The 72,089-nt window shown below is 43.2% G+C and overlaps 1 protein-coding gene across 1 annotated transcript; it reads right to left on the reverse strand.

Moving 5' to 3' along the window:
* Nucleotides 1–21,150: 21,150 nt before the first annotated feature.
* Nucleotides 21,151–49,777, reverse strand: LOC306961357 (protein phosphatase 1 regulatory subunit 29-like; the record flags this gene model as incomplete). The annotated part of the gene is made up of 6 exons (XM_079554065.1): nucleotides 21,151–21,967; nucleotides 23,150–23,974; nucleotides 32,678–33,319; nucleotides 38,628–38,977; nucleotides 45,637–45,786; nucleotides 49,607–49,777. The coding sequence occupies 6 exons, from the start codon at nucleotides 49,775–49,777 to the stop codon at nucleotides 21,322–21,324; spliced, it is 2,784 nt and encodes a 927-aa protein (XP_079410191.1). The 3' UTR covers nucleotides 21,151–21,321.
* Nucleotides 49,778–72,089: the final 22,312 nt, after the last annotated feature.

Consider the following 72,089-nt stretch of genomic DNA (forward strand, 5'->3'; position numbering starts at 1 on the left):
AAAACATCCGGCGAAAATTGCGGAAGTAAACAATACCAGCGATCGCTTGTGTGCTTTTACTCGGTTCGCATTTTTTAATGGTTAACCGGTTAACCAAGGAGACCCATACTAATTTCCCATTGATGTAACATGGTCGGCACGGCAACAGTTTCAAATTGTTTGCCTCTATCTATGTCACGTCCTGTCAGTGTCCAATAATGAAGTGAAACTGTGAACATCACAAAAATGGGAAGAAGAAAACTGAGTGATTGTGTTGATTATGTTTTAGTAAAACCTGTGTCTGATGTGTCATATTTACATTAACCTCTTAACTCCCGCCTGAACCGAGAAGATCTTTTTCTTCACGTCATCCGATTTTTTTTCCATCATCTTTTTGTTGGGTATTCAACTCATTTTTGTAACTTTTTTGTCAAATTTTTCATTCCATTTTCATTTCATTTATTAATTTATTTGAATGGGACAGTGCATATTAATGACCAGACAACTAGTGCTGTAAATATGCCGGATTTAGCTCAAGGCTAATTTATCACATATTTGTCATTTTTTGTCAATTTATTTTTATTTTTTTGTCAATTGTTTATCATATTTTTGTCATTTTTTGTCACTTTTTTTTTCTTTTTTTTGTCAATTGTTTATCTTTTTTTTTGCTACATTTTGGTCATTTTTTTGTCATTTTTTTGTCAATTTTTATCACATTTTTGTCATTTTTTGTCACATTTTTTTCATTTTTTGTCACATTTTTTTCATTTTTTGTCAATTGTTTCTCAATTTATTTATTTTTTGCTACATTTTGGTCATTTTTTGTCAATTTTTTTTTTTTTTCGTCAATTGTTTATCAAATTTTGTTCATTTTTTTGCTACATTTTGTTCATTTTTTTGTCATATTTTTGTCATTTTTTGTGACTTTATTTTTTCTTGTTTTTGTCAATTGTTTATCTTTTTTTTTGCTACATTTTGGTCATTTTTTTGTAATTTTTTTGTCAATTTTTATCACATTTTTTTTCATTTTTTGTCACTTTTTTTTTCTTCATTTTTTGTCAATAGTTTCTCAATTATTATTTTTTTTGCTACATTTTTGTAATTTTTTAGTAATTTTTTAGTCAATTTCTTGTGACATTTTTGTGACATTTTTGCCACTTTTTCATATAGTTTTCGTCACTTTTTTGTCACATTTCCATCATTGTTTTCGTCTCAGTTTTGTTTTTTTCACAGCTTTTTTCCAGAAGCTTTTGGACTGGGGTAAAGCCAAACTGGAGAAAATGCTCTCGGTTCAGGCGGGAGTTAAGGGATTAAAGGCTTGGACCTTAAACCGGGCTGAGGGGACATATCATCTTTCCCATTCTGACCCAGAAGCTCTGCCCTGAAGTGTAAATAACCACACGTGGTCTGAGTGCGTAGGAAAAGGCTATGAAAAGTGTATATTTGATCACAGAAAAACATGTACATCACTGAGAGGATACAGGAGCGTAAATACCAGCGCCGCAGCACCGACTCATGCAAATATAACACTTTATTCAGATCGGCCACGATTATACTCGTCATAAATACAGCAGTCATTGCACAGTCCCCGACCGGTGACAGAAAAACCCCAGCCTCCCCTGAACGCATCGCCACAGACCGGCCTCCACGCAGAGAGACGGGGAGGAGTCAATATCTCCATCGTTTACCAAGAAATACTCCTCTGATTGACATGTATTTAATGTTTGACAGATGACTTTGTTCTCACCTCTGCACGGCACTTTTCTGCAGCTGAGGTTGTTTTCATTCTCAAAGTTTTTTTTCCATTTATTGAAAGTGATCTGTACTTTCTAACTAAAGTATTTTCTCAGCGATAGCAAACCCAGTTCTTTCACTTCAGTGGAATAAAATCCTTTTTCCCTGCTTTAGTGCATACTATAGTGTTCAGACACTACAGGCTCTTTCACACAGAAATATTACATTTACTCTGGGTTTTCTTAACCTCTTAACCCCCGCCTGAACCGAGAGGATCTTTTTCCTCATGTCATCAGATTTTTTTTTCCATTATTTTTTTGTTGGGTATTCAACTCATTTTTGTAGCTTTTTTGTCATTTTTTTGGTCAAATTTTTATCACATTTTTGTCATTTTTTTGTCACATTTTTGTCATTTTTTGTCACATTTTTGTCATTTTTTTTTTCATTTTTTGTCAAATTTTTATCACATTTTTGTCATTTTTTCCGTCCATTTTTTGTCAATTTCTTGTGACATTTTTGCCACTTTTTCATCAATTTTTCGTCACTTTTTCATCAATGTTTTCTCACTTTTTTGTCACATTTCCATCATTGTTTTTTTTGTCTCAGTTTTGTTGCTATTTTCACAGCTTTTTTCCAGAAGCTTTTGGACTGGGGTAAAGCCAAACTGGAGAAAAGGTGCTCGGTTCAGGTGGGAGTTAAGGGGTTAAAGCTTTTCTGACATTAATGATCAAATTATTTTTCCCATACACAATGAAGGCTAATTTGAAATATATATTCATTATATATATATATTTATATATTATATATACACTGTAAAAATGTCCATTTATATTAGATCAATTACTTAAAATCACTTGGATAAAGGTTTTTATGCTAAATTTATGTCGGTTTGAACTAATCTAAGATCAGATAAAAAACAAATGCCAATGGAACAAATAGAAATCCCACTGGAGATCAGGAAAATTCACTTTTACTTTAAAAAATATTTATTATTCACTTGAAATTATACAAAATAATCTGAATTAAGAAAAAACTTGAGTTTGTTCCATTGGCAAGAATAGGTTTTATCTGCTCTAAGGCCAGACCAAATCTACTCCCACTTTAGATTTAATCTCTTAATTCAAATAGATTTAAGTCATTTCTACCTATAGATGAGTATTCTTTTAGGATTATGGCCTATAAGGGTGCTCTGTTAAGACATTTTAAGGAATTGACAGTGTTTTTCACATGTCTAGAGTACTTGAACAGGCATTTGATCTATGATTTGGGTCATAATATTTCTCAAAATCATCTTGTTTGATGAGTTTGATGATGGATAATGTTGTGGCATAACAGCATCATCTTCAAGAAAAGTGGGACCGAAACTTCTGACTTGTATCTTTTCTTTCAAGTAACTGAGAAATCCAGCCCTGACCGGACTCTTTACATGGGCCATGAACACAACACTTTAGCTTCGACCATTTCCCAAAACAATCTTGATTTACAGTTACCAACACTTGGACGCTATTGCGAGCTTAACAGTAGAAATACATTCCCAGGGCATTGAACGGATCAGAATCAAGGCCTGGAACGTCTTTAAAACCCGCCCCGTGTCCGCTGAGTGTGGAGGCCGGTCCGTCGCCCCATTCCCCCGTTCCCCTTTTCCATAAACTTTAAACATTCTCCGTATAAAAACAGTCAGTGGTTCCTACAGTTTTTTGTCTTGAGACTTTTGTACAAAATTCACAGGTAATTGTTAAGAGTTTCCTTCTGACATTCAGAGTTTTTGTACACTTAGCTTCACAATCCGGCGACCGAACGGCGGCACAAATGAACCGTGAGAACCGGCTGCTTTCACACCGAGGAGGGACGTGGTCAACATTCAGATTTATACAGCTTTTATCATACATTAAATATAGTAAATCTATCTAAAACTAGGATATGGAGGAGATAGGACCACGTTGGCCCAGTGTGAACGCAGCCACAGGGTTTGGGAAAACATTCAGCAGAAAAGACAGTTGGACTGGACCAGGTCTAAAAGAGAATGTAATCTGGGAAGAACAACAGTTAATATTAGCTTTACAGACGAGAAAACATCCAGAGTGCCGTGGTTTTCCTCAAATCCACCTGTGCTTCCCCAAACACGATCTCTAGGAACTTGCACGAGAGATTTCAGTGGTGAACCTGACTATATAGTGTCCTTTTTTATTGTTTGTATTGATGAACTGTCCTCAAGGTTTAACCTCTTACCACCCGCCTGAACCAAATGCATTCTGTCCTCTTTGGCCATTATATAGGCCTGTGTAGCACCTCATTTGAAAGCTAAGACCCACAAAACGGATCTTGTTCCTCGCGTTGTTGCTGTGTTGTGAATTTTTGACACATTTTTGTTGAATTTTGGTCACATTTTTGTTGAATTTTTGTTGAATTTTTGTCACATTTTTGTTGAATTTTTGTTGAATTTTTGTTGAATTTTTGTTGAATTTTTGTCATTTTTTGTTGAATTTTTGTCACATTTTTGTCACATTTTTGTCACATTTTTGTCATTTTTTGTTGAATTTTTGTTGAATTTTTGTTGAATTTTTGTTGAATTTTTGTCACATTTTTGTCACATTTTTGTAGAATTTTTGTTGAATTTTTGTTGAATTTTTGTCATTTTTTGTTGAATTTTTGTCACATTTTTGTCATTTTTTGTTGAATTTTTGTCACATTTTTGCCACATTTTTGCCACATTTTTGTCGCATTTTTGTCACATTTTTGTTGAATATTTGTCATTTTTTGTTGAATTTTTGTTGATTTTTTGTCACATTTTTGTCACTTTTTTGTCATTTTTTGTTGAATTTTGGTCACATTTTCGTTGAATTTTTGTTGAATTTTTGTTGAATTTTTGTCACATTTTTGTCACATTTTTGTTACATTTTTGTCACATTTTCGTTGAATTTTTGTCACATTTTCGTTGATTTTTGTTGAATTTTTGTCACATTTTTGTTACATTTTTGTCACATTTTTGTTGAATTTTTGTCACATTTTCGTTGATTTTTTGTTGAATTTTTGTAACATTTTTGTAACATTTTTGTAAAAAAAAATGTCACATTTTTGTTGAATTTTTTGTCATTTTTTGTTGCGTTTACATCCTTGTTTTCTTCTCATTTTGTTGTGGCTGTTTTGGTGCTTTTTTCCCCAAGAAGCTTTTTGATCAGGGTGAAGCCAAACTGGAGAAAATAGGATCTGTTCAGGTGGGAGTTAAGAGGTTAAAAGTCTGGCCCCAAAGAGTTTTTCTTTTTCTAAAAATCCCATGTGACCCATGTGACCCATGTGATCCATGTGATCCATGTGACCTCGCTGGTAAACGTGAAATATTTTCAACCACGCTGGTTTTTGTTTATCAGCCCGAAATTTGGAAGCATTTTCAGTGCATTGACTGGCTCTGGAGCTCTGTGGAGGCTCCGCCCCTCGAGTGCAGGGCTTCCCGCCTTTTTGCCCTTTTAAGGAACTGTAGGAGGAGATAGAGCGGCCATTACGGTTCAAACACGACTCGGGAACCTTTACAATGAATGGGGCTGAATGGGAGCAGCTCATCTTTATTATATTATATCTATGTTTACTCCCAACACTGGGCGCGACGATGGAGACATAAGAACGGTGGCGCAGTTGGTAGAGCGGGTCATCTCGTGATCGGAAGGTCGCGGGTTCAAATCCCAGCTCACTGACACTTCCCCCGAGCGCTTTGTAAGTTCCATTTGCCATAAAAAGACAATGTTGTAAACTGTGTTCTCCTAATGTGGTCATTCATCATCCAATCAGAGCTGTATTAAGATCATGAACCCGCCCACTGTGGTTCGTGGCTGGTGCCGGGTTAAGCAATGAAACGCCTGTAAATGTTCGTCCATTTATCGGGGGAAATGTTCCACAGTGATGATGATGATGATGAATGGCGTGAAGCTAATCCGCCCGGCGATGGAAACGTCCGTGGGAACGTCCGCCTGCGCCGCGCTCCACGTCAAGTCATTACGTCTTATCAAAGTCGACCCAAATCCGTCCGTTTCGCCTCCAGTGCCCCCGACGTTCCCGCTCACGCCGCGTCTTTGTTCGTCTTTGTTTAAGAATCCATCGCGAGCGGCCGATTGTACTTCTCGGATTCCCGTCTTTAGGGAGAGAAGTGTCCTCAAAATCTGACTTTCTCAGCTAATTCTGCGCTGAATGGAATAAATGTGATTGTTTTGAGCTGGAACTCGAGACGGGAAGAGGAAGAGACTGAAAGAAGACGGCTTGACATTGAGAGTCACAGAACTGATTTAGAGTTCTATTCTGTAACGGAGCCTCTTCCTTCTGCTCGGAGCCTGAAGGCGACACAGCAGGTGAGCACAGTGGTCAGTGATGGGACTTGGAGCTGGTTTAACCTGATGCTGATGTGATGTCACTGAGGCCTGAGCTGCTCTCCTGTATCAGCCTCACATTCATCGCGGGGTCTGGCTGGAGGAATAAGGTTGTTCTACACGCCATCGCCTTGGCCATGGGTCTGACCTGGCCACTGACAGCGGCAGGTCTGGAACTGCGCTCCGGCTTTGGTCTGAGTTTAGAGACACGAGACGAGGCCCTTTGACTGTGAAGCTTGGAGACCAAATATTTGGAAGGATCATCAGTTTTTAAATATCTAATTACTGCCTGATTTATCGAGCTTTGAACCCAAAGATTCAGACACAAACCAAAATCCCTCTCAGTAAATCTTTGTAAAGGATTTATCAGATGCACCAAAGTCCATCTCTGACATGTTACAGCCGCATGAACCACCTCGGGTCTCCAGGGGCCTCCTGGTGGTTCCCAGAGTTCAGGTTCACGCTGCAAAGGTCTGGAACAGCCTCAGTGAGGATCTGAGACCGGCCTCAACCCTGAGGACTTTAAAGTCCAGGCTGAAAGGGCACCTCTTTACTGCTGCCCAGGGGCGTCGGACTGGGGGGGTAAAGGGTACTGAGTACCCAGGGCCCAGAGCAGGGTAGGGGCCCTCAATAATGCTGCAAAAAGCGTTCTGTATTGAACTTTCTAAGTTTCCTCATAATTGATACTATTAGAACTGAACAACCGGGCTGAAATACAGTGGTGGCTACACAGACTTTTGCACAAACAATAATGACTGATCTCAGGGCCTTGACACCCCTTTAAAAATGTGGTCAAAGAACATAGAGTATGAACTGTGAATTTCATATGGGGGGGGTCCACCAAGATAGTTTGTACCCAGGGCCCAGAATGTGGTGCTACGCCCGTGCTGCCTATGGGTATATATATATATATATATATATGTATATATATATAATTTTTATTTTATTTTTATGTAATTGCATTGAATGATTTGTGTCATGATTGTGTTTTTAATGCTTTTTATTGAGTTCTTTTAATTGTGTTTGGTGTTGCTGTGAGGCACATTGAGTTGTCATGAAATGTGCCAAACAAATAAACTTGCCTTGCCTGTCGACAAACAAACAATGTAAACTTCTATTCATTAGAATTTCGTAGAGTTAGGTTTCGTTGCAGACAAAATCTGCAAATTTGGCCATTTTTAGACATAAAATGAGATTTACATTTTTTCCTTATGTTCAGATCTACAGCACGGCTTCAAATTGACATCTCTACATTTAGTTTGTTTCCTTATTCCCGGCAGCGCCTCGCTTTTTCATTTCAAAAACCCTGAAACAGAAGCTGAAACAGAAAACCACGGCACTGATGGATCGACAGTCGGTAAAGTTACGTTTCACAACATGACAATCCCGAACAGGAACAGCATTAACAGTAAATAAAGAGATGACCTTCCTGTCTGCGCCGCCGCCCGGTCGCCGCCGCCGTGTCCCGCCGTGTGGCACTTTGAGACCAGAGAGTGTGTAAACGCGGAGGGTAAAGTCGGCACGAGAGCGCGGTACTGCAATACCGCAGTACTGCAGTACTCGTACATCCACAGTGTTCTAGTACTACGCTCGCACATGTACAGGAGAGTGGTCTCTACAGCTGTGTCTCGGAAACGTGTGAAGTCACAGTCGTCCACCGGTAAAGATCCGCCTCCGACCCAAACTCCAGCGGGAAACGCCCACTCCGGCTGGAGGGAAACGCCCACTCCGGCTGGAGGGAAACGCCCACTCCAGCTGGAGGGAAACGCCCACTCCAGCGGGAAACGCACACTCCGGCTGGAGGGAAACGCCCACTCCAGCTGGAGGGAAACGCCCACTCCGGCTGGAGGGAAACGCCCACTCCGGCTGGAGGGAAACGCCCACTCCAGCTGGAGGGAAACGCCCACTCCAGCGGGAAACGCACACTCCGGCTGGAGGGAAACGCCCACTCCAGCTGGAGGGAAACGCCCACTCCGGCTGGAGGGAAACGCCCACTCCGGCTGGAGGGAAACGCCCACTCCGGCTGGAGGGAAACGCCCACTCCGGCTGGAGGGAAACGCCCACTCCAGCGGGAAACGCCCACTCCAGCTGGAGGGAAACGCCCACTCCGGCTGGAGGGAAACGCCCACTCCGGCTGGAGGGAAACGCCCACTCCGGCTGGAGGAAAACGCCCACTCCGGCTGGAGGGAAACGCCCACTCCGGCTGGAGGGAAACGCCCACTCCAGCGGGAAACGCCCACTCCAGCTGGAGGGAAACGCCCACTCCGGCTGGAGGGAAACGCCCACTTCGGCTGGAGGGAAACGCCCACTCCAGCTGGGGGGAAACGGCTTCGTGCTCGAGGTGGTGGCGTCAACGGCTGCAGCTCAGAAACAGGAAAACCTTTTACATTTGCAGTTTCCCAAATCTAATATTTGAGGGTCTAACTAAAAGGTCGAAGGCCAAAAAACAGGTTTAAAAGAAATCTTCAAAACGGAAACTGACGAATGTTGAAATTGATCAATATTTGGAAGTGACTGGATTCCCAAACCTGTCACATGATTCTGAACATCGTCTCCGCTTTTGGACGCCTGTACGAGGCAGTCATGTGACCTTAGTTCATACGTGCTGAGAGAGAAGACGCTGGACTTTGGGACAGTTTTTGTTTCATGTGGATCGGGCCAGCTTTTACAGAGATAATAACCAGAAACCAAGTTATTGCGATAGAATTCTTAGCTGCAACATAGAAGTCGCGTCATAGAAGGGGGCGTGGCCTCGCCGAGGGGGACCATATATGCCGTCTGTATCTATTCTATTGTGTTAACTATTGTAACAGTCAAAATGATGTGACTTCCTGTTTCGATCCCGCACGCCAAAATAACTTTTACAGAGATAATAACCAGAAACCAAGTTACTGCAATAGAATTCTTAGCTGCAACAAAAAAAAAAACAGATACAGACGGCATCGCGTCATAGAAGGGGGCGTGGCCTCTTTTCCGCCATTTTCTGGTTGAATATGAAAGTGTAAATCGTTTTCTCACAGCAGCTTGTTCTGTAGAGGCGAAAAACAGCAGTCGTAGCTATTGCTAGCTAGCGTTAGCATTAGCACGCTGCTAACATATAGCATCATGTTAGCATTCTCCCTCATTTAAGTATCTATGGGCTGTTGAACCACTTTGCTCCTCTCCATGTCTTTGTCTCTTTATTTAGTAGAAAGTTCATAATTCAGCGTTTGTTAAAGTAGTTTTTGAATAATTAGAGGAAGTTTAGATTGTTTTCCCCCTTAACTGTTTTCAAACATGACCATATATGGACGTCTGTATCTATTCTATTGTGGTAACTATGGTCAAAAACTTCAACGCTGTCCAATACGTGACTTCCTGTTTTGATCCAGCTCGCCAAAATAAAAGCACCGTCTTCTTCATTAGTTCAACTTTCTTTCTGTCCAACTGTTAACAGACAAAACACTTCAAATGTGTATTTAATGATATTCTTGTGATGTTTAAGTACCTGCTGATCAATGAGACGAGCTGTGTGCTTTTATTTTGGCGTGCTGGATCGAAACAGGAAGTCACAGGGTGAATTCTGGACTTGGTGTGTGGTTCATATCTCTGCAGTAGTCGCCCCGTCAACATGAATAAAGCCAGTTTGAGGAGACTGAAGACGAGGACAGAGACGATCAGCCGTTTACAGCCACCACGGCTCGAGCCAAAGCCGTTTACAGTTTCAACAATCGTTTCTCAGAATAAAAACAAAGCAAGTCCTGGTTCCGTTTGGGAGCGTTTTACACAGTGATTCGACCGACACTGATTCACTGCAGAACGTTGACTCGCCAAGTGAAAACATCTGAAATAAAAAGAATGAAAAACGCCCAAAATAATGTTCATGTCGAAATACTGTTGAGCAAATTCACAATGTCGAGCATCCAGTGTCAAGAAATGTGGAAAAATAAGTGGAAAAATTGGGGACAAACATGCAAACATTTTTGAGGGAAAAGGCGAATTATGGGGGAAAGTGTTTTTCTTTTGCCCTTTTGTAGTTTTTTCAGGACAGTTATCTTTTAGAGTGAGTAAATTAATATGCTTTTGCACATTTTTACCTATTTCTGATACATAAATATATATTACTTCATCATCATAATATTGAGATCCACATCTTTGTCTAGTGTTCGGCCCCAGATCCAAGATTCATCACATTTCACATCACATTTCAAGTGCACTGAGAAAAAACACTCAGATTTTTCCACTTGTCAAGTCAGATTTACTCATATTAAGGTCGTTAGAGTCATTTAAAGTGATCGTCTGGAAGTCTACAAACTATATTAAATGTTCAAAATGTACCACCTGGTCTTGCATTTTGATGTAAAGTTAAGTAAGTAGTAATTATTTCTTGTAAAGTCCCGCCTTCCTGGATCTCAGCAACTAATCAGAGTCTGGTTTCCTCCCGTGTTGACCAATGAGACGAGCTTTTCCTGTGAACCAGCCTGTCCTGGTCCAATCAGGAGGGAGGGGGAGGGGCTTGATTGTTTTCTTTTGACAACTCTGTTCCTGCTGTCTTCATTTTGCAAAGAAGAAGGACTTTCTGGTTAAAGAGGGGAGGGGTTTGATTGTTTTCTTTCAAATGTCACTCTCCTCACTTTGCAAACTTACAGACTATCACTTTAAACTTAGTGTCTGATGATCAATAGTCATTTCATAAACCATCTAAAGTAGTTATAGAACCTTAATAAATCAATAGGACCTGACGTGACGATTCAGATGAAGCTCCAAAAAGGAAGCAGGACTTTTTTCCGTTCAGTGAAAATATGGCACAGAATTCTCGAAAATGGCACTGAACTCCAGCTCCTGAAGCGTCAGAAGTAAAAATGCTTCATAGTTTTGTACAACATAAATATATTCTTCATATATAGAATGATACAGTAGATTTCAAAGAGAGAGAAAGAAAAGGAATTAAACTTCTGGAGGTTTGTCCCTTTTTACACCACGTTTCATCAATGGAGGGCTCCCCCTGCTGGCCACACTCACTAACAACACGCTTACTCATTCACAAATACTGGCATGTTTGGTATCCACGTGTAGCAGGAGATGACGCTGTAATCCAAATATGGTCATTTCCTGTGTCACATGTGTAGACAAAGGGACTAAACTTTAACAACATCTGACCTTTAGTGGCTCCATCAGACTCCACACTTTACAGAGATGATTAAATATCGAATTCCTGCCTTTGAAGGGCAAAAAACAAGGGCGAAAAGTGTGTTTTTACAGATTTCTTTCTGCGATAAACTGACTCTCATTGTTTAGATTTTCTCCATTGAAAAAGGAGAAAATGATTTTGGCCATTTTAGGCGAAGAGAGACTTATTTTAATGTGTAAAGAAACAAAGGTAAACAATACTTTTTGGGGGTAATATTTAGCCTATGCCAGTGATATATATATAATATTTAAGACACTACAGGCAAACGTTTTCATGTTTTGGACCAAATCTGACATTATACTGTATATACATTTTCACCTGGAAACAAAACACAACCTTAACCTCTTAACTCCCGCCTGAACCGAAAGATCTTTTTCCTCACGTCATCAGATTTTTTTTTCCATCATTTTTTGGTTAGGTATTCAACTCATTTTTGTAACTTTTTTGTCTTTTTTTTTGGTCAATTTTTTATCACATTTTTGTCATTTTTTTGTCAACTTTTTGTAATTTTCTTGTCAAAATTTTATCACATTTTTATCACATTTTTGTCATTTTTTTGTCATTATTTCGTCAATTTTTTGTAATTTTCTGGTCAACTTTTTATCAAATTTTTTGTCATTTTTTGGTCATTTTTTTGTCACATTTTGTCACATTTTTGTCAATTTCTCGTGACATTTTTGTGACATTTTCAACATTGTTTTCGTCTCAGTTTTGTCGCTATTTTCCCACCTTTTTTCCAGAAGCTTTTGGATTGGGGTTAAAGCCAAACTGGAGAAAATGTGCTCGGTTCAGGTGGGAGTTAAGGGGTTAATCTTCACAATCACACATACCTGTCAAATTTTGTTTTCAAAACTACGGGACATTTTCTCGCGCCCGCTCTGAGCCCGATTCTCCCTCGTCTGTTTGCAAATCTTAACAGATGAAATATGCGGGGGGGGAAATTCATGCATTTGTGCCTTTAAAACGTACTATCTGGGCATGAAAAATTGTGTTACACTGCGTTCCAAATGATTATGCAAATGACATTTTTCTAAGATTTTCTAAATTATCAACTCAAATGAGAGTCAGTGTGATTTTCAAGTCTTTAACCCTTTACTGAAGTCATTTTGATTCACTCGCCTGTAAAATGACATCTCCAAATTAAAACCATTGCTGTTTATGTCCCTTATGGACTTTACATAATACTCTTGCATGTGAGTCTCTAGTATCAGTATGACGATCAGTGCCACTATTGGCAAATTATCAACTACATCACTGAATAAAATAATCATTGTCTTTATCCTCGCCTAGATTTTTTGATAATAAAGGTCCACAGCTGCAATAGACACACTCTGAGCCTATAAAAATACTACCACTTGAATATATATTTCAAACAGGTCAACAATATCTGTAAAAATTAACATTGTACATCAATTTTTACATGGATATGTCGTTTTATAGGACCTTTGTCTAACCCAAATCAATCATTTTGACTAGTAACATGTCGGGCAATATGACTGTGGTGCGTATAGGTATGAATTTGATTTTGCACGTACCATGGGCGGGACTTAGCTTTCAATACATTTTAAAGCTTGTAATTAACTGAAAATGGTCATTTGTTGAGTTTGCAGCACTAGGAGGTCATATTTACTGAAATCAAAAACTATTTCAATCAAAATAATCTGAACCGGTTATATTTTAGCCCTTCTTTGAGCAGCTTCAAAATTCTTAAATCCATTAAACTTGTGAGTTTTTGGAGAGTTTAGCTTGGATTTCTTTGCAGGATGTTAGAATAGCCTCCCAGAGCTGCTGTTTGGATGAAAACTGCCTCCCACCCTCATAGATGTTTTTCTTGAGGCTCCAAAGGTTCTTAATAGGGTTGAGGTCAGGGGAGGAGGGGGTCCACATCATGAGTTTCTCTCCTTTTATGCCCATAGCAGCCAGTGATGCAGAGGTTTTCTTTACAGCAGGACATGGTGCGTTGTCATGATGAAGATGATTTTGTTCGGGAAAGCACGGCTCTTCTATAATATAAATCCAATTTGCATAATAATTTGGAACGTGGTGTAAAAACCCGTGGTGTATTTGCACATTATAATATAGTTATGTGGTCATTTCCCACCTGCATCTCCACACCTTCGCTACCTTTATCATTAAACCTGTGCTAACGTGTAATGACTCACTCCTTCCCTGTGATCTAAAGTGTTTCCAAAGTTTCAAATTGATGTCTCCACATTTCTAAAGTTTCCTCTGCAGCGTCTCGCCTTAAGATATTTACTTTCATTGTCAGTTTCCCTCTGGGTTTGGAAGTAATCTCCGCGCCGTCACCTTTCTCTGATTAGTTTTGTTTGTCCTCGTCTGTTTGCAACACCTTCACATTACGTCCGAAAACAAGCCGCGCTAATGAAGCTCCGCGGACCGACCGGCGTCTGTTTTTCTTATTAAACACGACGAAGCGGCCGGGACTCTGGGACGACGGCCGGGAGCGTCGGAAAGGGCGGGCGGAGGATCGCGGCGAGCTCGATACTTCCTCCTCCTCCCGGTTTAACGAAGTCTGCGCCGCCGCGTCCAAAGGGAGCGCTCGCCGGACGCTCTTTCATCTGCATTGATTTGTTTTTCCAATAAACGGCTTCAGTCCCACGGCCGCCACGTAAACGCGGAGCGGAGGAAATATGACACGACAGGACGTTTAATGAAATAAGAAATCACGGCTGTTTGAGCAGGAAAGGGACAAACGTGGAGGAGCGGGAGCTGCAGGTGAACGGGGAAGCTTTAAATGTAGAGAATTCAATCTGAAACTTCTGTTGGAGAGAAACATGAGGAGGAAATGTACTGCAAGTCTTTTTATGTTTTTATCTATAAAAATGTACATTTTGTCTTGATTTATTGGAATTTCACAGCTCAATAAATCAGGTTTGGGATTAAATATTAACACATTGAGTGACAAAAATGGAAAAAAAAACATACAAAACTACACCCTCTGATACTCATTATGTGTGATTTTGTAGCTCTTTGATGAACAGAAGTGAAATAAATGACAATCATGAACTTGAAAAGTCACAATCTGGACATTTTATATATTATTGTGCATCTTATCTTTTTCTTTAGTCTGAGGGGGCGTGGTGTTAGTCTGAGGGGGGCGTGGTGTTAGTCTGAGGGGGCGTGGTGTTAGTCTGAGGGGGCGTGGTGTTAGTCTGAGGGGGCGTGGTGTTAGCCTGAGGGGTCGTGGTGTTAGTCTGAGGGGTCGTGGTGTTAGTCTGAGGGGGCGTGGTGTTACTGTGAGGGGGCGTGGTGTTAGTCTGAGGGGGCGTGGTGTTAGTCTGAGGGGGCGTGGTGTTAGTCTGAGGGGGCGTGGTGTTAGTCTGAGGGGGCGTGGTGTTAGCCTGAGGGGTCGTGGTGTTAGTCTGAGGGGGCGTGGTGTTAGTCTGAGGGGTCGTGGTGTTAGTCTGAGGGGGCGTGGTGTTAGTCTGAGGTCTGAGGGGGCGTGGTGTTAGTCTGAGGGGTCGTGGTGTTAGTCTGAGGGGGCGTGGTGTTAGTCTGAGGTCTGAGGGGGCGTGGTGTTAGCCTGTGGGGGCGTGGTGTTAGCCTGAGGGGGCGTGGTGTTAGTCTGAGGGGGCGTGGTGTTAGTCTGAGGGGGCGTGGTGTTAGTCTGAGGGGGCGTGGTGTTAGTCTGAGGTCTGAGGGGGCGTGGTGTTAGTCTGAGGGGGCGTGGTGTTAGCCTGTGGGGGCGTGGTGTTAGCCTGAGGGGGCGTGGTGTTAGTCTGAGGGGGCGTGGTGTTAGTCTGAGGGGGCGTGGTGTTAGTCAGTTAGCTGTGATTTTGATCAAAACTAGCCACTGTTTAGCTTAGATTTCTCAGGAACCGAGGCACGTAGAGTTAAACTGTTTTCACCTACAGAGAGCTTAGAGTCTCGTCTTTCAAAACAGCCGTATATTTATATTTGTAAGAGCGCAGTTAGACGGTGCCGTTTCCTGGGACTACCCCGTTCGAGCACCGTGTATATTGTTCTGGACTTTAGCATTCAGATAAGTCTGTGGTTAGAAATTGTTATTGTTATAGGGAATAAATCTTCTTTGACAAAAGCTACTGAATTCTGGTGGTTTCTCCTCAGACTTTAGGATCAACGAACACCTTTTTGATACTTTAATACTTTAAACTTAACTGTTTAACTGTGTTTAAATTGATCTTATGGAGTCAGATCTCATGTAAATGTACAGTCACGAGTCTCCACAGCTGCACAAATAAAGTCCTTCATCTCAGACTGACGAGGACGAATGCGAGTTTGAAACGGCCTTCACCAGCGCAACGGCGAAAACGGAAAAGCACGCCATGATCTCAGGCTTTCACGCACTGAACAAATGCAACGAAAGGTTAATTGAAATGATAAATGAATGGACGGTCCTGGCTTTTGTCAGGCTGCATGTAAACCCTCGCGTATTCGCCGCCGCTCTCCGAGGCGCCGTCATTAGCGCTTTAATAATGTGAGCTGTATTTGCAGATTGAAACACCGCTCAGGATGAAGGCGTTTTCTCTCGGAGAGGACTCGAACAGCTCTGCCACCAGCTTCTCCTCGTCCTCCCACTCACGCGCACACAGCTCCGGCGGCCGAGGCTTCGCCGACGCTAACGACGCTAACGACGCTAACGACGCTCCCACGCGGCGCCGAGCATGTGTTTGCTCGGCCGATGCGCCTCAGAAGGATCCTCTCGCCGAGGCGCTGATCCAGAGGAGGCTGCGCTCCCGACGCATTAGCATAAAGAGTGGATTTAATTCCACCTACGAGACGGCTGTTTGTAAAAGACACGCTGGGTTTTACACCAGCGTCTGTCATTCACTTTATCTTAAGGAAAAGGATAAATGTGAGAGATCAGTTTAAACATCTGCTGTAGCTTACTGATATAAATATGAGCGTTTTAAAGGTATTTTATGGTACAATCCTGATCAAAAGTTTAAGACCAGCTGAAAAATAGTAAAGATTCACATTTGTGATGGAACAAAAAGGTCGAGTGAAGACCCAGCGCTGAGGCGGAGGATCTGATTGTCTGGACGATGCTCGACCCAAATGAAGGTCATCACTGGAGCTGAATGGGCCGTATGCACAGTGACCCCACGTGATTTCCACCTGACGCTGTCCTTCCTGTCCCTTATCTCTTCCCATTAAAAATGAGCAGGTCCCACAGGAATGAAGCAACATCTTAAGATTTGGTAAAGGACAGCGAGAAAAAGTTCAGATGTGACGGAGCAGGTTAGAAAATATTACATGAGGCGTAACGACTTCACTGGAGGAAACTCCGTGTTCAGAACGGTGGATGTTTTTGTCTTGGGGCTAACGCGGCTAACGCGGCTAACGCTGCTAACGCTGCTAACGCGGCTAACACAAAATAAAAATTAATCTAGCGCAAAGTTTTTAACGAGCTGCGCAAAAAAGAATCGTCCTGTTAGTTTAAATAATATTTACTTGTTTACATGTTATATTATTATATTTCAACACTAGCCTTTAGCTCTAAGATCAAAGCTCCGCCCCTTACGAGCGCTGGCGTTTCCTTTGGGGCTGGATTCACAGCGAACATGATGTTTGTAACACGTTGCTGTGACTCCATCAGTAACTCGTCCTTAACCAGATCCAGATCCTCTTTATTTGTGTGGGACCTGCTAGTTGTGAATGTAAACGATCGCTGACAGGAAGTCCAGGTCTGGCTGACTGTCCAGGAAGACGTCACGTGGGGAAACTGTGCATAAGCCTATAAGTGGTTCCCACAGACGAGGCCTCAGTCTGAGGCACATCTGCACATCTGCACATCTGCACAGAGCCAGCCAAGCTCCATGGTTCCACTGAAGGTCCTGATGGCGCCCCCTCTCTGTGGGATGTAGAAAACATCTCAGGTAGATCTGCTTGTGATGTCAGTAATGTGATTTTGTGTTGATAAGGGGCAGACATTATAAGTTTTTACTCCTTTCTGCTCCTTTTCATTCATGCTAAATGCTGTTTGTTGCATTTTTAAATGAATGAAATACATTAAAAAATGAAATGAATGTTGGAAACCATCCAGCGTGGTTTTTGGCCCTTTTAGTTTTAGTCTTTTGGACGAAAATGCTTTGAGTTTTAGTCATGTTTCAGTCAGACAAAAATGTTTTTTGTCAAGTTTACGTCAGTTTCATTATAAAAAAGTTATAATTAATTTCGATAAGTCTTGGAAAATGGGGTAAATAAAAGTTATCTATCGGCAGATGACACCACAGTGACAGAAGTGTGATTGTGAACTGGACTTTAAGCGCCCGCTCTCCTCGTCTCTGATCATCGCTTCTAGATTTTTAATTTTTTTTATCATTAGCGCCGTCTGCACAAACGTAGCTTCCTCAACATGCTCTCTGTGTTCATACGCTACAGCAGGATCTCTGACCAGCAGCTCGCCAAAGACTTTCTACCTCTCTACGCTCACGCTCGATAACTCAAAGTTTAGATGCATTTTCTGTTTGTTCTGAACTCGCTGAACACAATCTGCAAACAGTTTGGTCAGTATTGTAAAGTATAAGGACTAAACTCAAGTCATTTTGTTTGAAATACTAATTCTCCAGGGTGAACTCCACCTGAGTGCTTTTGTAGCTCGTCGTCGTTCTTGTTGTGTAAAAGTAACTCGCCGGGTAAAAAAGGTTGGAAACCCTTCAAAACTAAGAGCTCATTTTAACTTGTCATCACGAAAACAGCACTGGAACCATCAAGGTGACAGTTTCCTCATCAGAAAATAAAACTCGAAACACTGAAAACTCGTCTCATGTTTGGTCTTTTCTCTCCAAAGTCCAGTTGTTTGTGAAGCTTCAGCCTCAGATGAAAACCTCTGACGGTTCCTGGGGGTCTTTTGGACTGAAGATTCTCCAGCCAATCAGATCCTCCGTCAACTTTTGGATTTGAAAACGAGCCGTCCCGCCAGCCCAACCAAGCTCAGAGACGGGTCACCAGGGCTGGACTGGCCATCGGGAGATTCGGGAGTTTTCCCGGTGGGCCGACGTACTTTTGGTCAGATCGAGATAAGCCCCGTGATTTCCTTACACCGGCCCACAGTTAGCGGGTAGAGCCATCAGAATCTCTATCATTACATAGATGCAATTACACAACTCCTCCACTTGGGGGATGTGACGCCTTTTATACCCTGCTGGTGGCGCTTTCTTGAGTCATGGTTCCCAGATAATGAGCAATGGGCCTCTGGGACATAACACTCATGCCCCTCACATTGTGAATATAAGAGTGAAATAGTTTATTGTAACTCCCTCCAGGACCCCTTAGACCGCTATTTTTTATACATTTTAGACAAATGTTTGCAAAGAAGTGCATGCTGGGAGTTGTCAGGTGACTCCGTCTGGCCCCTCGTCGTCAGTGCAGTTTGGAAATCTTCTAGTTTCCATTGAAAGGATTTACAAAGTTTGGCCTTTTTGGGACTTGGTGAGTTTTACCATTTCATCTTCATCTACAGTGGGATCATTTGGTTAGTTTTGAGAAGTTTATTTGTGTCGCGAGAGGAACTTCATTAACGGAACGCACATTTTAAGATTGTTAAGTAATTTTACAAAGGTTCCTTTAAGTTATAAATGAAAGAATGAAAGTGTTGAGTCTCTGAGGTGTTAGCTTGAATTCAGCAGAAACAACTATTGTCCTCGATCCGTAGCTTATACTGTTTTAGTTCAAGCCAAGGGTCATCACCTCGACTATTGAATATGACTGTTTTTTTTAGAGGGCCGGTCTTGACCCAAAAGTCCCGAGCCGATTTTTTCTGCCAGTCCAGCCCTGCGGGTCACAATACGGTAGTTTCCATAACGGGACACCGATGATCCTCCGGGTCAGTGCTGGGGTTTTCCACATCAGACTTTTTGGTAGGAGCGACTAAAGTGTTGCTAAAGAGTGGAATGATTTGGTGAAAACGGCCCTAAAGTTCTGTAAAGTCTGCGCTCGTCGCCTAAAATCCTTTTGTTGTCGGCGTCTTCCAAAGCGGAAATGAGGATCTGGATGACGTTGCTCTTGTTGTTTTGGAAGTTGAGAGCTTTAAGAATGGATGAAGCCGGGACACGGGGACTTTGGCGACGCCCCGTCTACGGTTGAATGATCCGTCTGCTGTTTACAGGACAACACGTGTCCAAACCCCCCCCTCTCCTCTCATGTGCCGCTTTTTAACCGTTTCCTGCGTCTTTCCCCGTTTCCCGCTTTAATCCCATCAGCCTCCATTCAGCTTGCCCCCCCGCCCCCCTCACCGGCGGCACCTGGCCCCCGGCTCGGCGAGCGTTTATCCGGATAATAACCGGCGGATGAGGAATTAGTCGGCTTTGTCGGTGCGCGGTCTCGCTTCGGGGCGAGGACATTACGAGATGCTAATCGCGCTAATTGTTCTTGGCGGCGGTTTTGAAGCCGAGCGGAGACGACGCTTCGCCATAAACCTGAGTCTATATTTGTTATTATAGACGCTCTTCACCATCTAACCTTCTGCTCTGAGCTTCACCATCCACAAACCTGAGTCTATATCTGTTATTATAGACACACTTCACCATCTAACCTTCTGCTCTGAGCCTCACCACAAACCTGAGTCTATATGTGTTATTATAGACACACTTCATCCAACCTTCTCTGTGACCAAACAAAATGACCAAACAAATCCCTTCTCTAAACAGAAAATCTACCCGATTTTCAGAATCTCAGTCATTGCCAGAGAAACTTCAGGAAAATATTTAAGCGGAGACACTGCAGGAAAAAACTACTTTTTTTTTCTTTTTATATGTTCAGGTTTTGGGTTCAGGTTTTTTCCAAAATTCTTCTCTTAACATATAAACTTTCACCTGTAACAACAAAACCAATCTTCACAATAACTTGTTTAATTATTGCACTAATTCAATGTTCCTCTGATTCATTTATGAAATTGTCATTTCAAGGGCCGTCGGTGCCACAACATCTGCACTGATGGGTGAGGAACGCGCTTCTCTCTGGTCCTTATGGTGGGAGCTGACGTTTCTCTAATACCGCCCCCTGGTGGCGACTCTAAGAGACACTTGGGAGCATTGATTCTAATGGGACTTCAAACATCCCAAGAATGGCTTAAAAGCCTGGCTCCAAAGAGTTTTTCTTTTTCTAAATATCGCTGTGACCCATGTGACCCATGTGACCCATGTGACCCATGTGACCACGCTGGGGGAGGGGAAATATTTTCAACCACGCTGGTTTTGTTTAAAAGCCCGAAAATTGGAAGCATTTCCAGTGCATTAACTGGCTCCAGAGCCTGTCAATCAAGCTCTGGAGCTCTGTGGAGGCTCCGCCCCCTGAGCGCAGGGCTTCCCGCCTTTTTGCCCTTTTAAGGAACAGGCTGCGTAGGAGGAGACAGAGCGGCCATTACGGTTCACACACGACTCAGGAACATTTACAATGACTTTACAGCAATTTAGTCGCTCGTACAGACATCAAACTTTCCAGCTGAGGACTGACGTTTTTTTCAAAAGGAGTTTTTATCGGATTTGTTGAATTTCCAAAAACAAGGTATAATTTTTCCTCTGATAAATAGTAAACAGGAAATAAACTAAACAAGAAAAAAGTCTCAACAAAATAAAAGCATGAATTTAAACCTGGGTGAATCCATTATTCAGATTGTGTCGCAAAAATAACGGCCATTTTTGGCCATTTTTAGCCATTGGTGTCGTATCACTCTTAATGTCGGAGTAACTAATGTGGCAAAGGGGAGTAACTAATGTGGCAAAGGGGAGTAACTAATGTGGCAAAGGGGAGTAACTAATGTGGCAAAGGGGAGGAGCTAATGTGGCAAAGGGGAGAAAAGGCTGGCTCTAAAGAGTGAAGAGTGAATGGAGCCGGTGAATCGTGTGAATCGTGCTGCATGTGAAAAGATTTCCGTCCTGAAAACACTGAAAAAACACTTTCTACGGTGTTGAAAAGGGACAAACTCCAGAGCTTTGAAACTGATTTGTGGATAAATAACCAAAGCGAAGAATAAACTCCCCGAACATGAAAATGCGCTCGTTCCTCGTCTGTACATCCGGTAAAGGAGGAGAACGTCTCTTGCTACATTGGACATGAAAATATTTAAAATGTGGCCGTCTCCAGGCTGGCTCTGGCCCCTCACAGCTTCTGCTGGGCGGACACTCCTTTCCAGTAGTCCAGTATATCGTGCAGGTCCTCGTCTTTGGCGAACTGCACTTTTTTCCGCAGCGCGTGGCCGGCCGCGATGTACGCCGCCGCCTCCTCCCGCGGGCTCTTCCGGTACGGCTTGAAGCGCTCCCAGATCCGCAACGTGCTCTCCGAGGAGGAGGAGTACTCGGGGCTGGAGGAGTACCCCGAGTTGTAGTTGTGGTGGTGGCGGGCGGGCGAGAGCTGCGCGTAGCCCCCGCCCGCCGGCGCGTCCCGTTTGGAGCGCTGCGGCTTCAGGTACTTGGCGTTGCTCGGCGAGTCGTCGGGGTTGTCGTAGTACAGGGCGGGGAAGGAGTGCCGGTGCTCCGAGCTGTGGTAGTCGGGCTGCACTTCTAAATGCTGCGCGGTCTGGCCCGCCTTCGGACCGCCGCCCCCCCCGCCCCCGCCGGACCCGTTACTGCAGCCCATGCTGGCGCCGTTCACGCTGACTCCGCCCCCGTTGATGCCGTTGCTGCTGCAGCCGCGCTCGCCTTTCTTGCAGGCCAGCGGGCTGGTCTTCTCCTGGTACTTGGGCGGGTCGCCGCGCTGCTCGTCCGCGCTGTAGCCCCGCGGGGTTTTACTCGACGGGGCGGCTAACCTGGCAGGGTCAAAGGTCAAAGGTTATTTATGTAGAACATTTAAAATACAGGCGACGCTCGGGCTGGGCACTGTTAAACGATAACAAAGAGGTTTAGGTACGACTGGAAGGAATAAAAGTATCGAAACAGGTACTGAAAAGAAATTCAATCTGCATGTTGAAGTTTTGAGGCTGTTGGTCAAAAAGGGGGGACAAATCTGGGAAAATTTGCACACACAAAAAAATAGCCACAAATGTGGAGAAAAAAACAATTACATTTTGGGAAAAATGGGGAAAAAACACGTTGGCAAATAGAAAAAAATGAGAAAATTTGGGGAATTTAGAGAAAAAATATGGAACATTTGGGAAAAATCTTGAGAATAAAAAGGTTCAAAATGGAGGAAATATTCAGGAAAAAATTGGAGAAAAAAAGCTGGGAAAATTTGGGGCAAAAATTTAAAAAAAAAGTTAAAAATGTGAAGTAAAAAAAGAAAAACTTGGGGACAAATTTGAAATAAAATTGGGTGAATTTAGAGAAAAAATATGGAAAATTTGGGAAAAATCTTGAATAAAAAAGGGTAACAAGGACAAAATAAGAAAAATGTAAAAAAAAAAGAAATTGGAAAAAATTGGGAAAATTTTAGGCAAAATTTTGAAAAATAAAAAAACTAATTGGGGAAATTGAGGAAAATACACATGGGCAAATTGGAAAGAAAATTGGGGAAAATTGGGGCAAAGTTTAAAAAGAATAAATAATAATAATTGGGGGGAATATAGAGATTTTTTTTTTTCTAATTTGGGAAAAAAAAAAAAAAGTTAAAAAAAAAAGTTTTGAAAATGTATTTTCTGCCCTTTTGTCTTTAACCTCTTAACCTCCACCTGAACCGGGCACATTTTCTCCAGTTTTACCCAAATCTAAAAGCTTCTTGAAAAAAAAGTGTCAGAAACGCTTCAAAAATGTGGCGTCGACGCAACAAAAAAGTTACGACCACTTTAGTAGGTCTTAGCTTTCAAATGCGGTGCTAGTCTGTTGCTCTCCAGTCCAGAAGCTGTTAGATTTGGGTAAAGCCGAACTGGAGTTAATGCTCTGGGTTCAGGCGGGGGGTCAGAGGTTAAAGGGAACGTTTAAATGATTCATCTGTTTTCTGGTTCTATATGACACATTACTCAGTATAGTTCTGGAGCAGCCATGTTTGTTTTTACCTGTGCTTGGCGTCGGCGCTCAGCTGCCTCTGTAACGGGCGCACCGCGTTGGCCGGGGGCGGGTCTCGGTACGGGGGCGTGAGGAACCCGCCCCCGCTGATCCCGGGGCGCTCCGACAGCGGCATGACCAGCGGGACGGGCGCCATGGAGGGGTGCGGGTGCGGGGGCAGGTGCATCTTGGCGTGGATCTTCGGGGACGGCGCTTTGATCAGCTGCTCGGCGGCGGGACCGGCCGGGGACATGGGCAGCAGGTTGCGGGCCTGGGACGCGGCGTAGCTGGGCGGCTGCGGGATGGGGATGACGCTCTCGGCGGCGGTCGGGGCGCTCGCCGAGGACGCGTCGAGCTTCAGGGCGTCGATGCAGTTGTTGATGATCTGGTTGACCTTGTCCACCTCTTTGGCGATGGTGGAGATCTCCGAGTTGGAGCCGTTCGCGTCCTCGTCCGGGTCGTTGCCGTCGGCGTCCTCGTCCTCCTCCGCGCTGCGCATGTCCACCACCGTTTCCGCGGCGACGTGGGCGGCCCCTCCCCCCGCGGCCGCCTCCCTGGCCTCCGCGACCAGCCCGGCGGTCCTCACGTCCATGTAGTTGCCCTTTCCTCCGCCGGCGCCGCCCGCGGGGGACTCGGAGAAGGCGCTGGACATCTTCTCGCCCTGGGGCAGAGCGGAGAGGCGACCGGCGCCGCTGTTGCCCGTTCCCGGGAGCATGCCGGCGCCGGGGGAGGCCGACTGCTTCCCTGCCCCCGCCCCGTGGTGCTGGGCCTGGTCCTGGAGACGCTGCATCGCCCCGGGGTCGTTGGACACGGCCGCCGCCGCCTCCGGACCGTACCTGAGGAGGGAATACAATATTGATCTAAAACAGCTGATATCCAGGAGCTCCACTGCGTCCCATAAGCCCCTCCTCTCTTACTCCCCTTTGCTGCACAGCTGTGTCAATAAAGAGTGAAAAGAAGACTCTGTAGTGAAGCTGCACGGTGAAGAGTTTAGTCAGAGATGTGGAGGTGAGGAAAGCATGGATATGTAGGACCATCGGGACCCATCTCCAGCCAGGCTGATGGTCAGAAACACCCGGCTGGAGGATTCACCTGTTGTACATGTTTTCAGTAGTCGGTGAAACTGAAGGAAACCTACGCTCAGGAAAATGTCCGCTCTTTATTATGGAACTCATCAACTCACTGTCAGAAGACGATTGGAAGATTTTAAATAACATGAGAGAGTTTATCAGGGCTCATTATTGAGGAAACAGCTCCCCCTGGTGGCCGTGTATTATGCCCTTTGTGAATATTCAGACTTATTAAACGTGCTCAGTGTTTCAATGATTCTCTGGGTCTTAAACGCACATTAGCATTAGCATTAGCAGCTAGTAGGTTAGTTGCTGAATGAACTGTGAAGCAGTTGCTCTAAAACTAAGGCTGCATGATTTTAATGTAATGACAATATGAAAGGGACGAACTGAAAGCTGAAGCTGTAATGATAGATTTGTCTAAAGGATGTGTCAACAACGCAAACCAAGGCAGCGGCGCCTCCTCCCCAAACAAAAGGAAACAGGAGACGAGCGTTTTCTAACGTGGAAACAGAGCGAGACGTCAGAGATCAACGAAAAACGCTAATAAGACACTAAACTTCTTGTTTTTAGCGCTGAAGCTGCTGTGGCCAAAGTGTGGTCCTGTCTGGGAGCAAAGCAGCGTCTCTGTCCCGCTGTCACTGCTTTAATATCAAGGCTCTTCATGAGGAAGCGGCGCCGCATAATCCGTGATTAATAAATCCACTTCAAACATGTTCACAGTTCAGCTCGTCTGATACAATCTTTGTCCATCCAACACAACCCGGTGTTTACCCAGTCTGTAAATGCACGCTCCCAAATCTCCCTAAACAAGCCGGTTTGAACCTTTTAAATAAACCAATACTGCAGCTTAAACATGGAGAGGCTTCTTCACGACTTCAGCTGAACGATTCTGCAAAAAAGCGAAAATCATCCATCCATTTTCTTCTTCTTTATCCGGGGCCGGGTCGCGGGGGCAGCGTCTCAGCAGAGACGTCCAGACTTCCTGATCCACACACACCCCCTCCAGCTGTTCTGACCCCGAGGCCACACTAGGCCAGCTCGGAGACATAGGGCCAGAACTTGTGACTGGCGCAGTCCGTGCGCAACTCTAAACGCAACGTGGTGCACGCGCGATCTTACATGTTGCACTAAAGGCTGCACCACTAGGGAGAGGGCGTTATTTAAGAAAAAGAGGTGACTGAGGCGTGGTTCATTACAAGCAGCACTCAGAGCCGCTCTTCTGTGGCAACCTTCACATTATGTTCCTCTTTACATCGCGCTGCCTTGTCTTCTTCCTTAGAATCAACGTCAAATTGAAAACAAAAGCGAAATTGCCTTGAAAAGTCTGTTTGAGCGTAGGTTACGCACGGATTTACTTTGATAGATCAACGTGCACCTAACACCAAAACAACTACAGTTTTCCATAAATAAACCACACGTGCCTCAAGTGCCACAACACCAGGTCTGATCTGAGTTTTAAGGAGACGTTTCTATCGTGTGTCAGTCTTTACCTCCTGATGATGCTCCTTGTGGAGCCACAGCTCAGTCCAAAAGAAAGAAGCACATTTTACAGGGCGCAGAGCAACTTTTTTTCTTTTTCAAATTCAGCCGCTCCAAGAATCCTGCAGCTGTAGCACAAATGTTCCAACACGCAACAGTTTTCTTGTAGCTAATGCATAACTCTGTAACTCCTCCGCAGCCGATATGACAGTTTCTGATCAATTAAATACTGTACATTTCGTAACTTTGCGCATTTGAACGGTGTCCAGTGCGAGGCTGCCTCTCGGTCCCGCCCGCTCAGCTTGGATCTGCAGCAGCGGAGGGACACTTTTATTTATTTTATCTTTATTAGACATTGCGCTGCATCAGCATGTTGCGTGTTTACAGGAGAACCCCCCCCTCGCAAACCACCGCCTTCCGCAGGTCTGGGGAAAGCATGGGGAGGGGGCGGCACCACAACATCACAATGCGAGTCTGTCCCCCCTCCCGTTCTGCCCACTTTTTGCGCCAGGTATGACACTGAAGATTGTAAGGAGCTCCACCCGTCTGCGCAGTCGTCTGCTCTACAGCCTGCGCTGTGAACCACAAGATCTGGCCCATAGTCCCACCAGCGTCTCCCGGAAATCACCAATTAAAAAAAAACAACCTCAAAACCTTAGCTGCCGACTTGTGTCCCTGGTTCTCACACGGGTCAGACATGTCACTGACAGGTAACGGGGTTTCCATCATCAGCTGCTGCCAATATCAGCGCTTTTTTCCACTGCGATCAAAAATACGTCTGTGGAGGTTTTGTCTAACCCAGTGATTCAATTCTCCAGGTTCAGACCTTCAGAATAAGGTTGACGTACACCAGGGGCGGACTGGCCATATGTCCATTCTGGAAGAGCACAGAAGGGCCACCGGCTCTAAGGGCCACCGGTCCCGCCTTAACCGAGCTTTACCCAAATCTAAAAGCTAAAAAGAAAAGCATCAAAATAGCGACAAAAAAGAGAATGAAAACAAAACAAAAACACGACAACAAAGCAACGAAAAGGCCACAAAAACGTGACAGAACCATAACAAAAAAATGATAGAAAAAATTTGACAAAAAAGTGACAAAAACAAAAAGCCACAAAATGTAATGAAGAAACAACGAAACTATGACGAAAAATGCGGCGACTTGACAAAAAGTTGCAATCACTTTGTAGGTCTCAGCTTTCAAATGAGGCGTTACATAGATACAGACGGCATCTCTGGAATCTCCCATATATGGTCATGTTTGAAAACAGTTAAGGGGGAAAACAATTTGGAGAAAAAAATTTAACTTTCTTTAATTATTCAAAAAACTACTTTAACAAATGCTGCGTTATGAATATAGTTTTCTACTAAGACATGGGGAGGAGCAAAGTTGTTCAACAGCCCATAAACACATAAAAAACGGAGAATGCTAGCTTGATGCTTTATGTTAGCATCGGGCTAGTGCTAACGGTTAGCTAGCGCAAGCTACAACTGCCGTTTTTTCACTTCTACTGAACAATCTGCTGTGAGAAAATATCCATATGGACCCGGTTTAGACTTGACTTTATTTATGTCAGGGGTGTCCAAACTTTTTTCATGGGGGGCCGCATACTGAAGCGTACACAGGGTGAAGGGCCATAGATCGGTGGTTAGTGCCGCAAAACCTTTGACTAGCAGAGGTTTAAATTGCGCCCCACACCTTTATTTCTGCTCAAAACCTTCATGCCAGCTCTGTCTCACAGTACAAGGTTAGTTGTTTGGTTAGAATTGTGTAGAATTATTACATTTCAAATAAAAAGGACTATCTCTGATGATGTGTCCCGATTCAGCAAGAAGGCAGAGGGCCACCAAAAATTGGTCTGAGGGCCACCAAAAATTTGGCCCCCGGGCCGCACTTTGGACACCCCTGATTTATGTGATAAATAAGTTCATATTCCACCAGAAAATGGCTAAAAACAGTGGAAAATTGTGTTTCTCTAAAGATTCTATTTCCCCCCTCAGCGAGGCCACGCCCCCTTCTATGACGAGATGCCGTCTGTATCTATTGTTGCTCTCCAGCCGAGAAGCTTTTAAATTTGGGTAAAGCCGAACTGGAGAAAATGCTCTCCGTTAAGGCGGGTGGTAAGTGTCACATTTACGCTAATTTGGTCCAGGCTGGTCAGAGTCCAGGGCTGTTTTTCAGTCCCAGTCCGGCCCTGGTCGCAGCTCGACTCGCGCCGCTCGCCGCCTGGACGGAGGAACGGCGAGGGGGGGAACCAAATTAGCTGCAGCATCAAAGTACAGCGACTCGGCTCGGAACTAATGAGCTGAGGCCGCGCCAAAAAAAAAAGAAAAAAAACGCTCCCCAGAAATCCATTACCGCAGCTACACCTTAATAACGCTTTACTGCCGCCGTTTGTAGGAAAAGCATCTGTGGGGAACTTATATATTTGTAATGACCGTGCGCCGGGCGGGTTTATGAATGTGCGCGGAGCCTCACATTATGCGCCTGGTGGAGCTCCGCCGCCCGGAAGACACATTGCTTGTAATTGGGCGATGCCGGGGAATATATAGTAAAGAGTAAACAGCTCTCAAATGATTCTGAGTCGCTCGAGGAGAAGAGGAAACCACTATGCAGTTTGAACAGTCGCTAAAGCCCTATTCACACGGGATTAGAATCACAGAGGGAGGAGGGAACATGGCCGACGTCTTTGGAGTTTCAGCCATGTCAGCGATTTGGAAGGTTCAAATTCACACGATTTTTATCTTTTCTGCAAACTCTGAGGTCCTCAAGAGATTCTATGGTTAAAGGGATGTTTCAGGATGTTTGACATAGGGCCTCATTTCCTCGTTATCCAGAGTGTTGCTGATTTCTGGAGATTTTTCTTTTTGTAATTCATGCAGTTCTTATATTTGAAGAGTTACATGGCGCTAGGCTAATGCTAGGCTAGTGCATGTCTATGGTATCAGCTAGCCTGCATTAAAAACAGTGTGACCCGCTCCACAGAGCACCTGAGGCAAATCACTTCAAACACCAGACTAACCATATAAATGTCTGTGTCCATAGAATCATGTTTGGAATATAACTGACCTTGCATCACATGAATGATCACATCTTGAGGGACTATTTTCGAGCAGATCACTCCGCCGCCGCCTAGCTTATACAACCACGAAGCTGATGCTGCTCAGATATGAGTTATTTTAAATGATTCTATGGCCACAGACGTTTATATGGTTAGTCTGGTGTTATAAGTGATTTGCCTCAGGTGCTCTGTGGAGCGGGTCACACTGTTTTTAATGCAGGCTAGCTGATACCATAGACCTGCACTAGCCTAGCACTAGCCTAGCGCCACGAAACTCTTCAAACATAAGAACTGTGTGAATTACAAAAAAAAAATATCTCCAGAAATCAGCAACAAATGAAGCCCTATGTCAAAAATCCTGAAACATCCCTTTAATGTTAACCCCCACTTTAACCAAACACATTTTCTTCAGCTTGCTGCCTATAGACCAGTGTGATGCCTCATTTGAAAGCTAAGACCTACAAAACTCTTTTTTTGACGCTTGTTTGTTGCTTTTTCTTTCTGGTTTACGTCTCGTTTTGCCCCTAGTTTGACTCTTTCTTTCAAGATGCTTTGGAGCCGAACTGCAGAAAATGCTCTCGGTTAAGGTGGGGGTTAAGAGGTTAAGGTTTACTTTATTGTCCCCGTAGGAAAATGTGTCTCACGGCAGCACGGCGCCCGGGGACCCAGCTCCAGATGTGGAGCTCCAGATGCTGGTGCTCAGAATCACCTGGCTGGAGGATTCACCAATTGTACATGTTTTAGTGGTTGAGGAAGCACGGGGAGAACATGCAAACTCCACAAAAGGGCCCCGTCCAGGTGGGAATCGAACCCGGATCTTCTTGCTGTGGGGCATGAGCGCTAACCACTGTGCCACCTTTTGGAAAGATCTTAAAGGAACTACACGGAGTTTAGAAATGTTAAAACTAAGTATTTTCCTCCCCTACATGTTCCTCCATGTCCTCATGTGTAGAATGAGCTCAGACCTGTTCCTGCCTCTAAAATCCTGCACTGTCGCTCAGGAAGGTGTTACTTTGGGTCAGAAGTGCCGTCATGCACAAGCTTAATATAGAAGCTGCAGTTACACGTATGACCTGGGGCGGCAGTAGTGAGTATAAAATGGCTACCTTGCATCTAGCCCAGGGATGTCCAAACTACGGCCCGCGGGCGAATTAAAAGTGGGCCGCCAAATTCTAGAAAAATAATATAAAAAAAAAAATATATATATATATATATATATATATATGGTAACTGTGGTAACTGACAAAATGCATACATTTATGTCTTTGTTTTTTGGCTCATATCTCAGTCATTACTGGAGGAATCCACATGAAACAAAAACTGTCACAAAGTTCATCATCTCCTCTGTCAGCGCATATGAACTACGGCCCAACTATTTTCTCCGAAAAGTGTCAAAAAGTGGTGACAATATGCGAAAACATAAGTAAGATGTCCAAAAGAAAGGACTTTCAGACAAAAAAATGATCTCACAGGTTTGTCAATCACGATCAGATACTGATGAGGAAAAACATGGAGATTGGAGATTTCTTACAAAAACTGCATTTCTCCCATAGAGTTGCATTGGCCCCGCCCTCCACCTGACATTATGACATCATCACACTCTAAATCGTGAACACCACCTGAATATATATGAAATAAATGAAAATTCATTAATAGAAAGCTGTGATGCTGTTGTTTTACTTTAAGCATGTTCAATTAATAAGCATCAGGGTTTCCCACTCACATGTTTGTTTGTACTAAAAAAAAAAAGCTGCACCCTGTGTATATTAACCAGAAATTATTCTTTTCACAGCAGCAAAATAGCCAAAAATAGTTATTATTTATTGCTTAAAATGCACCAGAATGCAGGAAAACGCATCTATGTAAAAAAAAAAAAAATCTCCCACCACAGCCCCCTTGAAATCTTTAGGAAACACTGAGCATAGTTAACATTTTATTTATTTGCTCAATTTAATACAAAAGTCTACAATCTGACCTTGACTGAGTGAGGCCCAGTTTCTGCGTGTGGCCCTCAGTGAAAAAAGTTTGGACACCCCTGATCCTTTAAAGGAACAGGCCACCATTTATCCATAGATATGTTCTTACCTGAGCTTAGACGAGTTGATGCGTACCTGTCTGGTCTTTGTGCGTACCCTCAGTCATGTTGTTGTTAGCATTTGGCCTCTCCCAGTGTGTTCCTATAGCTCCAAACGGGGTGAATTTAGAAGTGACCGAGCTCTTCCACGCACACAGACCAGACCGGTACGTAGGGAAAAACGGTGGCCTGTTCCTTTAACGCGACCTCTCTCCGACTCTTCTCCCCGCTGGATCAAACACCTAAAAGCACCTCCACCTCCCTCCTCACCTCATCTCCATTCTCTCCGCTGGATCAAACACCTAAAAGCACCTCCGTCTTCACCTCATCTCCATTCTCCCCGCTGGATCAAACACCTAAGAGCACCTCCACCTCCGTCCTCACCTCATCTCCATTCTCCCCGCTGGATCAAACACCTAAAAGCACCTCCACCCCTGTCCTCACCTCATCTCCATTCTCTCCGCTGGATCAAACACCTAAAAGCACCTCCACCTCCGTCCTCACCTCATCTCCATTCTCTCCGCTGGATCAAACACCTAAAAGCACCTCCACATCCGTCCTCACCTCATCTCCATTCTCCCCGCTGGATCAAACACCTAAAAGCACCTCCACCTCCGTCCTCACCTCATCTCCATTCTCCCCGCTGGATCAAACACCTATAAGCACCTCCACCTCCGTCCTCACCTCATCTCCATTCTCCCCGCTGGATCAAACACCTATAAGCACCTCCACCTCCGCCCTCACCTCATCTCCATTCTCCCCGCTGGATCAAACACCTAAAAGCACCTCCACCTCCGTCCTCACCTCATCTCCATTCTCTCCGCTGGATCAAACACCTAAAAGCACCTCCACCTCCGTCCTCACCTCATCTCCATTCTCTCCGCTGGATCAAACACCTAAAAGCACCTCCACCTCTGTCCTCACCTCATCTCCATTCTCTCCGCTGGATCAAACACCTAAAAGCACCTCCACCTCCGTCCTCACCTCATCTCCATTCTCTCCGCTGGATCAAACACCTAAAAGCACCTCCACCTCCGTCCTCACCTCATCTCCATTCTCCCCGCTGGATCAAACACCTAAAAGCACCTCCACCTCCGTCCTCACCTCATCTCCATTCTCTCCGCTGGATCAAACACCTAAAAAGCACCTCCACCTCCGTCCTCACCTCATCTCCATTCTCTCCGCTGGATCAAACACCTAAAAGCACCTCCACCCCCGTCCTCACCTCATCTCCATTCTCCCCGCTGGATCAAACACCTAAAAGCACCTCCACCCCTGTCCTCACCTCATCTCCATTCTCTCCGCTGGATCAAACACCTAAAAGCACCTCCACCTCCGTCCTCACCTCATCTCCATTCTCCCCGCTGGATCAAACACCTAAAAGCACCTCCACCCCCGTCCTCACCTTATCTCCATTCTCCCTGCTGGATCAAACACCTAAAAGCACCCCTGTCCTCACCTCATCTCCATTCTCCCCGCTGGATCAAACACCTAAAAGCACCTCCGTCCTCACCTCATCTCCATTCTCCCTGCTGGATCAAACACCTAAAAGCACCCCTGTCCTCACCTCATCTCCATTCTCTCCGCTGGATCAAACACCTAAAAGCACCTCCACCTCCATCCTCACCTCATCTCCATTCTCCCCGCTGGATCAAACACCTAAAAGCACCTCCACCTCCGTCCTCACCTCATCTCCATTCTCCCCGCTGGATCAAACGCCTAAAAGCACCTCCACCCCTGTCCTCACCTCATCTCCATTCTCTCCGCTGGATCAAACACCTAAAAGCACCTCCACCCCCGTCCTCACCTCATCTCCATTCTCTCCGCTGGATCAAACACCTAAAAGCTCCTCACCTCATCTCCAGGATGGTCTTCTTGACGCTGATGGCCTTCTCCTTCTCCTCCTGCGCCCTCCTGCGTCGGAGGCAGTAGTACACGAAGCCCAGCACCAGCAGCATCCCGAACAGGCAGCCCACGATGGTCATGATGTAGTGCGTGGTGGTGGAGGGGTTGGCCCGGTGGTCCTCGGGCCCGGCCGCCCGCGTGGTGAAGGACATGCACGTGTGGTTGTAGCGCTGAGACTTGCTGACCGACGCCACGCAGTAGGTGTAGTTGGTGTGCGGCTGCAGCTTGTCCAGCATGATGACCTCGCTCTTCTTCTTCAGGGGCTTGTCCGCCACCAGGGTGTGGTTGTACTGCGACAGGATGTACATCTTGTTGTACGGCTCCGGGATCTGCACCCGTAAGGAGGCGGAGTACTGGGACACGGCCTGCGTCACGATGGTGATCTGGTTCTTGTTCAGGGCGTCCGCCGTGGACGAGGTGTTGGGCTGGTGGTAGAAGCCTTGGTCCGTGTTGTCCAGGCCCAAACCGGAGCCCTCCTGGTCCGGCAGCTGCGAGGGCATCCCGGGGATGATCACGCCGTCACGGCACCGCGTCGACAGGATGGTCCTCGCGTTCCTGCCGTGGCCCGGGACCGGACTCAGCAGAGGATACCTGTGAGGAAAGGACAGTAAAGTAAAGCTTTAGCGAAGTATCTATATCATATGTTTTTTTTATTTAACCTTTATTTAAGCAGGAAAGTCCCATTGAGATTAAAAACCTCTTTTTCCAGGGAGTCCTGGACAAGAGGCAGCAAACAATACAGAATTAGAATTACATACATGTTATACACATTATGAAAAACAGTTACAATGTAAAAAGGTCGACTCAAGTGTCTGGACTTAAGAGCGTTCAATGAAATAAGCTCAGTTATTTTCCAGTCTTTTTGTTCCATGAAGAAGGAGCAGAGTGAACAAAAGCCAGTTCCCAGTTCTGTGCAGCAAATGGGACAGTGAGCAACAAATGATCATTTGAGCACAAACTGTAAGAGAGTGAGATTAACCTCTTAACTCCCGCCTGAACCGAGAGGATCTTTTTCCTCACGTCATCAGATTTTTTTCTATAATTTTTTTGTTGGGTATTCAACTAATTTTTGTCACTTTTTTGTCATTTTTTGGTCATTTTTTCATCACATTTTTGTCATTTTTTCATCAATTTTTTATCACATTTTTGTAATTTTTTTGTCAAATTTTTGTCATTTTTAGTCAAATTTTTTCATTTTTTCATCAATTTTTTTGTATCAAATTTTGGTCATTTTTTGGTCACATTTTTCCAATTTTTTTGTCGATTTTTTATCACATTTTTGTCCTATTTTTGTAATTTTTTGTCATATTTTTGTAATTTTTTGGTCATTTTTGTGACATTTTTGCCACTTTTTCTTCAACCTTTTTATGAATTTTTTATCATTTTTTGACACATTTTTTGCCATTTTTTTGGTCATTTTTTTTATCAATTTTTAATCATATTTTTTATCATTTTTTGTCACATTTTTGTCATTTTTTTCGTCACTTTTTTGTCAATGTTTTCTCACTTTTTTGTCACATTTCCGTCATTGTTTTCGTCTCAGTTTTGTTGCTATTTTCACAGCTTTTTTCCAGAAGCTTTTGGACTGGAGTAAAGCCAAACTGGAGAAAATGTGCTCAGTTCAGGTGGGAGTTAAGGGGTTAAGTTACAGATGTAAGAGGGCAGAAGACCAGGCATTGCCTTATCAATAAAAGTATACCAATGACCCCGCCTCCTTGAGGACAAAGAAGGCCGTCCCACTGGAGAATACAGTTCACAGTGATGGGTCAAGGCCTTACAGTCAGTGATGAACCTCAAAGGAGCCTGATACACAGTGTCAGTCCTATGTAGACTTTGAGCAGACGCATTCAGACGCATACAGACTGTATATAGACTGTGTATATAAAGACAGCTCCTCCTCACTCCTCCCCGTTTACCACAATGACCACGATCAAGGGGGAAGTCATGGCGGATTTACAGACTCCTCCTCCCCAGCTCTGACGAAGCATGTTCCTAAAAAGGGCATAAGGGCGGGATCTTCTCTGTAGACTCCGCCCTTGTGTGACGTGTAGCTCGCGCAGCTCCAATGCAAACAGTCTGACCCTCATTAAGTACGAGATTTCTAAAATTCTTCTTAATTGTAACTAACCCAGCGTTATCTCAGGAGGAATATCTAGCTCTAGATAGTCCCAAAAAAATTGGGACCAGGCTTTAAAGTTGTTTTTAACGTGTCTAAAGTCCAATGCTTTTCAATGGGGGACCAGCGGCGATATGGAGGTACTACAGCAATGGCGGCCTCTAGTGTGGCCAAAAAGCAGAGCAGCCAGCGTCCATTGATCTTTATGAGCAGAAACGTCTATCGCCTTTTCATGTATTTAATATTTATTTACCGTAAATTCTCTAATATAGGCCGGGGCCTTTATTTACTCAAGGGCATCTAGGACCAGGCCTTTATTGGAACCAGGCCACAATTAGAGACAGGCCTTCATTTCTATTTGAGCAAAACGGACGACCAGGAAAATGAAGAAAAACGAGATTTGTGTCCATTTGCACCTAAAATATTAGGTTCATTTATTAATTAACATTCCAAACCCTCTCCCAGCGGCTGGAACGTTGACGCCTTTTATTTTGTCGGGACAACAGGAAGTGTTTCGTTGCTGTTAGCGGAGCTTTGACATCAATGTCACTGCAGGTTTCTGTTTCGTTTTTACCGCGGACCAGATTATTTGTTGTTATCTCGTGTAAAAGGCGAGTTTAGACGGAGCGTTTGTGTTTGTGATCGATCATGAGACTGACCCGAGAGAAGACGAGACGCTCGCGCTGATGGGAGGAGTTATTTTGAGGTGTGGGACTGACCTGCACACGGAGCAGCTGGACGTGCTTTGAAGACGCGATGGAGACTTTATTAAAACCCTGGAGGGTCACACAACATTTGCCCTGTTTCCAAATATCGTCACAGGAGGTTTGAAAAGTGGCTAAATCTGTGTCAAAGTTACGCTCGGATCAGCTCCTCCACAGCGTCCCCATACGAGCGATCGCTGTTTTTGTTTACTTCTGCAATTTTCGCCGGATGTTTTGGTGAATGGTCGGCAACAGCTGATGCATACAGGCCTCTAACTCGGTTTTATAAAATGATAGATCTGCTACAGCGCAAGAGAAGCAATGCACTGTTTATGGACATTGTTTTTTGCTGATTATAGGATTTTAATAAAATGTTTATCAAATATGAAAATGTAAAATGCCTACCACGGCCAACGGATGTGACGACATCGTGATCGCTCGTATCTGCCCGGGTTCCCGTTTGTTTACTTCCTGCACGTGAGTTTTCATTTACACCAGTATGAGACAAATTCCTAACATGGGGAATATTTCTACTGTTATAGTTTCTAATAAAAGCCCCGGCCTGTTTTAGAGACCGGCTTTAATTTGCCTCCGCCAGCTGCGAACCCGGCCTCCGTCGGAGACCCGGCCTCTGTCAGAGACCCGGCCTCCGTCGGAGACCCGGCCTCCGTCGGAGACCCGGCCCCTGTCGGAGACCCGGCCTCCGTCGGAGACCCGGCCTCCGTCGGAGACCCGACCACTGTCGGAGACCCGGCCTCTGTCGGAGACCCGGCCTCTGTCGGAGACCCGGCCACTAATGGAATACAGGCCAGTATAGAATTTACGGTATTATATACTTTAGAAACGGGAAATGTGTTTCTTCATGTATTCGAGGCCCACATTGGGTTCATTATGTTCACATTACATTTGACGGAACATAAATGAGAAACACATTGTATTTTTACATCCACAGTCACAGTGATCTGTTATCCTGGCGAGTCCAGAACGAGACCTTCTCTGTATCTTTTGTATCAGTCTGGTCCTGCCCTCGTTCGCTGGATCAGATTGGTTTATGTGCAGTCACGTGTTGTTAGCGAGCTGCGTCTCTCTGTGGACGAGGAAATCCCCACGACAACAACAATCCCCGGCTGCCAGACGGAAGAGCCGACAGTTCTTTCCAATTAGCGGTAATGACCAAAAACACATCGCCAGTGTGTGAGCTCAGTGATTCATACGACGTAAGCGCTAATAACACTGCAACACCACAGGCCCGCCCTCCGCTGACTGCTTTACAGCCGCTATTCCTGTGGCTGCCAGCAGGAGGAGCCCCAGACAAGATTTTATTTCACTCTTACTATTTAATTCTTACAGACATATTTAGAAATTACAAAATATCAAAAGCGGAGGCTCCAAAAATAAGGTTTTTATGTCTATTTTTCGGCATGTCCACTTTAAGAAAATATTTCACTAGTGGTTCATTCGTAGCCTGGTTTATCAGACCCTCTTAATCACTGCATTTGGTACAAGGGTCCGGACTTTCACAGTTGAGCTCCGCTATCAGGTGGGAGGGTGAACTCCTTTGAAACGATTGGATCTGAGAGCGTTTGGTCGTGGTCTATGTAATGCGCCCTTGTTCATTCCAAGGCTTCAGTTTTCATTTCTGGATATTTGGAGCCGAGGCAGGACGGATTGAAGAGCTTCCATTACTTTCGTATCCGCCGCCAAACTACAACCAGCAAATGCGGCGCAAATGCTCGATGTCACCGACAAGCCCCGCCTCCCCCGCTCGCTGAATGGTAGGTAGAAAGTCAGTCGATGTAACGCGGCCACTGAGATCAGACCCAGACGTACATGTAGGGAAATGATAACTGACCGGAGTTTACGGACGGCTAAGGCCAGGCTAGTTCATTCGGTTCCTGTCTGTGATCGGGTCGATGTAAAACTCTTCTAAAGGTTATTGACGGAAGTGAGCGGGGGAAGTCTTTAGGAGTTACTGCGCGGACGTTTTGCTCCTCGTATCATTACGCCTCACAATATAGTCCCCCTTTTTATCTGCTTATAAAATCGACATGCTACATTTCTGTGTAAATATACTTCGCATGAAAACACTTCACGTAACTTTATTTAAATAGGGAACACGTGGAAGAGCTTGGTAGCTTCTATTGTGAGCTTTTTTGGACCTATATGACATGTGGGAGAGGCTGCGTATGTGCTCCGTTTGCGTGACAGAGCGCGCGGACAAAGACCAGACGGGGATATATTAACTCGGCTAAAGTGAGGTAAGAACATATCTCAGTATGTAAAAACGGTGGCCTATTCCTTTAAACAGAAGCAAAAAGTGCAAAGTACAAAGATGCTCTCAAACATCATGGACAGAGCCATACCCTGCACTCCGAGGCTTTTGTTAGGTGATACTTCCAACCTAAATCTGACGATTAATAATCGTAGAATTTTATTAGCCGGCCTTACTGCTGCTCAAAAGATGGTGGTTTGCCGATGGAAGACAGTGCAGCCTCTGACTGTGAGGGAGTGGCTCTGGTCCTACAGAGATATCCTTCAGCTGGAGTTTCTCTGCCGCTCGAATGCACGGAGCAAAAACTGAAAATATCTCATGCTGGTCCAATCTATTAAATACATCCAAACTGGATTAGTTTTCACGTTATAAACTACAGTGTTACCATGAACATGTCTTGATGTACTGTGTGTTGAGAGAACGTTTATTACATAATTATATGTACTATGTGAATTGTTCGATGTATTGTACATAGCCATATGTTTACTGCTATTTCTGTGGATGTCTTTGATGGAGGAAATCAGCACCTTGTATTGCTCAACTGTACATTTTGCTTCACTTATATATGTTAATCTGGACAGGGTTTTATTTTTTGTTTTATTTTAATTTTTATTACTTATTTATTTATCTATTTTTTCATTTTTGGGGACTGCTTTTACGCAAAAACAAAAAGGGTATAAAATGAAAGTGTGACGCATGCAAAAAAGTGCAAAATGCCAATGCAATGTAACACAAAAAAAAACAGAGGCAAAAACCCGGAGTGGAAACCCTGTGTGCAGTGACTCTGAAGCCGGAGTTGGACATTACCCGAACATGTCCCGTGGCGTCTCGCACTGCAGCCGGTCGTAGGTGTGCGTGACGTTGTTGAAGGCCTCCAGCCAGGTGAGGAAGTTGAACAGGTCGCAGCCGCAGTGGAAGGGGTTCGCCGCCAGCTCGCACACGGTCAGGCGGTTCAGCACGATGAAGGTGGACGGGTCGAGGCGCGCCAGCTTGTTGGAGGACAGGTCCAGGCTGCTGAGGCTCGGACACTCCCAGAAGGTGTTGGTGGAGATGATCTCCAGGAGGTTGTGCTGGAGGTACAGGCACTGGAGGCGGCCCAGCCCGCGCAGCATGCCCTCCGTCAGGTTGGTCAGCTTGTTGTAGCCGAGCTGGAGGATCTGCAGGAGACACAGAGGGGTTAAGGCACAACATGGTCACCTTCTGAACCTCACAATCAGTGTTTAGAGGTTTCAAAGGAACACAAAGGCACATGAGGATAAAAGTCAATAAATTGTAAACTCATCATTACTAAAATAAATAAAAAGTAAAGAGTGCAGATACTTTCAGCGTCATGTGCAGGCCCGTCAGAGTTGAGGCCTGTTCCAGATTTAAGCTTCGTAAAACTGAAACACAGCCTCACCGCGTTCAGTCCTGACTCTGGGACCAGCAGAGCTCGAGATGGTTCACATGGCCCTCACCCTTTTACAACGACACACATCCGTGTATATCTAAACACCCAGGATTAAAAACGGGGACGAGAAAGCTTATTTCAGAGGCTGGATCTGTGCTGGGAATGAGTTTGGGCCTTGAGGATGCCTGTTGTAGCATCACCACCTGAGAGAGCTAATGCTACAAGCTAAACCTCCGGTCCAACGGGACATATGCACAAATAAAGTCAATAAAACCTCCATCTACATAAAGAACAGTTTAACAATGATCACACACTGAGCTGGGCGGATGTTGATCATCTACACAGGGCTGCCAACTTTTCACCAAACTTTGGAGTGAGACATCGGTCGGTCCTGAGCTGGGGGGCCTTTTTCATGGCGATAGTGTCTCGTAATCGCATTAAATTCTAAGCCAAAAACAAGTAGATCTACATGACTGAGCACATCAGGAGCCACATAATGGATCAGAGGGGGTTTGGCACCACCCCACATGACCATCAGAACCTATTGAAAATGTGGGAGGGCACTCTGAATGGGGGGGTTTGGGGGTCCTCCCCCACAAATTTTTTTTTTAATTCAGATATGATTTCCTGAAATCTGGTGCATTTTAGATCATAAATAATAATTTTAGCTGGTCTATTTACTGGTGTAAAGAATTATATTTCTGGGCCCCTTTCAAATTGGGGCCTCTCAGCAAATGCCCAGTGGTTTATTACAGACTTTTCATCAACAATGAGCTGTAGGTGATTGTAACAAGCTAACAGGGCTAACCGGGCCTGCATGCTACCGGCACAAAATATGTCCCATATTCAACCGTATGGGCTGGATATAGACTTAAATACTAGAAAGATTTCACGTTGACCATGAGGATATAGTTAAAGATCCACAGGACATGGAAGGAGCAAAGAGAGAGACTAATTTGTCCCAAACCGCAGGTGTTTTTTAGGCAGGAGGTACTTCCAAGATGTTACGAACACTCTGAGCTCTGTGACATTTGTGACAAGCGTCTGACTTCAGTAAGCACAAGCTCCAACTACGGGCTTTAGGCGCGTTTTTGACGCCCGAAAAGCCTATTCTCAGGAGCACCAGTGCAGAGACCGGAGCACTGGACTAATATGGTTGTGTTTTCTAGTTCTTGCACGTGCCACACCCACCGCCACACCCGATCACACACACATTGGACTGAAGAAAAAGCTCGAGGAGGGACTGATGTCTGACCTGTCCAGCCCCTGAGCTGAAGGTCACACTCAGGCTCATGTTCTCAACAATTCAAAAGTGTGTCTTTAAACAAGTCCCTTCAAACAAGAGAATTCAAGTCATGCAGCTTCACAAACACGGAACTGATGAGTATTTTTGTTTTTGTTTTTGTTGCTCATTTTAAAAGTCTAATAATGCACACTCCAGAACAGTAGGTGGCGCTGTGCTCAAGACAGAGCGAATCAAAACAAGACTTAAAAATGCATATAACTGAAAGTATTTTATCTACGCTCTTGCCTCTTACTGTGATTGATTAATTCTATGTTGATGTTTTTATGGATTGTATTTGTTTTCTTATATTTATGCAACTGTGAAGCACTTTGAATTGCCTTGTGTATGAATTGTGCTCTACAAATAAACTTGCCTTGCCTTGTGCAGATGTACTGTCAATTTGTTGCCGTACAGAGGTGGGGTTTGAATTAATGACTTTTTCATGTAAAATACTTTTTTTTGTTGCGGTTGATGAGTTAGTACTAAATTACTAAATGGACACAAACATCTGGAACATGAACCTTCCCTCTCACACGGAGCCGCTCCCGCCGGCGTTTAAACAATAATTAAAGGCGTTCTTGTTGCAGGACTCAGGAAGGACCTGTTTAAGGCGCCCCCAGTGAACCGTGAGCCGCGCAGACATTTCAGAGCTCGCCGCGTAAACGTACAACAGTAATTACCGCGTCGGGCGACTCTGACGACGCAATTAACACCGAGACGGGGAAATAATGAAAGAGAAACGGCGTGCGAGCCCGGACACGGCTGAGCGCCCGCCGATAACCGCCGCCTCATTCCGGAGGAGACCAAATGAGGTCGGCTAATTAGTTTTAAAGCCGCGCTGCGTAACATGTCACACAAAGGGAGTCAAATGAAAGCATGAGGGTCCGATAAAGCTCCGCACTGTGGCTTTAGATAGACGTGGTGATAAACTGGAGGAGATGGAGAGGCTGAGGAGGCTCGTGGTTCTGCGGGTGAAGGAGAAGAATGATTCAGGTGAGAGTGATTATGTAGGACTGTCTTATGTTTAACCTTTTAACTCCCGCCTGAACCGAGAGGATCTTTTTCCTCACGTCATCAGATTTTATTTTTTTTTCATAATTTTTTTTGTTGGGGATTCAACTCATTTTTGCAACTTTTTTGTCAATTCTTTTGTCATTTTTTGTCATATTTTTGTCCTTTTTTCGTCAAATTTTTATCAAATTTTTATCAATTTTTTGTCACATTTTTGTCATTTTTTGTCACATTTTTGTCATTTTTTTGTCACATTTTTGTCATTTTTTGTCACATTTTTGTAATTTTTTTTGTCAATTTTTTGTCATTTTTTGTCACATTTTTGTCATTTTTTAATCTGATTTTTGTCATTTTTTGGTCACATTTTTGGTTTTTTTTTTGTCAATTTTTTGTCATTTTTTGGTCACATTTTTGTCATTTTTTGGTCACATTTTTGTCATTTTTTGGTCACATTTTTGTCACATTTTTTAGTCATTTTTTTGTCACATTTTTGTCATTTTTTTATCTAATTTTTGTCATTTTTTGTCACATTTTTGGTATTTTTTTTGGTCAAATTTTTGTCATTTTTTTGTCACATTTTTGTCACATTTTTGTCACATTTTTGTCATTTTTAGTCATTTTTAGTCATTTTTTTGTCACATTTTTGTCATATTTTTGGTCATATTTTTGGTCATATTTGGTCACATTTTTGTCACATTTTTGTCACATTTTTGTCATTTTTAGTCATTTTTAGTCATTTTTTTGTCACATTTTTGTCATATTTTTGGTCATATTTTTGGTCATATTTGGTCACATTTTTATCACATTTTTTGTCATTTTTTTGGTCATATTTTTGTCATTTTTTTATCTAATTTTTGTCATTTTTTGGTAATTTTTTTGTCACATTTTTGTCATTTTTTTGTCACATTTTTGTCATATTTTTGGTCATATTTTTGTCATTTTTTTGTCACATTTTTGTCATATTTTTGGTCATATTTTTGTCATTTTTTAATCTAATTTTTGTCATTTTTTTGTCACATTTTTTCCTTTTTTTGTCACATTTTTGTAATTTTTTTGTCACATTTTTGTCATTTTTTTGTCACATTTTTGTCACATTTTTTCCTTTTTTTGTCACATTTTTGTCATTTTTTTGTCACATTTTTTCCTTTTTTTGTCACATTTTTGTCATATTTTTGGTCATATTTTTGTCATTTTTTTGTCATATTTTTGTCATATTTTTGGTCATATTTTTGTCATTTTTTTATCTAATTTTTGTCATTTTTTTGTCACATTTTTTCCTTTTTTTGTCACATTTTTGTAATTTTTTTGTCTCATTTTTGTCATTTTTTTGTCACATTTTTGTCATTTTTTTGTCACATTTTTGTCATTTTTTTGTCACATTTTTGTCACATTTTTTCCTTTTTTTGTCACATTTTTGTCATTTTTTTTGTCACATTTTTGTCACATTTTTGTCATTTTTTGGTCACATTTTTGTCATTTTTTTTGTCAAATTTTTGTCATTTTTTGTCACATTTTTTGTATTTTTTTTGTCAAATTTTTGTCATTTTTTGGTAATTTTTTTGTCACATTTTTGTCATTTTTTTGTCACATTTTTGTCATTTTTTTGTCACATTTTTGTCATTTTTTTGTCACATTTTTGTCACATTTTTTCCTTTTTTTTGTCACATTTTTGTCATTTTTTTGTCACATTTTTGTTACATTTTTGTCATTTTTTTGTCACATTTTTGTCACATTTTTGTCATTTTTAGTCATTTTTAGTCATTTTTTGTCACATTTTTGTCATATTTTTGGTCATATTTTTGGTCATATTTTTGTCATTTTTTTCTCATATTTTTGTCCTTGTTTTCGTCTCAGTTTTGTTGTTATATTCACAGCTTTTTTCCAGAAGCTTTTGGACTGGGGTAAAGCCAAACTGGAGACAATGTGCTCGGTTCAGGCGGGAGTTAAGGGGTTAAAAGTTTTTCATGAGACTAAAACAATGTCGAAAATCTCCAGATATTTTAGTCGACTATAATCAGACTAAATAAAAATGAAAAGGAGAGACTAAAATCATCCAAACTTCTTGACCGTCTGAAGGAAACACTCTGAGCTTTGTCCATGTGGAGCAGCTCCATGAAGCAGAGCACCTGATTAAATATGATTAGAATGAATATTATCAATGCAAAGTCGACTAAATTCACTCTCCATTTTAGTCGACTAAAACTAGACTCAAATTGAAGATATTTTTTGACTAAATCTCTACTAAAATTGAATTACATTTTCAGCAAAAGACTAAAACTAAATTAAAATATGTTGTCAAAACTAACACAGGTTCCAGGCATGTCCCATTGGGAGGAGGCTCAATAAGACCCAGGACACGCTGGAGGGACATGTCTCTGTGGCCTGGGTCCCGCACTCAAATACTTTACATTATTATTATGTGTCCAAACCGCCTTTGCTCTGCCCGATCCCGTCAGACCGTGGAAGCTAAGCAGGGAAGGGCCTGGTCGGTACTTGGATGGGAGACCGTTTGGGAACACCAGGAAATGAGTTTCCTCTGCAGGGCGGCTGGGGGTGAGGAGCTCGGTTACCCGGGAGGAGCTCGGAGTAGAGTTGCTGCACCTTCACGTTGCGAGGAGCTGCTGAGGAGGCTCCTGGTCCCTGTTCCAGGCATGTCCTATTGGGAGGAGGCCCAGACCCAGGACACACTGGAGCGACTGTGGCCTGGGCCCTACACTCTGCAGCAAATATGTTGCTATTTAAATTATTGAGAAACATTCCACATCCGAGGGCTCCGTCACCGCCAGCCGCTCCGCTCCGTCCATCCATTTTCTTCCTCTTTATCCGGAGGTCGGGTCGCGGGGGCAGCAGTCTGATCCACACACACCTCCTCCAGATGTTCTGACCCCGAGGCCACACCAGGCCAGCTCGGAGACTCATTTCCCGACAAAAATATGGATCAAGTCTAATTTCAGCTCCACATCGGATCAAATCCACATCCGGGTTTTCCCGTAGCCACATCTCTGACTGTGTTTTAACCAAAATGTCACTGTTTCACACAATATACCCCGGATACTTCCACTCACAAAAGCACTACTGCTCATTCACATAACGTTTATCTGCATTTCCCCCATAAATCAGTTGAGTTCAGGACGTCCCGGGCCGCACGTCGTCACAGCTCCAGGGTGGATTATGTGGAGCGTTTCTAATGGATCATCTGTGATTCGGGTTCTTGGATGAGAAAGGGAGAAATGTTTGACCAGCTTTGTTCTAATCCCACCCAGAACAGTCCTTCAAATCTGTTCAGGCTTTGCATAGGTTTGAGAACATGCCATAGATTATTTATTTGTGCATCATATATTCCCAATTGTCCTTGAAAGCCCCATAATACAGACAAAAATGTACAAAAAATGTGGAGTCTGTAGGAGTCCCTGTTTGTCCCTGAACTCCTCATCTGCAGGTTGTATTCTCCCCGTATGCCCCTGAACGCCTGACCTGCAGGTTGTTTTCTCCCCGTATGTCCCTGAACGCCTCACCTGCAGGTTGTTTTCTCCCCGTTTGTCCCTGAACTCCTCACCTGCAGGTTGTTTTCTCCCCGTATGCCCCTGAACGCCTCACCTGCAGGTTGTTTTCTCCCCGTATGTCCCTGAACACCTCACCTTTAGGTTGTTTTCTCCCTGTACGCCCCTGAACGCCTCACCTTTAGGTTGTTTTCTCCCCGTATGTCCCTGAACGCCTCACCTGCAGGTTGTTTTCTCCCCGTACGCCCCTGAACGCCTCACCTGCAGGTTGTTTTCTCCCCGTTTGCCCCTGAACTCCTCACCTGCAGGTTGTTTTCTCCCCGTATGCCCCTGAACGCCTCACCTGCAGGTTGTTTTCTCCCCGTATGCCCCTGAACTCCTCACCTGCAGGTTGTTTTCTCCCCGTATGCCCCTGAACGCCTCACCTGCAGGTTGTATTCTCCCCGTATGCCCCTGAACGCCTCACCTGCAGGTTGTTTTCTCCCCGTATGCCCCTGAACTCCTCACCTGCAGGTTGTTTTCTCCCCGTATGCCCCTGAACTCCTCACCTGCAGGTTGTTTTCTCCCCGTATGTCCCTGAACGCCTCACCTGCAGGTTGTTTTCTCCCCGTACGCCCCTGAACGCCTCACCTGCAGGTTGGCCTGGCTGGCGAAGGCCCCGTCCTCGATGTAGCCGATGTCGTTCTTGGTGAGGTTGAGGTCCGTGAGGTTGGTGAAGCGGTACATGGAGGTGAAGAGCACCGCCTTCAGCTTGTTGTCGTTCAGACGCAGATCGTGCACCTGAAACAAAACATCTACATTAGGGGCGAGAGATGAGAGAGGAGCACTGGGCCAAGGGAACGGAAGAGCCACTCAAGCAAAGAGCGAGGGTTCCCAAACTTTTCTGACTGCGACCCCCAAAACAACTAGTGACACCCCAGGGCAACATTTACAAGGCGGATGATTGAGCCCTGAATATTGATGTTTGGGTACATTTCAGTAAAATATACAGTGTTTAATAAAACTATACATGATCAAATATTATAATATCACCTCAGTGTCCCACGACTAGGGCTGGGTACCGTTGTTTTTTTCCGATACCACTACTTTAACGATACCTGCTTTTCGGTACCGGTGCCTTAACGGTACTTTTTTCGATACCTGTGTTATTTTAATTGAGTTAAAATGTTCCTAACATGGCTAATGCAGAGTGAGCCTCACCTTTTCCAGAAACAGTCTTTGATCCCAAACGCTCCGGTGCAGCTGGAGTTTAAACAACAGCAGTAACTTCAGGCTCTGCGGCTAAAGCTAAAGCTAAAGGTAAAGCCCATGTGTTTCTCTTTGTCTAAGAGTCTAGTTTCTTATTCAGTCCTGGTTTAGTCCTGGTTTTTAACCAGTTTACTGTAAGTCCTGGTTTAGTCCTGGTTTAGTCCTGGTTTAGTCCTGGTTTAGTCCTGGTTTAGTCCTGGTTTAGTCCTGGCTCAGACCGCGGCTCTGCCATCTCTGATAATGACTAAAGTGTGAGTAAGTTACAGCTTTGCTTCTGCATTTGTGCTGAAGCTGCTCATGAGTTCAGGCTTTTTTAGACTCACTGCGGATCATTTATTGACGTTTGGAGAGAAAAAGTACCGAAAATTAGCGCCGAAAAAAAAAAAAGTTTTTCGATACCGCCCCCGACCGGAGCTTTTCGGTCGGTACCAAGTAGGTACCGTTTAACGGTGCCCAGCCCTACCCCCGACCCACACTTTGGGAACCCCTGGAGAAACAAACCTGGACATGCAGCCAAGAGACACTCACACCTCATTAGTGATGTGAAGTTTGATTCATCTACTGACTCGTTTTGTTTTATGTTTTGTAACAGAATAAACCTTCACTCATTCATGTAATCTACTGTTTAAACTGATGTAAACGTTACAGTGGACAAATCTCATAGAGAACGGAAACCGGAGCTTCCACACATAATACAATCCAACAGTTGTTATTAATGTGCATTTTATGTAATCCACGTTCTTAGGATTAAAGCAGTACGAACTCATGCCCCTAGAGGTCACAAGCGCCACTGCAGGTGTTGTAGCATGTTGTGTTTTTTACTCATTAATTCCCTGTGAGAGTAAATCCTACGCTGACAGAAAAGACAAAGGGACAGAGGGATGTTGTTCATCCAGTTACACAATGGAGATCCTTTGTTTCACTCAGACTTGGCTGTAAATACTGTTAAGTCAATCAATGGTTTTGTAAAGCCCAATATCCCAGGGTGGCAGGCAGGGTCAGGGATCACTTCTGGGGTGGCAACACATTGTACAATGTCGAATGTTTATAGCAGGGAGTACGCAGGTTTTGCTTGATCGCAAGGTAATTTTTCCGTTTAGATGCAGGCTGAGGCCCCCCCCCCCCCCATTAAACAAATAGTAGCACTGTTCATAATATAAGTAGGGGGTTTCTAACTGAGGTAAAATTGAAACTTTTGTTATAGAAAAAAAAAATCATCATCTTTGGAGCCACAGAAGTTGCACCCGGCTCCTTATTTAGCTCTAAAGTTGTTTTAATTCTTTGTCCTGTCTAAAAAGTAAGAACTGAGAGTGAGGCCTCTGGAAGCACCCAAGTAGCTTCTAGAGCAGATGTGAGACGTCACATGACAATGGGGTGGCAGGACCTTTACTAGATCTGTCCCTGCCAATATCACAACAGGGGTTTCCTCACAGGGCTGCAAGAGCAATAAATATGACAATGTAAAGTCCAGACAAACGTAAAGTCCACATAAGCGTGGGTAGCAGGGGGTGACGAGCGGTGTGGGCGTCCTTTGTCCTTAGACTTTCCAGCACGGAGAGGAAAAACTCAAAAACCCAGGGGGGAAACGGAGAAAGCTCGGGGAGAACCACAGAAGGAGCTCACTGCTTTAGCACTCAACCTCTTTTACCATAACGTTTGGTATAGTGTCACTCTTAAAGGAATAGGCCAGTGTTTTTAGATATGTTCTTACCTTAGCTTTGAGCAACAAATGATCATTTGAGCACAAACTGTAAGAGAGTGAGATTAACCTCTTAACTCCCGCCTGAACCGAGAGGATCTTTTTCCTCACGTCATCAGATTTTTTTTCCATTATTTTTTTGTTGGGTATTCAACTCATTTTTGTCACATTTTTGTCATTTTTTTGTCCTTTTTTTGTCAATTTTTGTAATTTTTTTCATCAAATTTTTATCAAATTTTTGTCATTTTTTGTTGTCATTTTTTGTCATTTTTTTGGTCCATTTTTTTTAATCAATTTTTGTCATTTTTGTATCAATTTTTTGTCAATTTTTTGTCATTTTTGTGACATTTTTTGCCACTTTTTCATCCATTTTTCGTCACTTTTTGTCAATGTTTTCTCGCTTTTTTGTCACATTTCCATCATTGTTTTCGTCTCAGTTTTGTTGCTATTTTCACAGCTTTTTTTTCCAGAAGCTTTTGGACTGGGGTAAAGCCAAACTGGAGAAAAAGTGCTCGGTTCAGGTGGGAGTTAAGGGGTTAATATCTCCACTTTACTGTGCGGATGCCAAACTATTCCTGGTATTATTACGCCTTAATAATAATATAGTTCCCCTTTTATTCACTTAGAAAATCCACATTGTTTAATTTTGTGTACAATGATGAAGATGTGACAAAAAAGTGAGAAAACTTTAACAAAAAAGTGACGAATAAATGACAAAAATGTGGCAAAAATTGACAAATAATTGACAAAAAATGTGACCAAAAAAATGACAAAAAATGCCCCAAAAAATGACAAAAAAGTTACAAAAATGAGTTGAATACTCCCCCCCCCAAAAAAAAAGTTTTGTAGATCTTAGCTTTCAAATGAGGTGTTACACTGGCCTACAGGACAAAAAAAAGACAAAAAAAAAAAAAAAAAAGACAAAAAAAAGACAAAAAATGTGACGAAAAAATGACAAAAAAGTGACAAAAAATACAAAAAAAATACAAAAAAATTGACAAAAAATTGACAAAAAATTGACAAAAAAATGACAAAAAATGTGACAAAAAAGTGACAAAAAAATACAAAAAAAATTACAAAAAAAATACAAAAAAATACAAAAAATGTGACGAAATAATGACAAAAAAAGGACAAAAAAAGTGACAAAACAATACTAAAAAATACAAAAAAAATACAAAAAAATGACAAAAAATTGACAAAAAATGTGACAAAAAATGTGACAAAAAAGTGACAAAAAAGTGACAAAAAAGACCAAAAAAGTGACAAAAATGACAAAAAAGACCAAAAAAATGACTAAAAAGTTACAAAAATGAGTTGAATACCCCTCCCACCCCCCGAAGAAAAAGTTTTGTAGATCTTAGCTTTCAAATGAAGTGTTACACTGGCCTACAGGATTTGGGTAAAGCTGAACTGGAGAAAATGCCCTTGGTTCAGGCGGGAGTTAAGAGGTTAATGTTGGTGAATCATGTAAAGTGACTCACGAGACTTCATTAAATCAGATGGTTCATTGCAAAACTGCTAAATTTGTTTTCCATGTCAACCTTTCTCACTGTTCAAAGTGAATCTTGACTAATGGCTTTACAAGCGGAGACCCCGTGTCTGATTCCAGGTCGGTTTCTCCGTGTGATGAATGACCCGGTGTGGCGTCCGTACCGTGCTGTTGATGTGCGGGGGGATGGTCTCGAACGGCGGCTGGTTCTGGCTGCAGATGGCCAGCCACACGTAGCCTTTATCCCCCTCGATGAGCCAGCAGTCGCCGCTCACCGCCAGAGGAGCGAGGCTCACGAACAGCGCGGCGAAGGCGAGCAGGCTCCTGAGCGCCATGTCGGTCCCGGCTGAGAGCTTCGAATAATCCACACGCCCAGAAGCAAAAAGGAACGAAAAAGGCAGAACTGAAAGAGGTCTGGAGGGAGATCACTGACACGACGTCCCCATCTCAGGTGTTCGGGGTCAGGGCGGGAAGGAGAGCGAGGAGGAGGGTCCGGGAGGTTCTCATGGCGTCTGTCGGAGAGGAGGTCACAGGTGAGGAGTCTGTGGAGGAGAGAAGAGAGACGGGTCATTTTCTAAAGCACAGTGTGGACCTTCAAACAGGAGTAAGTCTGAGAACATATTTGGGTTTGAAGATGATTAGCTCCCGGGCTGGAGGCGGCAAAGATCTTTCATAAAACTGCAGATAGAACATGCTCATAGTAACACATGGAACAAATGGTGATTCTGGCGCTTTATTAAGGCTGTCCTTTCAAACCTGGTACTATTCAAACCAACAGGAAACATCACTCAGTTTGTATCCGTCATGAAGTTATAAAATCTCACTGAGCTCATGTCGACTGGAGAAAGGATTTTGCATTTTTGTTTTATGAAACAGCACAGACTTTTTGTCATTATATTTGGCCACATTTGACGTAGATTTTCCTCCATAAACAGAGGCTGTATCCGAATGTCCCCCCTAGTCCCTAACCCCTCATTCACTACATAGGCCCGCACTATATAGTCACTATATAGACACTCATTCAGTTGGCGATTTGGACACAAGCCACGACTTTCTCCGAGCAGCAGATTGAGTGACCACATCTGCTAAAAGTTCAATAAACTCCGGGAATAAAGTATTTCTGTGATAAAGACCGAACTCAGAGACAGTGGAATATTTATGGATAAATACGAGTCAGATACGCTTTTACTTCACATGGATTTTACATGAATGACTTTGATTATTCGAGAGGACGCTGTCAGTCATTTAACAGCTCAAGCTAAAGGTTAGCAGCTAGCGTTAGCATGAAGCTGTCGGTCATTTAACAGCTCAAGCTAAAGGTTAGCAGCTAACGTTAGCATCTTTTCACCGTAGCCGTTTATATTTAGGTCGTTTATTCAAGAGAAACACAAACACACGACTGAAACAGCTGATTTACTTCAGTCGTGTTGTTTAGTTCAAAGACCTGTCTCTGTCAGGCTCTTCTCCCACTCTCGCATTGCATTGTGGTCTATATTGACCCGTTTAGTGACCATCGATGCTCACTACTTTTCCAGATGCATTGTGGGAAATTTTGAGTGGACGACTTTTTTCTCTCTGGACATTCGGACACCCCTACAACATGGTGTGAGCACTATATAGTCAGTATATAGTCAGTATATAGTCAGTATATAGTCAGTATATAGTCAGTATATAGTGACTAGTGTGGACATTCGGACACAGCCATAGACACACACGTGAGCAGTGATGTTTAGGTTCTCGTACACATGTTTCCTGCTGAACTCCATCAGAGTAAAGCTCAGGAATGGTTGTAGTACTGTGTTTTTTTAATCTGTTTATATAGTTGTCACATCTATATAAAAAAACACATGTGACTAATGCTTTTTTTTTTTTACAATAATCTGGCGCCTAAGGGGTTAACGCTATTACCAGTCTCAGTCATGTGACGTTTGGTTGGCTGTTTGGAACTGTGCCTGTTTAAATCAAATGGAACCTGAAATTGGTCTGTGTTTTTCTATATCTGGGCAAACATGTGGCCAATTGTATCGCATTTTATCCCTACAACATGTTTTCTCGTTATAATAATGATAAATATATGTTTTTTTTGTGTTGCACTTTACACATGAAAACACATCTCAAAGTGCTACAGATAAAAACACTAAACAATCAGCAGTAAAAACACCAAAAAGTCTAAGGGTGTGTTCAGACCTGCACTGTTTGGGCCAGTTTAAACGGATCAGGGTTCGTTTTGTGAAAACAACAAACGAATCCTGTTGCGGATCAAAGAACCGGACCGAGACCCACTTGTTCAGGTGGTCTCGGTCCGGCTTCCAAACGGACTCTGGTCCAGTTTGCTCCAGGTGTGAACATAAACCACTGTTGATCCGAAACAACTGCGGGATAATGCGCCTTTTTGGGCTCAACAAGCCACCGTAGCAAGGCACCGTGGGAAAAGTTATCCCTTCGCGGCTGCTAATGCTAATACTGGATGGAGGCTACAAACAATGAGCCGTGGACAGACCTGGAGCCTCCTGGATATTTGGGCAGATGCACTAACACAACTGCGAGAAAAGACACACAAAAATGCGTTCAAGTTTAGCGAGAAAAAAGACGCGGTGTCAAAGTGGAAAAAACTTTGCCAAACTTAAATGAAAGTACAGACGCATTAAAGAAAAGTGGAGGATGAAGACCAACAGTTTGTCCCGTGGACATAATGGAAACAAACAGCTCAGCAGACGACCCTTCATCCACACAAACTCCTCTTCACCAGCTGCTCCGGTGAAGCTGAGGTTGAAGGTCAGTGGTTTAGCCTCTCACGTTTCTTTTATTATCATAGTAAGCGTCAGATTAAAATTTTTATTTCACTTGTTGTTGTCCTTGCTGTCCAATGGGAGCCTCGATCGTCACACACGTGTATGTGTTTACAAAATATAGTTCTCTTGCAAAAAGTACAGTCTGAATACGAACTGCACCAAACGAGAAAAAAAGTTTGCTTCTGATCCGGAACAAACAAGCGGAGCAAAGGACCTTTCTGTCTGAATAAAACCTCAGTAGTTCTGCAGGACCACATGACCGCGGCATCTCTCCGTCATCTTGCAGGCCTCTGGCTGGTGTAGATCATTATACCAGATCAAACTATGCATGTACTCTTAAAGCAGTACTAAGTAACTCTTCCCCCTAGAGGCCATAAGCGCAACTGCAGGTGTAGTAGCAAGTTACGATTTTTTAACTTATTTATTGTCTTGGAGAGTAAATACTACGCTGACAGGAAAGGCTAAGGGAGAGAGGGTTACTGTGCATCCAATTATACAATGGAAATATTTTTTTTCACTCAAACTTGGCTGTAAATACTGTTTAAAGTGACGCTAGCCCGCAGTTAGCTTTGCCCGTTAGCATGTTAGCTTCTTCTTCGTGATTCCATTAGTGTGTATTGCTTTCTCCGGCCCGGTGGCAGTCAAGTTGCAAACATGGTTTTCTGTCCAGAGACACCAGGGGGCGATGAAAGACCCTCCAATCATCCCATAAACACTTGTATTACCCCCACAGGGACTACGGGAAGGATTTATTAAGGTAAACACGTTACTTAGTACTGCTTTAAAGGCCACATGCCTGATGATTTTTCATAACAAACAAAATATCAATGTTATTTGTGGTCCAGACTCGTTCATAACTTTAACATATTTGTAGAATCCTGGACACGTTTAGGCGATTTGCACATTTCACAACTTACAGGGTCATTTTTCAGGCTCACTGTGACAGAAATGCTGGAAAACTCTGCTTAGAGTTCATTAAATTGTTCCATTTACTTTATAAACATTTGTGGACATTTGCTCCAGCTGCTGAGCTCAGAACTCCAAACATCAGGCCTCAGATAAGACACTGATGGAGGTCAGAGGTCAGAGCTGAGACTGAAGTGTTTTTCATCAGAGGTGTTTACAGCTGAGGCTAATGCTAACCGCGGTAGCATGCTAACGTGACTGACTTTGGTTTTCTGCTTCCTCTCGGCTACTCTAAGAGGACTGAAGCAGATCTTTGGTGAATCCTGCTGCGGCTCGACTGAAAGCTCCTTTAACCTCTTAACTCCCACCTGAACGGATCCCATTTTCTCCAGTTTGGCTTTACCCTAATCAAAAAGCTTCTTGGGAAAAAAAGCACCAAAACAGCCACAAAAAATAAAGAAAGAAGGATGTAAATGCAACAAAAATGTGACAAAAATTCAACAAAAATGTGACAAAAATTCAACAAAAAAATGACAAAAAATCAACAAAAATTCAACAAAAATTTGACAAAAATTTGACAAAAAAATCAACAAAAATTCAACAAAAAAATGACAAAAAATCAACAAAAATGTGACAAAAACTCAACAAAAAAATGACAAAAAATCAACAAAAATGTGACAAAAATTCAACAAAAAAATGACAAAAAATCAACAAAAATGTGACAAAAATTCAACAAAAAAATGACAAAAAATGACAAAAACTCAACAAAAAAATGACAAAAACTCAACAAAAAATGACAAAAAATGACAAAAACTCAACAAAAAAATGACAAGAACTCAACAAAAAAATAAAAAAAAATAAAAAAAATTGTGACAAAAACTCAACAAAAACTCAACAAAAACTCAACAAAAACTCAATAAAAACTCAACAAAAAAATGACAAAAATCAACAAAAAAATGACAAGAACTCAACAAAAAAATAAAAAAAAATAAAAAAAATTGTGACAAAAACTCAACAAAAACTCAACAAAAACTCAACAAAAACTCAACAAAAACTCAATAAAAACTCAACAAAAAAATGACAAAAATCAACAAAAATGTGACAAAAACTCAACAAAATTGTGATAAAAACTCAACAAAAAAATGACAAAAAATCAAAAAAAATGACAAAAATTCAACAAAAATGTGACAAAAAAATAAGAAAAATAACATAAAAAAGGTGACACAACACAGCAACAACGCAAGGAAAAAGGTCAGTTTTGTGGGTCTTAGCTTTCAAATGAGGTGTTACACAGGCCTGTATAATAGCGAAAGAGGACAGAATGCATTTGGTTTAGGCGGGTGGTAAGAGGTTAAACAAAACCACAGTAATCACAATCACAGACAAAACACTGCAGTCCTTCAGTCCTTCATCTTCATCCACATGTCGCAGCATAATTCCACTTCTGTTTTCAAAATGGCGCCTTCCCTGTGCGTGACTTCATTAAAGCTCAGTATAATCTCCTTTCTTTCATCACCGCACTCTCGGTCCAGCCCTGACCTTGTTCCTCCTCCTCCGTCCTGTGGAGAGCACCTTCCCTCCTCAGACCTCTCTCTGCGCTCATTTACATTAAACTTTGAAAATGAGCGGATCCCTCTCCCGGAGCCCGAGGGCAGGGGCCGCTCCGCTGCGCTAATGTTAGCCCAGCTGGATCCCCGCACTGTGATCGCTTCATACACCGCCTGCAGCTGCTTTAATATTTATTCAACTCCAGGCTCAGGAGGCTGTGGTGTTTTAGCGGAGTGCGGTTTTCGGATCAGCGTCTCCATTCAGGGTTTGCACTGAACACACGAGAGGAAGTCTTCCATCCTGAAGGGTTTCTCCAGTGTCTGCACCACTTTCAGAATTCTAGTGTAGCGACTGTAGCAGCCGTGAAAATGCTGATAACTGGACTTGGTTTATGGGAAATATCTCTGTCCACATGAAACAAAAACTGTCTCCAAGTCCAGAGACGATATTCAGAATGATGAAAGCAGGTTTGTGAATCCAGTCGCTTCCAAATAACACATTCCTTTCAAAATCTACATCTGTCTGAGTTGTATCGGCTGCTCTTAAAGCAGCACTATGTAACTTGTTTACCTTCATAAATCCTTAGTCCCTCTAGGGCAGGGGTCGGCAAGTTTGCTCGGTGGAGCCGGGTTTCTTCATCGTCAAAAGACCAAGGGCCCGACCCTCCAATTGAAGCAATTGAAGTAAAGCATCACTTTCTACATAAGCCAGTGTTGTACATCATATACACTGGAAAAATGTCCATCGTAAATGAGATGAATTACTTAAAATCGCTTGAATGAAGGTTTTTTTTATGTTAAATTTGAGTCAGTTTGAACTAATCTAAGATCAGATAAAAACACCAATGCCAATGGAACAAAGAGAAATCCCACTGGAAATCAAACAAATCAACTTTTCTGTAAAAAATATTTATTATTCACTTGAAATTATACAAAATAATCTGAATTAAGAAAAAACTTGTGCTTGTTCCACTGGCAAGAATAGGTTTTATCTGCTTTAAGGCCAGACCAAATCCACTCAATCTTTATATTTAATCTCTTAATTCAAGTAGATTTAAGTCATTTCTTAGAATTCTTAGAGTATTCTTTTAGGATTATGGCCTATAAGGGTGCTCTGCTAAGACATTTTAAGGAATTGACAGTATTTCTCACATTTCTAGAGTACTTTAACAGGCATTTGAGCTCTGATTTGGGTCATGATATTTCTCAAAATCATCTCGAGGGCCAGAATTTGATGATGGAGGGCCTGTTTTGGCCCCCGGGCCTGACGTTGCCTGGCTAACGGGCAAAGCTAACTGCAGGCTAGCGCCACTTAAACAGTATTTACAGCCAAGTTTGAGTGAAAAAAATGATCTCCATCAAAACACGAGAGAAATGGGAAAGAAGGAAAATCATTCCTGCACTTCTGCTCAGTGACATCATGCCTGATACTCAACACAAACTACCTTGGTACCTTGGTGTGACCCTTCACTCCACAGTTAAAGAAAACATACAATATAATATCAAATACAGCCAGAGAATCAGGACAGTATTTGGTGAATACACGAGAGTAAAGCCGTGGCCTTTTTGTCTCAAGAGGAGCTCAGTTACTTACAGTAACTCTGGTTCTCTGAATGTGCACAGTCTATAACGGTTTCAGTTCAGGTGAGAGAATGGGACCATTTAAAGTGTGTCGTCCTAAATCCCAGTGTGACAGTGGCTTAGTGGTTAGTGGTTCTCACACAGGGGGCGGAGCCTGAACTGAGGCCATTATGTTCCTCTCCTGCCCTGCACTTCTGCACAGTGGAACTGTTTCTAACCGTGAATGGATTCGCTCTTCGTCGAATAACCATGGGATGCGACTGTAGGGCCCCGTGTGGATTTTTGCTCAGGGCCCCAGAAGAGCCAGCACCGGCAACGATCAGCAACGATCAGCCCAGGCATTCGGATCAATAAACGTGAAAACACAAACATGTTTAAAGGGGATTTTACCAGGACATGAGTCTGGACAGAAGGTCCTGCTCACAAACCACACACGCTGAGCTCATGTCCAGGAGAAGGTCCTGCTCACAAACCACACACGCTGAGCTCATGTCCAGGAGAAGGTCCTGCTCACAAACCACACATGCTGAGCTCATGTCCAGGAGAAGATCCTGCTCACAAACCACACATGTGAGCTCATGTCCAGGAGAAGATCCTGCTCACAAACCACACATGTGAGCTCATGTCCAGGAGAAGATCCTGCTCACAAACCACACATGCTGAGCTCATGTCCAGGAGAAGATCCTGCTCACAAACCACACATGCTGAGCTCATGTCCAGGAGAAGATCCTGCTCACAAACCACACATGTGAGCTCATGTCCAGAAGATCCTGCTCACAAACCACACACGCTGAGCTCATGTCCAGGAGAAGGTCCTGCTCACAAACCACACATGTGAGCTCATGTCCAGGAGAAGGTCCTGCTCACAAACCACACACGCTGAGCTCATGTCCAGGAGAAGATCCTGCTCACAAACCACACATGTGAGCTCATGTCCAGGAGAAGATCCTCCTCACAAACCACACATGTGAGCTCATGTCCAGGAGAAGGTCCTGCTCACAAACCACACATGTGAGCTCATGTCCAGGAGAAGGTCCTGCTCACAAACCACACACGCTGAGCTCATGTCCAGGAGAAGATCCTGCTCACAAACCACACATGTGAGCTCATGTCCAGGAGAAGATCCTCCTCACAAACCACACATGTGAGCTCATGTCCAGGAGAAGGTCCTGCTCACAAACCACACACGCTGAGCTCATGTCCAGGAGAAGATCCTGCTCACAAACCACACATGTGAGCTCATGTCCAGGAGAAGATCCTCCTCACAAACCACACATGTGAGCTCATGTCCAGGAGAAGGTCCTGCTCACAAACCACACATGTGAGCTCATGTCCAGGAGAAGGTCCTGCTCACAAACCACACACGCTGAGCTCATGTCCAGGAGAAGATCCTGCTCACAAACCACACATGTGAGCTCATGTCCAGGAGAAGATCCTCCTCACAAACCACACATGTGAGCTCATGTCCAGGAGAAGGTCCTGCTCACAAACCACACATGCTGAGCTCATGTCCAGGAGAGGCAGGTTTTCATTCATAACTCCACATCGGCTGAACACTTGTTATTCCCCGTGTTAATCACTTTCTCTCTCTTGAAAAGTTCATGTCCAATATTTCCATTTCCATTTCACTCCATCAGATGAAATGTTCTTGTACTCGCGATCACAAACTTCTGGTGCCATTGCCAGATTTGTCTTGGACCTGCCGTAAATCCGTGCATATTTTCGGGGAAGCAATTATGGTGGTTTCACTGGGAGCGTGTTGAGCATATGGAGAAACAGACGGCGCAGACTCACACTGGACTGAACATAAAGAAAGTCCTGAACACATAAACCTGTCTGTTTCCTCCAGCAGATGAAGGAAAGTGCTTTATCTGGAATTATAAATACAAGTGCCCGACCAGAGAGCCCATTAAAAGCAGCAGCTGTTGTTTCGAATGATAACTCTGCAGCTTCACACAGATCGAGCCGGAGATAAACCTGTGCCACACAATGAGGAAGAACAAAACCAGATGTAGACAGTGCAAACCTATGTGGAACGTAAACAGAGAACATGAAAGTGATTGAAGGATTTAGGATCTACAGAAGAGACGAGGAGGAGAGTTTATTCTTCTGTCAGTGACTTTTACTGTCAGTCCAAAAACACAGACTACTTGTCACCTGTGGCTTGTGGACGGCAGTGGAGCAAAGAGGGGCGGAGTCAAACCATCACAGATCCATGAGGAAAACTCATTGTGAGGTCAGTAGATTCTGGATCACCGAGCTGTGATGTCATTGTTTTAGTAAAAGTTGTAACGATGGAGCCACGTAAACAGTGTTTTCAGATCTTTCCTCTGGGAATGAGTTTGGAAAATGTTTGTTTACAGACGCCCAAAACGCCGGCTCATATGGACGATACACTGGACTGATAAAACATCTTTACGTTTAATCCTCAGCTTTACCTCGTGTGGACAGAGCCTGAGAAATGACTAAAATGTGACTAAAACTAAGAACATTTTGGTCAAAAAGACTAAGAAAGCTGCCAATAATAACACTGCTCTGGCAGGAGTACGCCCAGGACATGCTGATTTAGTGATTCTGTGTTTTTAAAGGGGCTTGATGCAAGTTGGTCATTTTATGCTCACTACTGCCACCTCAGGTCATACGTGTAACTGTAGCTTCTATATTAAGCTCGTGCATGACGACACTTCAGACCCGAAGTAACACCTTTCTGAGTGACAGTGCAGGATTTTAGAGGCAGTTGTGGTGAACAGGTCTGAGCTCATTCTACACATTAGGACATGGAGGAACATGTAGGGGGAAGAAAATACTGTTTTAACATTTTTAAACTCCATATAGTCCCTTCAAATAGTTTTATCTTCGCGTGAAGCACTTTGGTTTTCCTTTGTGTCGTTGTAAAATGCTACAAATGAACTTTCAGTGACTGAAGAGTAAATGTGATTTCTGACTTTCCAAAGTACAATTAAAAAGCCAATCCACTTCCATCCCTGGAATATCCTTGAGAAACGGCTGAGCTTTAAAAGCTTTAACAGTTTACGCTTTTTCACAGTAATATTCAGGTGTGTCAATAATCCAGCGCCTGAGCCGCTCAGAGCAAACAAAGGTTCAATAAATTAATACAAATCCAACAAATCCAACAAATCCAAGGCTGCAGGACTTTGTTTGGGAAGTGCTTTTTAATACTGATGTGCAGAGCTGCTTTATCATCCACTTACTGCAACTGTCTCTTATTTTTAAGAGTAAAATGTGGGAAAGACCAGGGAGACCAGGCCATGGAGTCCATTTTCCAAACTGTTCCACATTATTCCAAACTTTTCCAACCTGTTGCAACATGTTAGAGTGACTTCCTGGATAAATCTCCGGCTCAAAGCGACAAAACGTCTGGAACTAAACAGTTTTTTTCTGTAAACGATCTAAGAGCCTCCTCCCTGACCGCAGTAGAAACCGGCAGACCTGGTACGGGACGGCGCTGGACTGTGTGGGCCTGTGGACTCCGGAGCCTCAGAGCGTTGGAGGAATGTTTACAGAAACTGGACGAGTGTGAGTTTGTGCATATGCTCGTCCTCCTCTGCTCCGTCTGCTCCGAGCCAGCGCCAAACTCTCACTGCAGAGACGAGCCAACATTTAAACACTTTACTCCACTACGTCTGAAAGATAAAAACACTTTCTACTCCGCTTTGTTCATGTGTCATTTAACCCCGTAACTCCCACCTGAACCGAGCACATTTTCTCCAGTTTGGCTTTGCCCCAGTCCAAAAGCTTCTGGAAAAAAGCTGTGAAAATAGCAACAAAACTGAGATGAAAACAATGATGGAAATGTGACAAAAAAGTGATGAAAAATTGATGAAAAAGAGGCAAAAATGTCACAAAAATGTCACAAGAAACTGACAAAAAATGACCAAAAAAATGGCAAAAATGTTACAAAATGCAACAAAAAAATAGCAAAAATTAGATGAAAAATTGGCGAAAAAATTACAAAAATGTGACAAAAAATGGGATAAAATTTTGACAAAAAATGACAAAAAATGACAAAAAAAATGACAAAAAATGTTACAAAATGTGACAAAAAAATTACAAAAATATGACAAAAATATGACAAAAATGTGATAAAAATTTGACAAAAAATGACAATAAATTACAAAAAAAAGACAAAAAATTGATAAAAAATGGACGAAAAAATTACAAAAAAATTGACAAAAAATGACAAAAAAATGACAAAAAATGTTACAAAATGTGACAAAAAAATTACACAAATATGACAAAAACATGATAAAAATTTGACAAAAAATGACAAAAAATGACAAAAAATTACCAAAAAATGACAAAAAATGACAAAAATGCAACAAAAAATTACAAAATGTGACAAAAAATGACAAAAAAAAATGACAAAAAATTGAAAAAAAATTGAAAAAAATGGACGAAAAAATGACAAAAATGTTATAAAAAATTGACGAAAGATACAAAATGAGTTGAATACAAAACAAAAAAATGTTGATGACGTGAGGAAAAAGATCCTCTCGGTTCAGGCGGGAGTTAAGAGGTGTTATTGTGTTTTTGAGGCTTATTTGAGAGTTATTTGTCCTGACACGTTTGGGCTTGATCTTCTAAATGCAGACCAGTGTCTTTGTGCTTAGTAGGAGATCACTTTGAGATGTTGGCGCTCTAGACTTGACCAAAGACCACGACCAATACCAGTGTTATGTACGACAGCCTTTTCCTCCAACCAGACTCGGGGACCGGGAGGGGGAGGGTTTATGGGGGATGAACATGTGCTTTGTTTGGGTCACGTTAATGCAATTACGGCCGAGCGAGTGCCGACCTGCGCAGAGACGGCTTTTCCTGTACGCAAGCTAAATTTACTTGCCATTTTAGTCGACTAACTACATTTTCGTCAAAAGACTAAAACTAAATAAAACTATGTTGTCAAAATGAACACTGTCCCAAACTGTGGTTCTGGGCGCAGAGGTGAGAGAATGTGACGAGTGTCCAGTCTAAATCCCAGTCTGACAGTGGCTTAGTGGTTAGTGGTTCTCTCGCAGAGGGGCAGGGCCTGAATTGAGGTTCCTCTCCTGCCCTGCTCTACTGTGGAACTGTTTTTGACCGTAAATGGATCCGCTCTTCGTCAAATAGCCATGGGATGCGACTGTAGGGCCCCCGTGTGGATTTTTGCTTAGGGCCCCAGAAGAGCCAGCACCGGCTCTGGACCTGCTCCACAGCGGGACCGGCTCTACATCCCTTTCTCTCAGAACAGATACCGTCATCGTTTATCTGACAGTGAAGTAATTAACGTTTTTAGTTTGACCTGTGAGAGCCTGTAATGCTTAACCCCTTAACTCCCACCTGAACCGAGCACATTTTCTCCAGCTTTACCCCAATCCAAAAGCTTCTGGAAAAAAGGTGTGAAAATAGCAACAAAAGTGAGAGGAAAACAAGGATGAAAATGTGAAAAAAGTGAGGAAAAAATGGACGAAAAAGTGACAAAAATGGACAAAAATTTGACAAAAAATGGAGAAAAAATGAACAAAAAAAGGGACAAAAGGAAAATGGACAAAAAAAATCAAAAAATGTGACGAAAAAGTGACAAAAAAGTCACAAACATTTGACAAAAATGAGATGACTGCCCAACAAAAAAAGTGATTGAAAAAAGCATAATACCCCCTCTTTAAAGTTGCTTTTAACATGTCTAAAGTGCAATGCTTTCTAATGGGTGACTAGTGTCGCGGTCTCGAAGCAAGGCAGCCAGCGGCCATTGCTCCTGACGCCATGTTTTTGACCTGATGCTGTGACTGTCCATCAGAAACTCAGGGACTGTCTATTCTGCCTTTACTAGTGTGTCAACTAGCTTCACAGAGAGCGAACAGTCTCCAATAAAAGACCAAGTGTCTTGCAGATTTACTGAAGGACTTTAAAACTGTAACATACAGAAACACAAAGGGTCCATATGACAATCTCATCTGGTGAAAAATATAAAATAAGTAGCTCAGAGATAACTAAAACCCAAAAAAACGATCTCATTAGCGAGCGATAAGCACGATGCTAAGATACATGGGAAAACCCATAGGGAAGCTAACGTAATTAGCGCCTAATATATTCTTGGAAACCACGAATTGGAAACTTACTAAAACTACTAAATTTGGTGTCTAATGGAAGCTAACAGACTGCTTCAATGCTTGGAACATTACTGAACTACGGAAGCATCACGAGGACAACATATACAAAACTCAAAACACAAATAACAGTTCCCACAAGGGGGCAGTACACTGTCTAATCTCAGATTCAACATTCGCTGCTATCAAAATGAAACAAACTTCTGAAAGTAAATGTCTCAACTCATCAAAACCCAGTCTAGCTGACAGCATTTGAAAATACGTACAGTGATGGTAAGTCCCTGGACGACTGAGAGAACATATCCTAATGGAAAACAAGAATTCATTGACAGTACAAAAATATGCACCTAAAAGTCATTCATTCCGTTTCCCTCCACATTTTCAGTCCAGACGGAGCCTGATTTGTGGCAGGTTCGCAGAGTCCGCCTGTTATTTTCCACAGGGAGGGGGCTGGAGCTGCAGGGAGGGGGCTGGAGCTGCAGGGGGCGCTCCGCATGAGTCTGCGGTGATTAAAGCAACGCAGGTGCAGAAGGGCTCCAGGACACAAACGGAGAGTGTGGCAGGTAAGATTTTAATGAACTGTTTCAGGACTTTAGGCCCAGACTCTCCTCACGCCGAGCAGATGTTACAGAGCTAACGGTGGTTAAAGAAAACCGGAGGGAGACGACCCACGGGTTTAGGTCTGCGGGAACTTTCTGGATTCAAAGACACTTTTTCTGAAAATGCTCATTCTTATCTGTGAAGAGCCAGAAGCCATTCGAAAGGCTCCATACCTGACTTTACTTCTGTCCAAACTCATTCTCCACTTTCTTAACACACTGAGAGCCAACAATCCAGACCATTTTTCATGATATTTGTGGCACCACAGCACAACAGTATTCTATCTCTCTGTAGCTGAAAACAGTTTGACTCTACGTGCTCGATTCCTGAGAAATCCTAAGCTAAACAGAGGCTAGTGTGCAAAGTGTGTAGTCAGATTTCTGGTGTGCGTTTTGAGGACCTCGCCTCACTCTGTAAGAAAAGAGTCGTCCAAAAGACTCGATCGATTTTGGGTCAACAAAATCATGTCTTGCGGTCGCACTTTACTCTGATGCCTCCGGGAGGCGATATGTCGTCCCCCAGCAGAAAAGAAACCGCTATTCAAAGTCCTTCATTCCGACTGCTGTCAGAAATTTAAATGCCAACATCTAGGAAGGCAGTGTTTATCTTGTTCTTTTTTTCCTTGTGTCCTGATGCACTTACAGTTCATGACGTCTGTATATGGTTGTATGTGTCTCCATTTACTGTTTTTATGACCAGAGAGCAGTGAACAGAATTGCCCATTGGGATGAATAAAGTTGTTTTGATTTGATTTGATTTGATGCAGAAGCTGGACAGAAGTCTGACTCCACCTCAGTAAGAGCCGCTAAACTCGGTGATATTGGAAATGTAGCTGGAAAAGGTGGTTCTTCTGGTGATATAATGTTGTGCTGTTTGTGCCGCTGTTGTGACAGAGACATGAAAAGGGAGGAACTCCAGGGTCTGTATTCTGCTCTGTCATTGGCCTTTCTGAGTGTCGCTTTGGGGACGGTTCTCCTGTGTTCTCCTGTAACCTCTTACCACCCGCCAAAACCAAATCCATTCTCTCCTCTATGCCATTGTCGTCACTTCTTATTTCCCTTATGTGTTTTTGTCACTTTTTTATTACTTTTTTGCTGCTCTTCTGTCACTTTTTTGCTGGATTATTGTCACTTTTTTTTACTGGATTTTTGTCATTTTTTCTGCTGGATTTTTGTCAATTTTTCTGCTGGATTTTTGTTATTTTTTCTGCTGGATTTTTGTCATTTCTTTTGCTGGATTTTTGTCATTTTTTGCTGGATTTTTGTCAATTTTTCTGCTGGATTTTTGTCATTTCTTTTGCTGGATTTTTGTCATTTTTTTGCTGGATTTTTGTCATTTTTTTGCTGGATTTTTGTCATTTTTTTGTTGGATTTTTGTCACTTTTTTGCTGTATTTTTGTCGGGTTTTTTTGCTGGATTTTTGTCACTTTTTTGATGGATTTTAGTCTTTTTTTTCCGGATTTGTATCTTTTTTGCTGGATTTTTGTCACTTTTTTGTTGAGTTTTTGTCATTTTTCTCGCCTCTTTTGGTCACTTTTTAGCTTTTTTTGCGGTTACATCCTCATTTTCTTCTCGTTTTTTGCCTCTGTTTTGAAGAAGCTTTTAGATTTGGAGAATTTGGAGAAAACATGTTCAGGTGGGAGTTAAGAGGTTAAGGCGGGGGTAGGAGGTTCACTGTGAGCTGCCTCTGCTCAGGCCTTCACTGCTCATTTCATCTGGTTAACATGTGTGTAACACGTTAAGGCTCACTGAGAGCACACGTGTGAGTGTTTCTGTAAAGACCGCCGTGTTCCTCTTGTTCCCGGTGAAGGTGCGGGGCGTGATCCGCGGTAATGGTGTCGTTTGGTGAAGCGCCCGGAGCCGCTCTCACCTGTGATCTGCGTCTGGTGATTTCACGGCGTCTGGACCGTGTTAAGCGTGACTGCTGTCGTTATCGGAGGCGGTGACAGAGGAATACTGATGGATCTGACCCGCTGTGAACAAACCTGACCATGTTCTTTAAGGACTTCGTTTGTTGAGGAGGTAAACCTCTTACCACCCGCCTAAACCAAATGCATTCTGTCCTCTTTTGGCTGTGTAACACCTCATTTGAAAGCTAAGACCCACGAAACTGAGCTTTTTCCTCGCGTTGTTGCTGTGTTGTATGTTTTTTTTTTTTGTCACATTTTTGTTGAATTTTGTCACAGTTTTGTTGAATTTTTGTCACTTTTTGTTGAATTTTTGTCACTTTTTTATTGAATTTTTATCACATTTTTGTTGAAGTTTTGTCACATTTTGTAGAATTTTTGTCATTTTTTGTTGAGTTTTTGTCATGTTTTTGGTACATTTTTGTCACATTTTTGTTGAATTTTTGTCACGTTTTTGGTACATTTTTGTCACATTTTTGTTGAATTTTTGTCACATTTTTGTTGAATTTTTGACACATTTTTGTTGAGTTTTTGTCACATTTTTGTTAATTTTTTGTCATTTTTTGTTACATTTTTGTCACGTTTTTGGTAAATTTTTGTCACATTTTTTGTTAAATTTTGGTCACATTTTTGTTGATTTTTTTTAATCACATTTTTGTTATTTTTTGTTGGGAGTTAAGAGGTTAAGGAGAGCCAAACCGGAGGATCTTCAAAGAGCCTTGACTGTCCTCCTCAGACCCAGAAGGCGGAGACTCCCCTGACCTGAGGTTCTTCCCCTGATGGTTCTCCTATTGAGCCCGTCCTTTCACTAAAGCATCGTCTCATCACTCGCAGCCTCTAATCACGGACTGAGACGCTTTATTGATTGAGCGCTTTAATCCGCTCATGAAGCAGCTTAGCCTTTTTCATTTTCTCATTTCAGAATCTGCTCAAAGTGAAGATCTTCTCCGTGGAGTGGCTCCCTCTGAAGATATTTCTCTCTGCTTGTGGAGTAATTACGCGCTGGAGAGCTGTTTGGGATGGGGCCGCGGAGGAAACGCGAGTGGCCTCTCCATCACCGCCGCACCAGCGATTAGGCTGAGAGCGTCTCATTATCGATCCAAAACCAAAGCATTTATGGAAACACACAGAGAAATTACAGCTCCGGCGCTTTTTCTCTGCGGCCTGAGCATTTCCTAAACGGATCGCAGGACGTTTAGAGCTTTATGTGGAGAAATCCTGCAGAACTGAAGCTTAAACACATTCTTCAGCTTCCATATTTCACATCTGAGGCGTGAAAAATGTACATGTGTGGTTTTATTTTGTAACAAAGACTTGCTCAGAGGGATTTTTTTTTATCTTGTCTAGTTTGTTAACACATTGAGGCCGCGCTGTTATTGGGATTTAGCTTTAGTGCCAACAATCCAGACCATTTTTCATGATGTTTGTAGCACCGCAGTGTATTCTATGTTATAGTTATGGACACATGCTGTGGCTCGTTTGAAAGGGGAGACTCTAAGCTCTCTGTAGGTGAAAACTGTTTACTTCTACGAGACTAGTTTTGATCAAAATCATTGTTTTTTTCTAGAATCAGAGATAACTAGTGTTTTATGAAACACTCTCCTTTCTGATTAACTCCTCTCTCCTCCTCTTTCCTCCTCTTTCCTCCTCTCTCTCCTCCTCTTTCCTCCTCTTTCCTCCTCTCTCCTCTCTCTCCTCCTCTCTCCTCATCTCTCCTCTCTCTCCTCTTTCCTCCTCTCTCCTCCTCTTTCCTCCTCTTTCCTCCTCTCTCCTCTCTCTCCTCCTCTTTCCTCCTCTTTCCTCCTCTTTCCTCCTCTCTCTCCTCCTCTCTCCTCCTCTTTCCTCCTCTTTCCTCCTCTCTCCTCCTCTTTCCTCCTCTCTCCTCCTCTTTCCTCCTCTCTCCTCTCTCTCCTCCTCTCTCCTCCTCTTTCCTCCTCTCTCCTCCTCTTTCCTCCTCTCTCCTCCTCTCTCTCCTCCTCTTTCCTCCTCTTTCCTCCTCTCTCTCCTCCTCTTTCCTCCTCTCTCCTCCTCTTTCCTCCTCTTTCCTCCTCTCTCCTCTCTCTCCTCCTCTTTCCTCCTCTCTCCTCCTCTTTCCTCCTCTCTCCTCTCTCTCCTCCTCTCTCCTCCTCTTTCCTCCTCTCTCCTCCTCTTTCCTCCTCTCTCCACTTCTCTCTCCTCCTCTCTCTCCTCCTCTTTCCTCATCTTTCCTCCTCTCTCTCCTCCTCTCTCCTCCTCTTTCCTCCTCTCTCTCCTCCTCTTTCCTCCTCTCTCTCCTCCTCTTTCCTCCTCTCTCTCCTCTCTCTCTTCCTCTCTCCTCTCTCTCCTCCTCTTTCCTCCTCTCTCTCCTCCTCTCTCCTCTTTCCTCCTCTCTCCTCTCTCTCCTCCTCTTTCCTCCTCTCTCCTCTCTCTCCTCCTCTCTCCTCCTCTCTCCTCCTCTTTCATCATCTCTCCTCTCTCTCCACCTCTCTCCTCTCTCTCCTCCTCTTTCCTCCTCTCTCTCCTCCTCTCTCCTCCTCTCTCTCCTCCTCTTTCCTCCTCTTTCCTCCTCTTTCCTCCTCTCTCTACTCCTCTCTCCTCTCTCCTCCTCTCTCCTCCGCTCTCTCCTCCTCTTTCCACCTCTTTCCTCCTCTCTCCTCCTCTCTCCTCCTCTTTCCTCCTCTCTCCTCCTCTTTCCTCCTCTCTCTCCTCTCTTTCCTCCTCTCTCTCCTCCTCTCTCCTCCTCTCTCTCCTCCTCTTTCCTCCTCTTTCCTCCTCTCTCCTCCTCTCTCCTCTCTCCTCCTCTTTCCTCCTCTCTCCTCCACTTTCCTCCTCTTTCCCCCTCTCTCCTCCTCACTCCTCTTCTCTCTCCTCCTCTCTCCTGTTCTTTCCTCCCCTCAGACTAACTCCACGCCCCCTCAGACTAACACCACGCCCCCTCAGACTAACACCACGCCCCCTCAGACTAACACCACGCCCCCTCAGACTAACACCACGTCCCCCAGACTAACACCACGCCCCCTCAGACTAACACCACGCCCCCTCAGACTAACACCACGCCCCCTCAGACTAACACCACGTCCCCCAGACTAACACCACGTCCCCCAGACTAACACCACGCCCCCTCAGACTAACACCACGCCCCCTCAGACTAACACCACGCCCCCTCAGACTAACACTACGCCCCCTCAGACTAACACCACGCCCCCCAGACTAACACCACGCCCCCTCAGACTAACACTACGCCCCCTCAGACTAACACCACGCCCCTCAGACTAACACCACGCCCACTCAGACTAACACCACGCCCCCTCAGACTAACACCACGCCCCCTCAGACTAACACCACGCCCCCTCAGACTAACACCACGCCCCCTCAGACTAACACCACGCCCACTCAGACTAACACCACGCCCCCTCAGACTAACACCACGCCTCCTCAGACTAACAGCAGCTCAAAGCAACAAAACGTCAGAGAATAAACATCGTAAAGAGAGAGTTTGGTTTGATTTTACTACAAGCTACAAGTGTCTACATGGACGACTGTGGGAAACACCTGCAACGTCTCGCCTTAATAAAGAAAATAGTGAACTCACATACACTTGATCTCACATTTATGTCACTAATCTACAGTAAAGCTTTCAAACTGTTCTATGTTTATTTCTCACCTGCAGCGTCGCCTTAAGCCTTTATTCACAGACTCGGTGAGTTCGTTATTCGTCGTCCGCGTCCTTCAGATGAAAAGCCAGGGACATCTCCAGAAACATGAATAAAACATTAGAATCGGCCCATTTATCAGGAGTAATGGGGGAGTAGCAATAAGCAGAAGGAAAAATGTGCACATAAACAAACAATCATTTCAACTTGTTTTTGTAAGTTTGTGAGTTTGTAAAGAGCGAGAGAGAGGGAAGTGTTGACTCAAGGTTGTCCTGTTTACGCTGATTTACAAAGTCACGCGTGTCCAGCTTTTCAACACCAGGTTAACGACTTTATAATCGGGTCTCGTTTGTTTGTCCGGACAGAATCTCCCAACACAGACTGGTTCTTACATGTAGGGTTAAGGCGGGGCTAAGACTGACGAGTGTGATATCTGCATTTTGGATACATCAATATGAGATACAAAGAGTTATCACTATCAATCAGGGGCGGGACTGGGACTGAAAAACGGCCCTGGACTCTGGCCCAAATGAGAGTAAATGCACACTTTCACAAAGACATATTTTAACCTCTTGCCACCCTCATTAACTGTGCATTTTCTCCAGTTCGGCTTTACCCAAAACTAAAAGCTTCTCGACTGGAGAGTAACTGAGAGCAAATGACTGTAGCTTTTTGTCATGTTGTCGCCGCATTTTTGTCACACTTTTTGTGGCTTTTTTGTTGCTTTTTCATTATTTTTTTTGGTCACTATTTTGTTGTATTTTTGTCATGTTTTTATGACTTTCTTGGGTAAAGCTCAGTTAACAGGATCTTTTTCCTCATGTCATCAGATTTTTTTTTCCATCATTTTTTTGTTGGGTATTTAACTCATTTTTGTAACTTTTTTGTCATTTTTTTTTGTCACATTTTTGTCATTTTTTCGTACATTTTTTATCAATTTTTTGTCATTTTTTATCACATTTTTGTCATTTTTTTTGTCACATTTTTGTCATTTTTTTTGTCACATTTTTGTCATTTTTTTGTTATTTTTTTGTCGATTTCTTGTGACATTTTTGCCACTTTTTCATCAATTTTTCGTCACTTTTTTGTCACATTTCCATCATTGTTTTCGTCTCAGTTTTGTTGCTATTTTCACAACTTTTTTCCAGAAGCTTTTGGATTGGGGTAAAGCCAAACTGGAGAAAATGTGCTCGGATCAGGTGGGAGGTAAGGGGTTAAAGTGATAGTCTGGAAGTCTAAATGTTTTGCGATTTTTATAATATATGTAAAATCGACCACCTGGTTTTGTAATGTTTTCACAGGTTACACTTCCCGGATATCGGCAGCTATTCAGAGTCAAGTATCCTCCCGTGTCGACCAATGAGACGAGCTTTTCCTGTGAATCAGCATGGCAGGTCCAATCAGGAGGGAGGGGGAGGGGCTTGATCGTTTACTTTTGAAAATTCTGTTCCTGCTCTCCTCATTTTGCAAACTAAGAAGGGCTTTCTGGTCCAAGAATGGAGGAGTTTACTTTTAAATTTCACTGTATCTCTCCTCACTTTGCAAACTTACAGACTATCACTTTAAGGCGTGGGGTAAGAGGTTAAAGTGATAGTCTGTAAGTTTGCAGAGTTTTTAAAAATGTGTAAAACATTTAGACTTCCAGACTATCACTTTAAGGAGAAAATTGAGGGGCCAGATGGGGGGCCCGAGAGCCAGTGGCCCTTGTGTGCTCTTCCAGAATGGACACATGGCCAGTCCGCCCCTGCTATCAATGAAGCAAGCTATTATTAGAGACCATTAGAGAGATAGCAAACATATCAGGCTTTGGAACATTATTAAAAAGAAAGAACACACCGGTGAGCTCAACAACACCAAAAGACCCAGAAGACCACGGATGACACATGTGGTGGACGACCAAAGAAGAAGAAAACCCCTTCACAACAGGTCAGATCAAAAACCCTCTCAGGAGGAGGTGCATGTGAGTCAAACTCAACAATCGAGAGAAGATTCACCAGAGAGAAAACCGACAGTAAAACACTGGCGAGGCTCAAGAACAGGAGGCAAAACACATATGAAAAAGCCTTTCCAGTTCTGAAACAACGTCCTAGGACAGACGAGGCAAAGATCAACTCGTCCCAGAGTGATGGAAAGAGAAAAGTCTGGAGAAGGAAAGGAAACATCACCTCCTCAGTGAAACATGGTGGTGCAGCATCAGGGCGTGGGCTTGTCTGGGCCAATGGAACCGGTTCCCGTGTATTTATTGATGATGTGACTGTTGGCAACAAATTTGCAACCAAATATGCCAAAAATTCTCATGGAAAGATCGAAACAGTTGAGATTTGAACATTTCTCTGAGTTTTTAAATGGTTAAAATCGGTCTAAGGACGACTGAGAAACATCCTGTTAAAGTCTTGAATCCTATGAAAAATACACTGAGCAGGCTAATGCTAAGGGCTATAGGAAAAATACACTGAGCAGGCTAATGCTAAGGGCTATAGGCAAAGTACACTGAGCAGGCTAATGCTAAGGGCTATAGGAAAAATACACTGAGCAGGCTAATGCTAATGGTTACAGGAAAAATCCATTGAGCAGGCTAATGCTAAGGACTATAGGAAAAATACATTGAGCATGCTAATGCTATGGGCTATAGGAAAAATACATTGAGCAAGCTAATGCTAATGGCTATAGGAAAAATACATTAAGCAGGCTAATGCTAAGGGCTATAGGAAAAATACACTGAGCAGGCTAATGCTATGGGCTATAGGAAAAATACATTGAGCAAGCTAATGCTAAGGGCTATAGGAAAAATACACTGAGCAGGCTAATGCTAAGGGCTATAGGAAAAATACACTGAGCAGGCTAATGCTAAGGGCTATAGGAAAAATACACTGAGCAGGCTAATGCTAAGGGCTATAGGAAAAATACCCTGAGCAGGCTAATGCTAAGGGATATAGGAATAATACATTGAGCAGGCTAATGCTGAGGGCTATAGGAATAATACATTGAGCAAGCTAATGCTAAGGGCTATAGAAAAAATACATTGCGCAAGCTAATGCTAAGGGCTATAGGAAAAGTACACTGAGCAGGCTAATGTTTCAAACTCAGGCTAATGCTAACAGACTAGCTGAATGATAACTGTCCACATATGTTAGGATCCAACACCGAGGAGGGAAACAAATCTATTTTGTTTCTCGTCTTTGCGCTCAAATCTTCATGTGGGAAATGACTTTCCAAAGAGAGCTCCGTCCTCTGCTTTTATTTAGTTCAATGATGGAAAAGCCCGGCCTGTTCCTGATCGAGTCGAGCGATCGTGTGACAGGCTTTTGTTCAAACTCCGGCTCTTCTGAAGCTCTCGGCGTCAAAGGCAGAGGGTTATCAATAATAAAGCAATATCAGATCAATAATGCATCAATGATCCACCTGCGCCTCGGCTCAGAGGACGGGTTTATGAAAGAGATCATTTTCACAAACGTTTTTTATCATTCAGATGTCGACTCTGAGCCTTCGATCATGTGACGCTCGTCCTTTCACAGTTTCATCTTTTGTTTGAGCAGCTGAGCAAAAACAAGTCTGACGCCTAAAAGCTCGTGTACATTT

This window comes from Gobius niger, assembly GCF_951799975.1.
Source record: "Gobius niger genome assembly, chromosome: 3".
NCBI classification, from domain to species: Eukaryota; Metazoa; Chordata; class Actinopteri; order Gobiiformes; family Gobiidae; genus Gobius; species Gobius niger.